Source organism: Lactuca saligna, chromosome 4 (assembly GCF_052625555.1).
Source record: "Lactuca saligna cultivar CGN05327 chromosome 4, ASM5262555v1, whole genome shotgun sequence".
NCBI classification, from domain to species: Eukaryota; Viridiplantae; Streptophyta; class Magnoliopsida; order Asterales; family Asteraceae; genus Lactuca; species Lactuca saligna.
Window position 1 is genome coordinate 21143925 of NC_136420.1, and position 72089 is coordinate 21216013.

Here is a 72089-nt window from a genome sequence, read left to right on the forward strand (position 1 = left end):
TCAAGACAACTCAACTCTCCCACTCCCAACAACAACCGGAAGATCTTCGATCCGAAAGGGAGGTGATCAAAACGTGTGTTTCGGATGTCCACGCTGCTATCTCCAACATTCTGGAAGCACACGATCCCATATTAAACTTTTCGGTGAGGTGCTCCCTTGCTGAAAAACTCTCTCTGGCCATCGATCTTCTCAACAAAGTTGAAGGGCTACCTAGTTTCGTGTCCATTCCGAAACAAGGGGGAGATGAGAAGTCAGGATCAAAACCACCTCCTTCCTCCAAAGCTACTCACACGACCGAACCATCTCCGACTGGTCAAGCCTTAGGCTCGGGTGTGAAGAACAAAGGCAAAAACATAGCTGAGGAAGAAGATGAAGAAGGAGACAAGGAGACCATTGCTGACATTTTAAAAAGAAAGAACAGTCGCAAGGTTGACGAAGATGCCAGTCGTGTGGCGCGAGAAGCTGAAGAAGCCGAACGCAAACAAAAAGAAGCCCACGATCTCCTTGAGAGCCGAAAGACTCTCTTCCCTGCCTGGACCAGGGAACGTTTGATTAAAGAGGCCATTGAAACTCCTAGCATTTTATGGCTCGAGCCGGTTATCTCGTTCGACTGCAACAACACTGTCGATTCGCAGTTCTATATGCCACTGACTCGAAAGGCGTTCATCTTCCACGTCTTCTCAAACATATTTGACGTCCCTCACCCGAATGCTGAGCTTGACAGGGAGCTCATTGACTTCTATCTGGCGGCTGCTCGTCCACAATACCTTACTTGGAGCGCCCAGAAGATTGTAAATGTTCGGGTGCTGAAACCTTATACCGAAGGTCGTTTTATAAATGTTCGGTTCAAGTTGATTCGGGGATCTGCAAGAACTGCTCATATTATCTCCCTGGCAGATCTACTGAATCTAAATCCTCATGATTGGATTGTCCTGTATAATATCCTTTTGACTAATGAAGCTGAATATGGTCCCATTCTAGACCATGTCAAAAGGATGTTAGCCTGCTACATCATGGAGGTTGCCCTAATGGATCAGGAGGTCGCCACAGTCTTCAAGAAGAAACCAAAGATTGCTCCTGTGGGATCGACCAGTGATCTCAACCAAATGCTATTGGGCAGGATCGACCCGAGATGCAACTCGGTTATGTTCACTAGAGCGGAAGGACAGAAATGTCTCTTCGCTTTAGCTGACAAGCATCTTTACACCACAACTTGTTTGGAGCATGTGTTATTCATTATCAAACAGTGTAAAGAGAACTCGGCTGATGACATCAAGTACTTTGAAGATATGATTAATTGGTACATCCGGTTTAGACAGACCATTCTCTCCATCACCAAATGTCTGTTTAGTACCGTGAAGAAGAAGGTACCTGCTTCAGCTGCAGGCCCAAGTAACTAGTGAAGGTCTCGCTCCAAATTGACGCAAAGGGGGAGATTGTTGGGCTAGAGATTATTTCTGAAGATTGCGTCTTTTGGGCTCGATAGCTTAAGTTGCTTTGTATTCCGGTTTGGGCCTGTCCAGCCGTGAACCTTTTATGTTTTGTATATAAGTTTGCGCTTGCATGCATATTAGGTCAAGGTTTTTAGAGATCTGTGAAATAGTGATTCATCAAGACGATAACAGGTTTCTTTAATCGTTCTTGTAACCTTCCAATCATCTACAGTTGATGTTCTTAATAGAGCTCTTCTGAGGATTTTGTTTAATCATTCGACACGTTTGATTCCATCTTGACTTATTCATATTATTGCGTTCATATTGTTTATGTTTATATACTTGTTCAAGATCTAATCGATCTTTATAGATTAAAGGTTAGTTTAATCTCATCAATCTTACATGATTTCATCCGTGAAATCATTCCATTTTGTAGATCTTCAAGTTCCACCAAGAACACCAAGAACATACACTAGTGTTCTTGGCCAAAACCGACCATTCAAGCTCCTAGATCGTAAGTACTCTTGTTCTAACTCATTGTACACTAGTTTTATCATGTTTAGGGCTTAGAAAACATAAGGAAACCCAAGATTCAAGGAGTTTATGGCCAAGACATGTTCTTGGGCCTTAAACCCCTTTTAAGGGTGCAAATGACACCCTAACACCTTAGTAAGCCTTGGATATTAGCATAGAACCTTAAACCATTGAACTAAGGACTTCATTACACGATTTGGTACTTCATACCATGAGTTTACGGCCGTAAAGTCATGGGGAAGTGGTCTCCAGGCCGTAAACACCATACAAGGCCATTCTTGGACCTTAAACCCACCCAACCTCTTGTTTAAGCCTTTGAACACTCAACCACTTAAGTTATAATAGTTTTAAGCCTCATTTGGTGATCCAATTGAGAGTTTACGGCCAGGAGTAAACTCCCCTGGGCCGTAAACTCCAACAAACATGGTCCATTGACCTTAAACTCCCTTATAAGGCTTTGCACTCCTTTGTTGCAACCCGATAGCCTCCTAACACTTTGACCAAAGTGTTTTCCTCACGTTAGGATATTTATACAAGTATAATTAGTATTATAATCACTAATTATATATATACATATGTCTTCATATGTTATTAGAATCATTGTGTGTGTCTAAGTCTTCACTTGACACCAAGCACTTGTCCGACACTTCCATCCGGTCTACTCACTGCAGGTGAGTTCATACCCCTTAATTAACCTTTTAAATGTTTTTAAATGTTTATAAATGCTTTATAGGGGGGAGGGGAATACAAGTTGAATCATGTTTAGTTATTATATCAATCACACGTTATTAATAACTAGCATGCAAATGGATTTACTATACATTAATTGTTTTACCAAACAGATTTCTTCAAATGACTTTCTTAAACGTTTTTACATGTTTAAAACTCTTTATCAAACTATCTTACATATTGTATGTTCCCTTTCAGACTCTGTTACAAATGTGTTTTCAAACAAAGGTTTTCCTTATACTTAAACTGTCTTATCAAACAAAGTACTTTCAAATCGTTTTATAAACTGACATCAAGTTATCGTTTCTTAGTATTAAGCTTTTCAAAGGTTTTACAAAACTTCTTTTATGCTTTTATATTGTCAAATGCATGCCTAGATATGTATAGTTATATAAATAATGTTTAAAGGACTTAGGACGGTTAGCTTGCTTTATTTCCTTTTCCTCGTTGGGATGTGGCCTCAGGGCATCGGTTGCTCGTTCGAATATTGTCTAAATATTAGTTATATATCATGTATACATATATAAACATAAAAATTCCAGTAGTCAGTTCAGTACCTTTGGGTAGCAAAGGTATACTTTCGGTCATACACGTACATTACTAGTAACTATAATTGGTGTAGTTAGGAGATACTACTTACCATTCCAAGTACAAGGGATCGTACAAGAGTCAGTTCATTCATAAGTCTATACTAATACATTACATGTTACATGAATACGTTTACATAGATACGCTTACATGAATACGTTTACATAGATGCGCTTACAAGAATACATTTACATAGATACGCTTACAATACACAATAACATAACAGACTTAACAAGGTGCTATAGCATGGAACAAGTTCAAGATCTAACTATACCAATGAATCACTAACACTTTGTGATGGTTATATTGGGTATACATAATCATAGTAATGTGGATGTTCACAGCTTGCAATCATGCAGGGGTCGCGTTTGGTTCCCAAAATCTCTTGACAGGGAGCGTTTAGTATGTGATCTAGCCATCACATTATGCCTTAACCCTCAATTAAGGCTAATTAGTACAAAAGTAGTCACTTAATACAAATACTACAGTACTTACAATGTATATACGACAATTACAAAAGGATAAAACTCCAGTTAATAAATTATTAATACCTTTACCATGTGTCATATTCACATAATCGATGAGGTAGATTAGATAATAATAATATTGGTCGTACAGTCGGGTCTTGGTAGAAGGCTATTTTCAAAACAGTCGGGTCTTGGTAGAAGGCTACTTTCAAAACAGTCAGGTCTTGGTAGAAGACTACTTTCAAAACAGTTAGGTCTTGGTAGAAGACTACTTTTTATACTAGTAGGAATCATAAGGATTTTCTAGAGTTTTCAAACATTTACAATTACTTACGAACATTTTCATACTTATACAAACTTTTCTCCAAATGTTTACAAGTCTTTAGTCCACAGTTTTACAAATCAAAGACACATTAATACTTATGAATTCACCAGCTTTATTGTTGGTACTCGCTTTCAAAATAACTTGTATTCTCAGGTCACAAATAGATAGGTACGACGACCAGGTTTTGTGAAGACGGAGCAGTCAAGACTCATCTTTTATTTTGATTATTTATTATGTTGTCTTATACTATGAAAGACCACACATATAATTAAAATTATACTATTAATGCAATGGATGATGTTGTTACTTGTTTACTACTTTACATTGTTGTGATACATTACATGACGTCCTCCGCCCCAAAACGTTTCCGCCGTTCTTGGTTTTGGGGTGTGACATTAAACTAGTGTTCTAAACAAGATTCAAGCATTAGGAAAGAGTACTTAAAATCCGGAGGCTTAAGAATGCTCAAAATCACCAAGAACAAGTGTGTGTTCTTGGTGAGATTTGAAAATCTAGCCAAAATATGATTTCCAATGGATGAAATCAGAGGGTGTTACTAGGTTAAAAGGATTAACAACAAATCAAGGGAAGAACACTTACAATCTTGAAGATCTATGATGAAAATCAGATGGTAGTTGAGAGAGAAGTCGAGTTTTTGGCTTGGGAGGGTGAAAAGAGGTAATGGAAAGCTAAGCCCCACTTATATACTCAAGAGTGTGCTGCCAGGAGAGGGGTGTGCATCCGCACACTCAATTGTACGACCGTACACTCCTCATGTTGGAGTGTAAGGCTTGTTTTTGGTGCTAGAAGTGTACGCGACCCAATCCTATACTCGAGGCTTGAATGTACTGAGCTTTGAACCTTTGAACGGACTTTAAACAAGGATAAATGATAGCAGAAACGAGTCTGACACTCAGTTGAGTTGACTGGTGGGGCTTTGCAAGGCAAAAAATTTTGGGTCGTCACAATCTTTGACTATGAGATTGATTCTAATTCATGTCTTATGTCCATACGATATCTTGTAAAATGAAGGAACAGTTGATCACTTACCTTAGGGCTAACGATTAATTTGAATCAGAGTTCCGTAATGGCTTTGGAAAGCACACTTTGCTGTTTAATTCAAGGTTTATACTTACATTTATAGTTATAGACTTATCTAAGTGGGGAACTGTTGGATTAAGATGTCTAAGCTAATAACTAAATTGGTATATTCTTGTAGCTAGAAGCAATGTCCTTTTTGCCTTCATAACTAAAACTTTGTAAGAATGACATTGAGAGAGAGAGAGAGAGAGAAAAAAAAGAGAGGGGGGAGAGAGAAATATAGAAAGAGAGAGAGAGGATATGTTTATTAGTTTATTATATGATTAATAAATTATAATAAATGATTTGTTAATATGTTATGATTAATATATTAATTGGAAATAAATAATTAATTTTTTAATTTATTATGTGAGAAAAATTATTAAATGATTGTTTCATTAATTAATATGTTATTGTGAAATCAGTTAGAATTAATTAATTATTAATCACAATTGATATGTAATTAACTTGGGATTAATTGGAATTAATTAAAGTTCCAAATTTTTAATTGAAATTGTTCATAATTTAGCAAAAAAGAAAATTCTAAAACTTATATAGTGATGAACGAAATTTGGGAGTGTTTTATGGTTTCTGGAATATTCCTAAAGCTGATAAGGATATAATATTTGAATAAAATAACTTTGGATATTTTATTATTCAAATTTAGGGTTCTCCTTGTCTCATCCACACTATAAAGAGTACCCCAAGGGTTATTATTTTCGTTCATATGATTCCCTTAAGGATACTCTAGCCGAAAATATCCTCTATCCTCTTTCCTTTTTTTCTTCTAGTTCTAGGGTTTAGGTGTGAACCATTAGATGCAACATTTTTCCGGTGCTAAGCTTTCCAAGACCTACACTAAACGAGATTGAAGTGATATGTTTACTACAACAAACCAAAGGTATGTAAACCTAATCCCATGATTCCGACTATATTAAGGCTTATGCTAATTTTATTGTTCATAGTATGTTGCCTTAAAAGTGTTATGTCATAGACCCTTTATAGGATGCATGTACCCTCTTAACTATTAAGTGTTTTTCATATTGCACATGATTTTGTATTCTATAAAACTCATCAGTGGTATCAGAGCTTTGTCTTGTCAAACATTGATCGCACATGAGATGAATTGAACAAAACACTTTTTAGAAAAATTATTGATCTCGTGACATGGTAATATTTTGATCACACATGAGATGTGTTTCTCCTAAATTTCGATTGTTATCTTCCTAATCTGATTTATGGTATTATTTTGGGTCATTATCTGGTATTAATTCTGCTCGATTACAATTTTTGAATGCCTTGTTTGGTAATTAATAAAACCCTAAATATTAGGAGATATAATTATTTGATAATTTTTAATTAGATAAATAAAATTGAATTATCTCTTGTGAATTTAATAATTAAATTAATTATAAGAATAAATAAAGGATAATTATAAATTCACTCTAGGTTTGAATTAATTGATTAATATATGATAATTTAGATAATTAATGTTTGAACCTTGTATTTTGAAAAGATTCAAAATACACCTTATACTATATATGATTAAAAGTTTAATATATTATATGTATAAGACAAGTCAATCAATCAATAATAGGACTCATTCACAAAGCCATGTTATAAGGGGGAGTGTTAGGAAATGACCTATAAAATGACTGTTGAATGGGTATTTATTCTTACCCACCATGCCCTTGCATGGTGGGGGGTCGTTAGTCGAACGGGTTGATAGGACATAACCTCATTAAAGTATGATGCTATTAAAGTACTAGAACCTTTTATACAAATCCTAACTCTAGTTATTTTAGGAAAAATATGAAGTGTATGTTAATCTATGAAAACACAGATCACTCTTTATATGTCGTTGGAGGAACGTGTGTGGCTAACCGACACATTAATTTGGGATTATAAAGTTGAGGTGGTGGCAAATCAAAAATTATCATGATTGATGAAGCGTGTGTGGTTTACTGGCACATCAATTCAAGATGATAAATGACCTCGAGGTTGTCAAGCGGGTTTGCATGGTTATTCATATCTTAATTGTGATCATCGATATCCCAATCCTAATTGGTAAGAGCATAATTCGAGATTAACATGCCACTGATAAGATTCAATGAATCTCAAAGTTCTAGGAGTTTCATAAGATTGAAATTGGTAAAAGCCTTACCTACCTAAAATAGATTCCCAATTTGATTCCGATATCCCTCTTCAAAGTTTGAGTCGAAAATATGGATCCTAGACTTAATTTATATTTATGGTTTAATAATTAAGGATTAAAATCAAATAACTTGAATTTTCTTTTCTCCCAACCTTTTAGATGTCTTATGAAGATAGAAATGGTCTTCCTCATTCTCCTAGAATTGTTTTCCTTATTCTTATAGAGATGGTCTTCCACATTCGAGTCAAGGTAAAAACATTTTCCCTTTTTTGGTTAATGGAGGAACTAGGCATCATCTCTCTTTAACTCTTCCTCCTCTTCCTCCTCCTGTGACTCTCCCACCGTCATATTTTCCTCGAGTTGAAAGATATGAAACTACTCAAGCCCTATTGGCATGTAAGAAAAAAGATGGAAATTATGTGTGTGCGCATGTTCTTAAAATGAAATCGCACAATAACAAGTTGGGAAGAATGGGTGTCGTATTCCTGATAGAGCAAGCCATTGATTTGGTTCTTCTATCATTTCCAAAGTCATGTAGTCAGTTCGTAAAGAAATTTTATATGAGGAATCTTGACGTGACCCTAATTGATTTGACCGAGATGTTGATAGTTGCTGAAGCAGAAATGCTTAAGAACACAACTAAAGTAGAAATGCTTATAGGGTCTAATCCCAAAGTTTCTATGGACATTGACAATGGTGACATTTTTTTTATCAAGAAAAGGTTTATCTTCTCAATGGAAAGGGATCTGCCAACATCAAACCATTTGATTGTATGGTAAAAAGAAAGCATCATTCTAAAATCATTCAATATGTTGACCCCAGTGATTCCATTTGTTTCTACTGCCAATTAAAGGAACAATGGAAACGAAGTTGCCCTAAATACCTGAAGGGTCTCAAAGATGGAAAAGTGAATTGGTGTGGCGTTATCTAACTCTCATTTTAAGTTCCTATTTATAGACTTTTTATACATAATATGATGATCACTTTTTGATTGAATTGTGAGATCTAAAATAAATAAGGAAGCTTGAACAAAGTGAGCTAAATCTGACCGTGAGAGATGGATATTTATCACATGGTTTGATGGTTAGAATTTGAAACTACTAATAAGGAGTTAAGATAGTTTCAATCGATTGCTATTACTATTTGGAGATGTCCAAAAATATAGTTTTTCATTTTATGCATTGTAAGGACAAGTTCTAATTTTCTTTTTAGCAATAAAATGAAGTTTTTGGTAGTTGCCTTATCTAATATTTCCTTACAGAGGCATTAATGAAAAGTGTTGGTTATGTTTCTAATAATAGCAATATTAATAGGGGATATTAATTCTTCAAGAACGTGTTTGTGGTACTGTCATAGTTGACCAAGTGAAAAGAAATCTCATCACCAAGTTTTAATTGAAAAAAACATGGAGTCACACAATTTGAATTGCATGATGCATTAGAATCTTGTTCATTGAAAAATTATGACTAATTCATTGTTTACATATTTATGTTAGACAAATGAAAGACTAATGGATCAAATACATGTTGACATGGACTTTTCTGATCCACCACAAGGTACGGTAACTCTTTTCGTCATGATTTACTGGTACTTCAACAAATATGATTATGTTTATAAGATTAAACATGATTTTGATATTTTTGAAAAGGTTCAAATAGTAACAAAACAAATAGAAGAATCTATTTAGCAGAATAGGCAGAAAGATAAATGATTCTCCAATATAAAAAAAAATGTTTTAGTATCATGTTTTATGATCATCTTAATAATTGGGATATTGTATCATAATTAATCTTTCAAGAACATCTTAGTGCAATTATATGACCAAGAAGTGAAATCAGACGTTGTTGGAAATGGTTTGATCATAACTTTGCTTGAATCAAGTTTTAGAGACATGCTCTAGTAACTATAAATCGTATCTTGCAACTCATTTCAAACTAAGAACGTTTAAAACACCTCGAAATATATAAAGTAAAAGTTTTTTCTTGTCGAGAATCCACATGAACTTTTAAATATTTATTTTAGTTCGTCAAGGTATGTTTCTTGAGAAAAAAACCTTCATATCTTAAGAAGTTTTGTCTATTTTTAAATTTCTATCCCAAATGAGCCTTGATTAACAAAAAATAAGAATAGTAAAGATATGTTTGACGATATGAAAATCGATATAGTTTGTCTATTTATCAATTTTGTGTATTTTGACCACCCCTAATATATATTGTAATTCTCTTGAATTATTCATCACTTGTGCATTGCACGGACACTTCCCGTGACCCCACCGTGTGTAAAATATTCACCTCCCCCTTAAATCCTCACTGTCATAACGTAACAATACAATACTTATATTTTCTTACATCTTGATTTTAATAACTTGTTCATAACAATTGTGTTGTGTTTTTAAATGATGTCTACACCAAAAATGCGCTATGCTTGATATGTTAAACGTTCAATCACTCTCCCATCCTCTTATTTGTTAGTGCATCGAAAATCCCAAAGTCCGAGTTAACCTTGGAATTTTCTGATCCTAACCAAAGTAAAACCCAATAACTTTTTATATTATATAAATTTTACTCAGCTTTTAATTTGTTAATCATTTGGTACTAATCTTTTTTTTTTTTTTTTACAAAATTTCACACCTTTTTTTAACAACTTACTTTTTATATGTTTTTAAAACTTATTTCTTTAGGGAAAAAATTTACAGCCTTTTTTGCATCTTTTACAACTTTGATTTTTTTTTTAATACAACTTTTCTTAAAAAAACATTTATCCTAGACATTGTTGGGGTCAAATTCAAGGAATATCAACGTAGTTTCGTTTTTCTTTTGTTATAGCACTCTTAGTTTATCCCTATTACAACGTCGTATTTGATAAAACTATAAAGTATACACAAAGTACACTTCCTAATTCATATTTGTGAGTTAATTTGTAAGTTACTTGGATACTTTAATTGACGAACATAAATACTTATTTCCAATTTTCTTATTTGTCTTTGATAATGAGGAATACATAACAAATTAACTCACAAGTATGAATTAGGAGTCAATCCATAAATACTTTAATTGACCTGTTCTTGGTGGTGTTCAATTGGTGTTTATAATACGTTCAGGCTAAAGGAGGCTAGAATTAGATTTGACAACTTGAATCTCCCTTTAATGGTCTGGTCTCTCGTGAAATACATGTCTTCCTATTAAAATTAACATTTTTGTTTGGAGAATACTTTTGAATAACCTTCCTACTAGATGTAACTTGGACAAAAGAGGTGTTGATATTGAGCCGTTGTTATGTATGTGTTGTGAAGTGGAACAAGAGGAGGGAAATCATCTGTTTTTCGTGTGTAACATTGTACATCGTCTTTGGCTTAAAGTTGCTTAGTAGGTGGATAAGTTGATTCCTAATTTTTGAGAGATGTCGTAATTCTTTTTATGGATTGATGGTATTTCGCGACTCGGTTCTATGGGGTGATCATGGAATTGATTTGTGCTACCCTCATTTGGGTTTCATGGACGTAATAGAACGACCTTGTTTTTTGGCAACAAGAAGTACAAGAAAGAGTTTATATTTGATTATATCGTTTCTTTTTTCTTATAATCGGTATTGTAATAGGAATCCTAAAAGTTAGGAAGAATCGGAAAGAGTAGATGCTTAATCCCATTCATGAACTAATTTGTTCTTGTTTGCTAGCTCTTTGGTAGCCTTTTTAATATATTTAGCCGTTCAAAAATAAAAGAAATAAGATAAAATATAGTATAGTTGTTTGATGATTTTAATAGATTTGAGATATGTCATTGAAATAATAAAAATATGAATATAATGAATACCTATTAGTAAAATAAAACAATTAAAAATATTTGATGGTTTTGTCAAATCATATAGGTTAGATTGAATATAAAATATTAATATCAGTACATAATCTTGGACGCAAAAAATGGTTAACATAATTATATCTCAACCACCTTATTAAATTAGTGTCCATATAATTACTTATATATAGCTGTGAATTTCTATAGCTTATTACAACTCATCGATAAAATATTAATAAAGAAAGTATACATGATGGTTTTAAAGCTTTCTCTTGGTGTATCTTTTGTATTCCTGATTTTGATTGGCATGGTTAACATTGGTTATAGTGAAAATCTTGTTGAAGAGGAGAAGACATCTTTTGGGCATGGTGAGGGACTTAGAAAGGCTGGAGGAACATTCGACGATGGGTGTGGTGCGGAACGAGGATCTAGTTGTGGGCTTCGAGGAGTAAAAATGTTAAATTTGGGGATGGGGGTTGGTATGGGAGGTATGGGAATGAGGTTTGGGTTCGGGGTAGGGATAGGGACTGGTACTGGTATTGGTAGTACCGGTACTGGTAGTACCGGTACAAGTAGTACCGGTACTGGTGGGGGTAGTAATGTAACTGGTAGTACTAATACTAATAGTACTGGTACTAGGGCCGCAAATATAGGGATTGGAACCAGGGATGGGGCCATAAATGAGACTATAAGTATAGGGACAATGGATGCAAATAGGATTGTGAATACAGGAACTGAGACCAGAATCTAAATTTGGAGTTACACTTAATGTTGAAGAAAAAGAAGATGAAAATTGATGACTTTAAAACACTAATGCAACTTTTAGAATAACAAGGGAGCAAACAACTTGTTAAATCTATATATTTTTAAATAAATGTGCATTGTTTGATTTTTAATCGAACATGCATGTTTTATGTTTCTTTGTGTATTATGTATATCTAAAAAAAAATGTTTGAAAATGCATGTTTTATGTTTCTTTATGTATTATGTATATCATGTACTAAATAAATGTATGAAAATGCATGTTTTATATTTCCTTAGTTCTTATTCATCTACATTCTCATACTATAGAATTAAAAATAAAGGAACAAGATTTTAGAGTGATAATATTTAGTTATTAAAACCTATACTAATAAAAACAAACAAATTCTGAGGTAAAGTACGTTACTCAAAAAGATCCGCTTTACTTAATGAATTACCACTAAATAAGTCATAGAGATGAACATTGACTGGTTCGAATTGGTCTCAAGAAATAGACATCGAATAGATCGGTTTAAAACGGAGCAATCTAGGTCCGGTGTAAACTTAAAATCTAATTATCGGTTTGCGATTTTGAACTTCAAATAGTCTTGGTTCAATCTCGATCTATCCAATTGGTCTAGGATTAGTCTCGATTCAATATTAAACATGTCTTATTTAGATCTTTAACTAGTCTCACATGTCATTTTTATTTTTATTTTTCAAATAGTTTTCCCTATAAATATCATATCAAACATTTGCCAAACCCAAGTATTCTTTCAAAATAATTATTTTTCTCTTGTGTTCTCTCATTCAAAGATATTTCGATTCAACTTTACATATTATTTTCGGTATTAATGTTAATGGAATGTTCTATAATTACAAATTTAATAACTATGGACATTCCGGCGATCAATAGAACAAACCGAAAAAAATAGCCCAAAACTGTTCAACTGATTATCCTAATAACGAAAAATGACAGTACTACTCGAGACCGTGCAGTTAAAATAGTTTTTGACTTATTGTAATCCATCAATTTTGAAGCCATGTACATTTAATTTCTATTCTCTGTAAGATAATATAAACTTAATTTCTTTAGATGACTTCTTTATAGTAGATCAAAACAAAGTGTTTCAAAGATGATGCACAGATGAATTTGTAAGACAACATTACAAACAACATAAACACAAAGAAAAAAATATAACTTCAAAGTTAGATTCTTTATTAATTACAATCGAAAAAAAACTATCCTCAAAACAATGAAAACAAGATCCTTATAAGGATGATAAGATAATCATAAGTTTTTAACCCTAGGGGATCATACTTGATTAGGAAAAGATACGCAATAAATTATTTAAATCAAAACTCAAAATAAAAAGTTGTCTTAAATAAAAAACAGAAAAAACACGTTTTGAAGCCCTAAACGATCTCGGGTGGCCGAAAAACACCACTCGTCACGACAAAACGATGAGTTTTCTTAATCGGCCCATTTTACATGTTGTGTGCATATTTCATCAAATTTTGGGTTGTTGGATCACTTCGGCAAATTTGGAGTTGATGTCGTCATACTTCCATTCCTACTAGTGTTGGGATCATCAAGCCATGCATCAACACTTGTACTACTTGTATCGTCCTTCCCCTCTTGAAAAGGATCAAACTCGAGTCTGCTTCACCATCAGAATCCACAACGAAAGGTGACAAATCTGCAACATTGAATGTAGCAGATACATGGTAATCACCTGATAATTCAATCTTGTATGCGTTATCATTGGTTTTCTTCAAAACACAAAAAGGACCATCATCTCGTGGCTGGAGTTTACTAAAATGCCTATTCATCAACCTATCTTTCCTTAAATGTATCCACATAAGATAATCTTCATGATAAACAATTCGCTTGTGAAGTTTATTGGCTCGACCAACGTAATATTTACTATGCTTCTCAATATGCATACGAACCTGTTGGTGAAGCTCTTTAATTTGACTCCACTGCTCATCACCTTCAACACTAAACCGATCAATAATAGCTAGAGGAGCTAAGTCAAGCGGGGTGATTGGATTTCTGCCATACACAATCTCAAATGGACTCTTTTTCGTAGTATAGTTAATTGATTGATTATAAGCACATTCTACTTGTGGAAGAATAAGATCCCACTATTTTGGACTATCACCAATCAAGAAAGTAACTTCATGAACCAAAAAATGACATTTTGTGGACTCATCCATCTTGATCCATTCTCCCACGATGATATAATCCAAGAAAGTAACTTCATGAACCAAAAAATAACATTTCTTTCCATTCGCATACAACCTTTACTTACGTAAAACTAAGAAAAATTAACGAATATGTGAGAGATGCTCTTCAACAGTTTTGCTAAAAATCAAAATATAATCATGTTACACTACTCAATATCACCCAATAAATGACTTAGAAAACTAGTTTATGAGGCACATAAATGTGCTAAGGGCATTAGATAGTCCAAATGACATAATCATCCACTCGTATTTTTGTGATATGTACTTGAGGCTTAACACCATATCTTGAAGGATATGGCTGGTTTGAGCCTTGTAATCATAGCAATGAAGAAGGAATTCCAATCGAAGTCTGGGAGGTGATCCCAGGAAAAATCTCTAACGGTCTAGTTAGTATGATTGTATGTGTAGGAATATGGAGATTAGGGTTTTGATGAGAAGAAAGTGATCCCTTCCGTCAAAGAAGAAGGATATATTTTATACCTGTTTCCTTATGAGCATGATCCTAATAGTACCCTTTGTCCTTTATGTGTCGATAGGACGTCGAGGTGTCCTATTGGTGGATCGTGCACAACTAGTGGTCATCTGCATTCGGTGTAGAGGAGACAGGGGCAGCGCTCTGAGCGTTACACTTGTCGCCCTGGGAGGTGACCAGTTGTGTTCTAGATTATTATAGACCAGAGATTATTGTCTGACCTGGGCACTAGAGCGACAAGGTTCTAGTACAAGACCACGAGGGTGAAGGCTCGGGTTTGGCACTTGGCCTAGTAGCAACTGTTAAGTAGGTTGTCCAAAAGATAGCAATTTTGTTATCTTTAATGTATTCCTGGAGGAATACGTTAAAGAGTCCCTTAAGATAGTAGACGTCGACATTAGCGTAGTGTAGTTGAGTTTTTTATGGCCTTGATCAGAACACATGTTCGATGGAGATGGTCCGGATGTTTTCTGATATGATGGAGCTGTCAATGCACGTGTTTGCATCAAGGATATTGTTTGATATTTATGTTCCTCATTTAAACCTCCCTTATTATGGAAAATTTTCCTTTTACTCTTTCATGCTCAACTGCTTCTGATTTACATTTTCTTACTTTCTCTTCTTTCTTGTTCTTGCACTTCGAAAACAATAGCAATGCCACGATCTAGAATTGAGCCAAAACTTGAAGAGTTTGAGGCTTTGCAACTCTGCTTCGGTTTTATGTATGACCATGGGGTTAAGTTTATGAGGAAAGCAGCTATCATCAATCGACCTCCATTGGGCAAGGTCAGAGTCCCTATCCCAATATTTTAAGCAGGACTACGGTTACCGACGAATGATTTCTTTGATGAGATCATGCGTCAATATGGTTTCTCTATGGACGATCTGTTCCCAAATATTGTGAACAAGATCGTAGGGTTTGAGTTGGCTTGCCGAGCCCTTGGCACTCTTCCCCAATTTTGGGCATTCAAGGCTTACTTCAAATCATCCACGCATTTTAGTGTTCATACCTTCTCTTAGAGGGGATGTCACACCCCCAAACCAGAACGACAGAAACGTTCGGGGGCGGAGGACGTCATATTCAGTATCATAATAGTTCATAGTAAGGAAAGTACACACCACCATATATATAAAAGTTTCAAAATGTTTACATAATTGTATTTGTTGCATGTTCAAAAGATAAATACATAAACATCTTTCAAAAGAAGTAATTAAAGTCAGAGCGTTAATCCCCAAAAGTTGGTTTCCAAACCTGCTTAGCGGTTCCCTGAGAATACAAGCTATTTAAAAGAAAAAGTGTCAACAATTAAGTTGGTGAGTTCATAAGCGGTTTTGTGAAATGTATGCCATTCCAAAGTTCATGCGTTTTCCAAGAAAATCCCTTATTTTCTTATAAAAGTATGAAATGCATATGAATGTTCGTGTTGTGAATTTGTAAATAGTTGCACTAGGAAAATCCCTTAATTGCCTATTAGTTGATTCTTTTAGGTACAGGAAAATCCCTTATTTTCCTAAAGTAACAGGCAGTCTCTAAGACCGAAAATCGCAAGCAACGGACATGCTTAAAGGTTGAGGCATAGTTTTATATAATAAAGCTATAAGAAGTTCGCACTTGTTATATGAAGAGTAGTTTTAATAGCTACTCGTTCATAAAATCATAATACCATAATAATTGTCTATCCGATGAGTTTTATAACCATACTAAACATAATATGCCTGTGGCGACGGTCTTCAGGCATCGAAACGTTTATGACAAACTGTCACCCAAAGGACTGTAGCTAACAGTCAGGACGCATGATCATGACTTCCCGTATAGATCTATACACATTATACACGCTCTCCAAACGAGAGACTCTGTTTATAATAGACAGGACTTTAAGTTGTACCTTTTCGCAAAAAGATAGCGTTGAAAATGTAAATGTCTCACGGGTTCTCAACTAAGTCTGTATTAAGGTGATAGTTTTGTATAAAATGTTTATTCTCTCTTACAATGTTTGACTAAGCATAAATCTTAAGTCCTTTGAATGCATAAAATGGTTTAACAAGGATGGATACCCTAAATACTATGCATTTTGTATAAACCTAGTGCATGCAAGATATAACAAGAGTTTTCACGTTTTCACTCGGGATTAACCGGGTGTTTACTTGTATTCTCCCCATAAATGTATTAAAAGTACATTATAAAGTATTTAAAGGTGTATAAAGGGGGTATGAACTCACTTGATTAAAGTTGTTGCTTTGAAGTAGTCGAGAGAAGAATCAAGCAGAACTTCGACAGAAAAAGCTGAAAACGCGGGAAAATATCGGGATTCTCAGGACTCTCGGGAGTGTAGAACTTCCTTTGGGACTTGAGTGTGAAAACCGGGGCTTTGGGATGGTGTAACGCCCGGGTTTTCAGGGCTAAGCATTTTTGTCAATGTAATAGTCTAGGTCAACTATTGTAACTCTTTTTGAAGTAATAAATATGAAATATTTGAGTATTATGTGAATTATGTGTGTTTATGTGTTTATTATTTAATTATAAATGTATAATTAATAAAGAATAAAAATGAGCGTCAAAATTAAAGTGTGATATAATCCCGATATCTCTACATAAAGTTGTAGAATATGTCTCAAGGTTTCCGTGCATATAAAGAATGCCGAAATCCGAGCTATAAAGAAGAAGTTATGGCCCGCCGAAGTTTTACGACAAAACCGGCACGACACCGGGAAACGTAAATAGTGAATTTACGATAGAAGACTTTTTAGCCTTAGCAATCTAAACAAAAGTCGTATAATATGTTAAACTAAGAACATCGATAAAAAGAACGCCCAAATCTGACTTCGTATGAAGAAGTTATGATTTTTCTAAGATTCGGCTTAGCAGTGCACGGCCTGAAACTCGAATTTTAGTTCGATCGGTTTTTGGCTTACGCAACGTAAATGAGAGTTGAAGATCTCATTAATAGGAAATCAACGGTAAAAAGACAGACAAAAACAGAGTCCGTATGTAGAAGTTATTAATTTTACGCAGACGTTTAACAGTATAATCTCCTTGTACTGTTAAATTTAAGATCGGTCGAGAATTAGCTGACGGTGTCAAAATGAAAGTTGTAGATCCTATTATTACCTACGCGTGGATATAAAGAACGTCAAAAACGGAGGTCGTATGTGAAAGTTACGGATTTTAGAAGTCGGAAGTGTGCTGTGCGAAAATGGGTGATGTGGCACAATCTTGGCCATTGCTTTCTCCCCAAGGCTTGCCACCAGATGGTGACATGTGGCACCAAGTTCAGCCACATTTCACCCTATAAATACCACCTCTCCCACCCTCATTTTCTTCACACCTTTCCCATTCTTTCTTCTCTTTACTCTCTCTCTCTCTCTAGAACCTCTCTCTAGCCCCGAAATCCCCCAAAAAGCCTAGGGAACCTCCCTAGCACGAGGCGGAAGCCCCGGAGTGCTCGAAGGCTCTGAGAAGAAGAGCTTTTCGGCTCGGGAACGCTGCTCCAAGCAAAGCCCGGTTTTCTATAAAACCCGCTGTAAGTGAGCTACGTCTACGCTATTTTTAATATAACTTTTATTTAATTATAGTAACGTTATTAGGAACTTATAATAAATACTTGGGCTATTATTATGGGTTATATAAGTATTTTTTTTGACGCTTATATAATAATAATAATAGCTAGACTATTAATTAGTCTCGACGAATAATAAACTAAACTCTAGTGGTAATAATACTAGGTTTCGTCGAAGAAAAATTCTTTTTAAGAAGCGAAGCGCTGTCTGAGTTCGGAATCACCACCTTTTCCGGTGAGTGCATAGTTACCTTCAACTTACACATAGATATGAAGTATTTTATATAAATTACGTGCTATGTGTGCATATTATCTGAATACTTGCTATCTATGCTAGATGAACGTTGTTATACATGTTTTCAATGATTTAAACTGTATACGTATTTTATATCTACGAAAATGTTGGGGTAAAACATGGGTAGATGTAATAGGTGATGTGTGATAAAATGATGAGAGGCCTCGATGTTGTTGTTGTTGATCCAGTCATCTAGCGGAGTATAGATGACGACCACGGACTCTTCTAGACAGTCCAGTGGAACACTAGCAGGTTCGCAACCTGTAGGTGTTGTGAACGATGTGTTCACCGGTGTACTCCATCCCCCACATGGTTGCCTATTAGGACATTTATTGCTGAGGAATCCCCTTAGCAGTAGTGTCCGTCCCGATGATAATCCTTAGGCTAGGTCCCTTATGATAGGTGTTTAGGGACGTAAAGTGAGGATAACGGGAACGGGTAATCGGGTTATTGTTGATTGATGAAATTAATAAACTTATTTATTGTGGGTTGAAAACCCTATGTGCTCACCAGGCTCCCAAGCCTGACCCACTCAGTTTTATGCATTACAGGTAGTGGCGCATGAGCATAGGTGTGATGTTTTGGACGAGGGATTACGGATATAGGCCTGTAGATATGAAATAATGTAGTAAGGCTTATATTGTACTGTTTATACTTTTGATCTGTACGAACATGACATCCCGAGTCTTTTAATGAAATACATTTCTATGGAAATGCTTTTGATAAATCTTTATCATATTATTGTTTTGGGACAAATTCCGCAACCCTTTTATTAAAAGATAACTCTGATTTTGAAATAAAGTATAAACAAAACCGGTCTTTTCTGGCCGTGATTTTGGGGATGTCACAGTTGGTATCAGAGCATTAGTTTAAGCGAACTAGGAATTTGTAGGATTTCTAGACTTAAACTTAGAATGCTAAGCGATGATTGTGAGGTGTGAGCACTAGCTTATTTTAGGAATTGTGCCTAAAATGCTTTTATGTGCTAAATGTTTTATGCATGATATGCTGTTATTTTGTTCGGGATCTATGGTCTGTTGCCGACCGGATCTGGAACCTTATGTGTTTAGGATTCTAAACGTACGACTACGATATTAGAACTAGCATGTAAACGTTTCGGAGTGATAAGGACGATTTAAAACGTCTCTCCTAAATAAAGATCTAAATCCACCTTATTCGGTATATAGATCAAGATGGTAAGGACCCGTAGCGGAAACGTAAACGCAAATGGGAACGGACACCAACCCCCCGTGATCGAGCAGATACCAGTTGTGGAAGCCGCTGCCGGACCAATAACGATGGCCGGAGTGCAAGCGATGATCCAGGCAATGTTGGATCGTCAAATGGAGGAAACCAGGCGTTTGCTCCAGCAAAATCGAGAGGAAGCGACTATTCAGCTCGAACAGCCCGAGTTGAACGAAGGGCAGACTGAAGAAGGAAACTACAGTGGGACTATTGGTCAAGCCAACCCACCGATAGTTAGGCAAAACCACCAGGATGGAGGAAATGATGGACGTGGATGCAAATACAAGGATTTCATGGCATCCAAGCCACCGAGTCTATCCGAAAGCCCGACGCCGGTGGAAGTCATGAACTGGATCTCTGAGATGGAGACAATGTTTGAGAGTTGCGAGTGTAGCAATAGGCAGAAGACTGCTCTTGCAGTTCCTCTATTGAAATCTGGAGTACTAAGCTGGTGGAAGCTATTAGCTGATTCAATGCCCAAAGGTGAAGCAAGCAAAATGTCGTGGGAGGATTTTCTGGTACAGTTGAAGATGCAATACTGCTCTGAGCAGGATCTTCTGGAGATCAGCAACGAATTCCAGAATCTGAAGAAGGGAAGAATGAGCGTTACTGAATACGCTGCAAGCTTTACTGAGAAAATGAAGCTTGTTCCTCACCTCGTCCCAACTGAACTCTCCAAGGTTAACAAATTTGCCCTCGGATTACCAGCGGACTTCGGTCCAATGGTCAAGCAAACTACCACTCTAAAAGCTGCCATCTGGGCTGCTAAGAATGTGGAGACCCAGATACGAGAAAAGGGTCTGGAGAGAGCGGAAGTGGGTGAGAAACGGAAATTTGACGGATCCTCGAGGTCCGGTAAGAAAGGTAGATTCTCGAAGTCTAGTTCGAGAGGAGGAGGATTAGAAGCAAAGTGGTGTGACAAGTGCAAGAAGAAGCACTCTGGGAAGTGTGATGGAGGGGTCACTTGTTACAAATACGGAAAGCCTGGGCACTATGCCAACGAATGCACTCTTAACCAGAAGGCCTGTTATGGGTGTAATGAAGAAGGGCACATTTTGAAGGACTGCCCGAAGAAGAAGGAGGCAGGAAGACCCAACATACCACCAAAGCCGAAGGCGAGAGCCTTCCAGATGACGCTCGAGGCTGCAAAGGAGGCAGCAGACGTCGCTTCAGGTACCTTTCTTGTAAATGGTTTGCCTGCAAATATACTGTTTGATTCTGGAGCCAACTACTCCTTTGTGTCGCATAAATTTAGTGCGAAATTAGCATTACCTGTAGAAAAACTTGATAACGCCCTAATTGTATAAGTTGTCAGTGGCAAATTCGTACCTGTTAGTAATCGTATTAGGAACATCGTCATTGACCTAAACGGAAACGAATTCCAGGAGGAACTATTACCCATAGAGTTAAACGGTTTCGACATCGTTTTGGGTATGGATTGGCTTAGCGCCAACGATGCCGAGATATTATGCCGAAAGAAGATAGTTAGGATAAACCCACCCGGAAAGGAATCATTTATGGTGTACGGGGACAAACGCAGAGTGAGTTCTGGAATCATATCCTTGATGAAAGCTAGGAAATGTTTGTCCAAGGGATGTGCATCGTACTTGGCATTCGTAATCGATGCTAAGAAAGAAAAGAAAGAGGTGCAGAATATACCGGTTGTGTGCGATTATCCGGAAGTCTTTCCCGAAGATCTTCCTGGATTACCACCTGATAGGCAAGTAGAATTTCGTATAGACTTATTACCAGGAACAACACCGATAGCAAAGGCACCTTACCGATTAGCACCGACGGAGATGAAGGAGCTCATGATGCAACTTCAGGAGCTGTTGGATAGCGGTTTCATTCGACCTAGTTCATCACCCTGGGGAGCTCCGGTGTTATTCGTGAAGAAGAAGGACGGAAGCATGAGGATGTGCATAGACTACCGAGAGTTGAATAAGGCAACGGTGAAGAACAAGTATCCATTACCGAGGATTGATGATCTATTCGATCAGCTGCAAGGTTCGAGCTACTTCTCAAAGATCGATCTTAGGTCAGGATATCATCAGCTGAAGGTGAGAGAGCAGGATATTGAGAAGACTGCATTCAGAACAAGATATGGACACTACGAGTTCTTGGTTATGTCGTTCGGACTAACCAATGCTCCCGCAGCATTCATGGATTTGATGAATAGGGTTTGTAAACCATTCCTCGATAAATCTGTGATAGTGTTCATCGATGACATTCTCATTTACTCGAAAAGCCAGGAGGAGCATGGCAAGCATCTACGAGAAGTGTTGGAGGTGTTAAAGAAGGAGAAGCTTTTTGCAAAGTTCTCCAAATGCGACTTTTGGATACGGGAAGTCCAATTCTTGGGTCATGTTGTTAACCAAGAAGGAATAATGGTTGACCCTGCCAAGATCGAAGCTGTAATGAAGTGGGAACGTCCGAAGAATCCCACGGAGATTCGAAGCTTTCTAGGATTAGCCGGATATTACCGACGATTTATCCAAGGCTTTTCTTTGATAGCTGCTCCATTAACAGCTTTGACCCATAAAGGAGCTACGTATACATGGAGTGAGAAACACGATGAGGCGTTCGAGAAGCTAAAGAAGAAGTTATGTGAAGCGCCGATACTTTCTCTACCCGATGGAGTCGAAGATTTCGTAGTTTATAGTGATGCATCTGGAGTCGGGTTAGGTTGTGTTCTGACCCAAAGAGAAAAGGTGATAGCATACGCATCTCGACAATTGAAAGAGCACGAAAAGAACTACCCCACTCATGATCTGGAGTTGGCAGCGGTAGTATTTGCCTTAAAGATATGGAGGCATTACCTCTACGGCACGAAGTGCAAGCTCTTCACTGATCATAAGAGTCTCCAGTATCTCTTTAATCAGAAGGAGTTGAACATGAGGCAACGACGCTGGCTAGAACTTCTCAAGGACTACGACTGTGAGATACTTTACCACCCAGGTAAAGCAAATATTGTTGCTGATGCTCTCAGTCAGAAAGTCAATCTTGAAAGAAGAAGGCCAAGAGCGTTAAGAATTGAAGTCGTCTCGATGATTGTGGAAAGTATCAGGAAAGCTCAAGAAGAAGCCTTAGAAAAGAATGACCGAAAGGAAGAACGTTTGGGAAAAACGTTAGTGTTCGGTACGAACAGTCGAGGACTGAATGTATTCCAAGATCGAATTTGGGTACCTAAGACGGGAGGAATAAGAGATCTTCTAATGGAAGAAGCACACAAGACCATGTACTCGATTCATCCCGGTAGCACTAAAATGTATAAGGACCTAAAACCCTACTACTGGTGGCCGACGATGAAGCTCGATGTTGCGAAGTATGTGGCTGAGTGCATAACATGTGCGAGGGTTAAGGCACAACATCAAAAACCGTATGGGAGTTTAGAACCCTTACCTGTACCCATGGGTAAATGGGAAGACATCACCATGGATTTTGTGACTAAACTGCCCAGAACGAAGAATGGTCACGACATGATTTGGGTAGTCGTGGATCGTTTCACCAAGAGTGCACACTTCATAGCCGCCAACGAGAAGTGGTCTATGGATAAGCTCGCAAATGCTTACGTGAAGGAAATTGTAAGACTTCACGGTGTCCCTCTTACGATTGTGTCAGATCGTGATAGTCGTTTCACGTCAAGGTTTTGGAGGAGTCTACAAGAGGAGTTGGGTACAAAGTTGTGTTTGAGTACTGCTTACCATCCGCAAACTGATGGTCAGAGTGAAAGAACGATTCAGACGTTGGAAGATATGCTGAGAGCATGTACCCTCGAATTCCAAGGGAATTGGGACGAGCACTTACCTCTGGTAGAATTTTCCTACAACAATAGTTTTCACTCAAGCATCAAGATGGCTCCTTATCAAGCCTTGTATGGGCAGAAGTGTCGTACGCCGTCTTGTTGGCTTGAAGCCGGAGAGAAGCAGTTTATGGGCCCCGAGATAGTCCATGAGACTGCTGAGAAATTGAAGGTGATTAGGGAAAGAATGTTAGCAGCTCAGGATCGTCAGAAGAGCTATGCCGACAAGAAAAGACGACCGATAACCTTCGAAGTTGGGGATTCCGTTTTACTTAAAGTCTCACCGTGGAAGGGACTTATACGATTTGGGAAACGAGGAAAGTTGAGTCCAAGGTTTATTGGACCATTCAAAGTTCTTCAGAGGATTGGGAACCAAGCTTACAAGCTGGAATTGCCCGAAGAACTCAATGGTATTCATAACACCTTCCATGTGTGTTATTTGAGGAAATTCATGGGAGATGTTCCCGACATAATTCCAATCTCGGAATTAAGGATGGATGAGAATAAAAGGCTGATCGAAGAGCCTGAGGCAATTATTGACCGTAAGACTAAGAAGTTACGACGCAAGATGGTCGACTTGGTGCTAGTCCGATGGAAACATTCGAATGGGCCGAATCTCACTTGGGAAACAGAGGATGACATGATGAGTCGCTATCCACATCTGTTTGCTGATGCATGATTCCGGGACGGAATCATCCTAAGGGGGTGAGAATTGTAACGCCCGGGTTTTCAGGGCTAAGCATTTTTGTCAATGTAATAGTCTAGGTCAACTATTGTAACTCTTTTTGAAGTAATAAATATGAAATATTTGAGTATTATGTGAATTATGTGTGTTTATGTGTTTATTATTTAATTATAAATGTATAATTAATAAAGAATAAAAATGAGCGTCAAAATTAAAGTGTGATATAATCCCGATATCTCTACATAAAGTTGTAGAATATGTCTCAAGGTTTCCGTGCATATAAAGAATGCCGAAATCCGAGCTATAAAGAAGTTATGGCCCGCCGAAGTTTTACGACAAAACCGGCACGACACCGGGAAACGTAAATAGTGAATTTACGATAGAAGACTTTTTAGCCTTAGCAATCTAAACAAAAGTCGTAGAATATGTTAAACTAAGAACATCGATAAAAAGAACGCCCAAATCTGACTTCGTATGAAGAAGTTATGATTTTTCTAAGATTCGGCTTAGCAGTGCACGGCCTGAAACTCGAATTTTAGTTCGATCGGTTTTTGGCTTACGCAACGTAAATGAGAGTTGAAGATCTCATTAATAGGAAATCAACGGTAAAAAGACAGACAAAAACAGAGTCCGTATGTAGAAGTTATTAATTTTACGCAGACGTTTAACAGTATAATCTCCTTGTACTGTTAAATTTAAGATCGGTCGAGAATTAGCTGACGGTGTCAAAATGAAAGTTGTAGATCCTATTATTACCTACGCGTGGATATAAAGAACGTCAAAAACGGAGGTCGTATGTGAAAGTTACGGATTTTAGAAGTCGGAAGTGTGCTGTGCGAAAATGGGTGATGTGGCACAATCTTGGCCATTGCTTTCTCCCCAAGGCTTGCCACCAGATGGTGACATGTGGCACCAAGTTCAGCCACATTTCACCCTATAAATACCACCTCTCCCACCCTCATTTTCTTCACACCTTTCCCATTCTTTCTTCTCTTTACTCTCTCTCTCTCTCTCTAGAACCTCTCTCTAGCCCCGAAATCCCCCAAAAAGCCTAGGGAACCTCCCTAGCACGAGGCGGAAGCCCCGGAGTGCTCGAAGGCTCTGAGAAGAAGAGCTTTTCGGCTCGGGAACGCTGCTCCAAGCAAAGCCCGGTTTTCTATAAAACCCGCTGTAAGTGAGCTACGTCTACGCTATTTTTAATATAACTTTTATTTAATTATAGTAACGTTATTAGGAACTTATAATAAATACTTGGGCTATTATTATGGGTTATATAAGTATTTTTTTTGACGCTTATATAATAATAATAATAGCTAGACTATTAATTAGTCTCGACGAATAATAAACTAAACTCTAGTGGTAATAATACTAGGTTTCGTCGAAGAAAAATTCTTTTTAAGAAGCGAAGCGCTGTCTGAGTTCGGAATCACCACCTTTTCCGGTGAGTGCATAGTTACCTTCAACTTACACATAGATATGAAGTATTTTATATAAATTACGTGCTATGTGTGCATATTATCTGAATACTTGCTATCTATGCTAGATGAACGTTGTTATACATGTTTTCAATGATTTAAACTGTATACGTATTTTATATCTACGAAAATGTTGGGGTAAAACATGGGTAGATGTAATAGGTGATGTGTGATAAAATGATGAGAGGCCTCGATGTTGTTGTTGTTGATCCAGTCATCTAGCGGAGTATAGATGACGACCACGGACTCTTCTAGACAGTCCAGTGGAACACTAGCAGGTTCGCAACCTGTAGGTGTTGTGAACGATGTGTTCACCGGTGTACTCCATCCCCCACATGGTTGCCTATTAGGACATTTATTGCTGAGGAATCCCCTTAGCAGTAGTGTCCGTCCCGATGATAATCCTTAGGCTAGGTCCCTTATGATAGGTGTTTAGGGACGTAAAGTGAGGATAACGGGAACGGGTAATCGGGTTATTGTTGATTGATGAAATTAATAAACTTATTTATTGTGGGTTGAAAACCCTATGTGCTCACCAGGCTCCCAAGCCTGACCCACTCAGTTTTATGCATTACAGGTAGTGGCGCATGAGCATAGGTGTGATGTTTTGGACGAGGGATTACGGATATAGGCCTGTAGATATGAAATAATGTAGTAAGGCTTATATTGTACTGTTTATACTTTTGATCTGTACGAACATGACATCCCGAGTCTTTTAATGAAATACATTTCTATGGAAATGCTTTTGATAAATCTTTATCATATTATTGTTTTGGGACAAATTCCGCAACCCTTTTATTAAAAGATAACTCTGATTTTGAAATAAAGTATAAACAAAACCGGTCTTTTCTGGCCGTGATTTTGGGGATGTCACAGTTGGTATCAGAGCATTAGTTTAAGCGAACTAGGAATTTGTAGGATTTCTAGACTTAAACTTAGAATGCTAAGCGATGATTGTGAGGTGTGAGCACTAGCTTATTTTAGGAATTGTGCCTAAAATGCTTTTATGTGCTAAATGTTTTATGCATGATATGCTGTTATTTTGTTCGGGATCTATGGTCTGTTGCCGACCGGATCTGGAACCTTATGTGTTTAGGATTCTAAACGTACGACTACGATATTAGAACTAGCATGTAAACGTTTCGGAGTGATAAGGACGATTTAAAACGTCTCTCCTAAATAAAGATCTAAATCCACCTTATTCGGTATATAGATCAAGATGGTAAGGACCCGTAGCGGAAACGTAAACGCAAATGGGAACGGACACCAACCCCCCGTGATCGAGCAGATACCAGTTGTGGAAGCCGCTGCCGGACCAATAACGATGGCCGGAGTGCAAGCGATGATCCAGGCAATGTTGGATCGTCAAATGGAGGAAACCAGGCGTTTGCTCCAGCAAAATCGAGAGGAAGCGACTATTCAGCTCGAACAGCCCGAGTTGAACGAAGGGCAGACTGAAGAAGGAAACTACAGTGGGACTATTGGTCAAGCCAACCCACCGATAGTTAGGCAAAACCACCAGGATGGAGGAAATGATGGACGTGGATGCAAATACAAGGATTTCATGGCATCCAAGCCACCGAGTCTATCCGAAAGCCCGACGCCGGTGGAAGTCATGAACTGGATCTCTGAGATGGAGACAATGTTTGAGAGTTGCGAGTGTAGCAATAGGCAGAAGACTGCTCTTGCAGTTCCTCTATTGAAATCTGGAGTACTAAGCTGGTGGAAGCTATTAGCTGATTCAATGCCCAAAGGTGAAGCAAGCAAAATGTCGTGGGAGGATTTTCTGGTACAGTTGAAGATGCAATACTGCTCTGAGCAGGATCTTCTGGAGATCAGCAACGAATTCCAGAATCTGAAGAAGGGAAGAATGAGCGTTACTGAATACGCTGCAAGCTTTACTGAGAAAATGAAGCTTGTTCCTCACCTCGTCCCAACTGAACTCTCCAAGGTTAACAAATTTGCCCTCGGATTACCAGCGGACTTCGGTCCAATGGTCAAGCAAACTACCACTCTAAAAGCTGCCATCTGGGCTGCTAAGAATGTGGAGACCCAGATACGAGAAAAGGGTCTGGAGAGAGCGGAAGTGGGTGAGAAACGGAAATTTGACGGATCCTCGAGGTCCGGTAAGAAAGGTAGATTCTCGAAGTCTAGTTCGAGAGGAGGAGGATTAGAAGCAAAGTGGTGTGACAAGTGCAAGAAGAAGCACTCTGGGAAGTGTGATGGAGGGGTCACTTGTTACAAATACGGAAAGCCTGGGCACTATGCCAACGAATGCACTCTTAACCAGAAGGCCTGTTATGGGTGTAATGAAGAAGGGCACATTTTGAAGGACTGCCCGAAGAAGAAGGAGGCAGGAAGACCCAACATACCACCAAAGCCGAAGGCGAGAGCCTTCCAGATGACGCTCGAGGCTGCAAAGGAGGCAGCAGACGTCGCTTCAGGTACCTTTCTTGTAAATGGTTTGCCTGCAAATATACTGTTTGATTCTGGAGCCAACTACTCCTTTGTGTCGCATAAATTTAGTGCGAAATTAGCATTACCTGTAGAAAAACTTGATAACGCCCTAATTGTATAAGTTGTCAGTGGCAAATTCGTACCTGTTAGTAATCGTATTAGGAACATCGTCATTGACCTAAACGGAAACGAATTCCAGGAGGAACTATTACCCATAGAGTTAAACGGTTTCGACATCGTTTTGGGTATGGATTGGCTTAGCGCCAACGATGCCGAGATATTATGCCGAAAGAAGATAGTTAGGATAAACCCACCCGGAAAGGAATCATTTATGGTGTACGGGGACAAACGCAGAGTGAGTTCTGGAATCATATCCTTGATGAAAGCTAGGAAATGTTTGTCCAAGGGATGTGCATCGTACTTGGCATTCGTAATCGATGCTAAGAAAGAAAAGAAAGAGGTGCAGAATATACCGGTTGTGTGCGATTATCCGGAAGTCTTTCCCGAAGATCTTCCTGGATTACCACCTGATAGGCAAGTAGAATTTCGTATAGACTTATTACCAGGAACAACACCGATAGCAAAGGCACCTTACCGATTAGCACCGACGGAGATGAAGGAGCTCATGATGCAACTTCAGGAGCTGTTGGATAGCGGTTTCATTCGACCTAGTTCATCACCCTGGGGAGCTCCGGTGTTATTCGTGAAGAAGAAGGACGGAAGCATGAGGATGTGCATAGACTACCGAGAGTTGAATAAGGCAACGGTGAAGAACAAGTATCCATTACCGAGGATTGATGATCTATTCGATCAGCTGCAAGGTTCGAGCTACTTCTCAAAGATCGATCTTAGGTCAGGATATCATCAGCTGAAGGTGAGAGAGCAGGATATTGAGAAGACTGCATTCAGAACAAGATATGGACACTACGAGTTCTTGGTTATGTCGTTCGGACTAACCAATGCTCCCGCAGCATTCATGGATTTGATGAATAGGGTTTGTAAACCATTCCTCGATAAATCTGTGATAGTGTTCATCGATGACATTCTCATTTACTCGAAAAGCCAGGAGGAGCATGGCAAGCATCTACGAGAAGTGTTGGAGGTGTTAAAGAAGGAGAAGCTTTTTGCAAAGTTCTCCAAATGCGACTTTTGGATACGGGAAGTCCAATTCTTGGGTCATGTTGTTAACCAAGAAGGAATAATGGTTGACCCTGCCAAGATCGAAGCTGTAATGAAGTGGGAACGTCCGAAGAATCCCACGGAGATTCGAAGCTTTCTAGGATTAGCCGGATATTACCGACGATTTATCCAAGGCTTTTCTTTGATAGCTGCTCCATTAACAGCTTTGACCCATAAAGGAGCTACGTATACATGGAGTGAGAAACACGATGAGGCGTTCGAGAAGCTAAAGAAGAAGTTATGTGAAGCGCCGATACTTTCTCTACCCGATGGAGTCGAAGATTTCGTAGTTTATAGTGATGCATCTGGAGTCGGGTTAGGTTGTGTTCTGACCCAAAGAGAAAAGGTGATAGCATACGCATCTCGACAATTGAAAGAGCACGAAAAGAACTACCCCACTCATGATCTGGAGTTGGCAGCGGTAGTATTTGCCTTAAAGATATGGAGGCATTACCTCTACGGCACGAAGTGCAAGCTCTTCACTGATCATAAGAGTCTCCAGTATCTCTTTAATCAGAAGGAGTTGAACATGAGGCAACGACGCTGGCTAGAACTTCTCAAGGACTACGACTGTGAGATACTTTACCACCCAGGTAAAGCAAATATTGTTGCTGATGCTCTCAGTCAGAAAGTCAATCTTGAAAGAAGAAGGCCAAGAGCGTTAAGAATTGAAGTCGTCTCGATGATTGTGGAAAGTATCAGGAAAGCTCAAGAAGAAGCCTTAGAAAAGAATGACCGAAAGGAAGAACGTTTGGGAAAAACGTTAGTGTTCGGTACGAACAGTCGAGGACTGAATGTATTCCAAGATCGAATTTGGGTACCTAAGACGGGAGGAATAAGAGATCTTCTAATGGAAGAAGCACACAAGACCATGTACTCGATTCATCCCGGTAGCACTAAAATGTATAAGGACCTAAAACCCTACTACTGGTGGCCGACGATGAAGCTCGATGTTGCGAAGTATGTGGCTGAGTGCATAACATGTGCGAGGGTTAAGGCACAACATCAAAAACCGTATGGGAGTTTAGAACCCTTACCTGTACCCATGGGTAAATGGGAAGACATCACCATGGATTTTGTGACTAAACTGCCCAGAACGAAGAATGGTCACGACATGATTTGGGTAGTCGTGGATCGTTTCACCAAGAGTGCACACTTCATAGCCGCCAACGAGAAGTGGTCTATGGATAAGCTCGCAAATGCTTACGTGAAGGAAATTGTAAGACTTCACGGTGTCCCTCTTACGATTGTGTCAGATCGTGATAGTCGTTTCACGTCAAGGTTTTGGAGGAGTCTACAAGAGGAGTTGGGTACAAAGTTGTGTTTGAGTACTGCTTACCATCCGCAAACTGATGGTCAGAGTGAAAGAACGATTCAGACGTTGGAAGATATGCTGAGAGCATGTACCCTCGAATTCCAAGGGAATTGGGACGAGCACTTACCTCTGGTAGAATTTTCCTACAACAATAGTTTTCACTCAAGCATCAAGATGGCTCCTTATCAAGCCTTGTATGGGCAGAAGTGTCGTACGCCGTCTTGTTGGCTTGAAGCCGGAGAGAAGCAGTTTATGGGCCCCGAGATAGTCCATGAGACTGCTGAGAAATTGAAGGTGATTAGGGAAAGAATGTTAGCAGCTCAGGATCGTCAGAAGAGCTATGCCGACAAGAAAAGACGACCGATAACCTTCGAAGTTGGGGATTCCGTTTTACTTAAAGTCTCACCGTGGAAGGGACTTATACGATTTGGGAAACGAGGAAAGTTGAGTCCAAGGTTTATTGGACCATTCAAAGTTCTTCAGAGGATTGGGAACCAAGCTTACAAGCTGGAATTGCCCGAAGAACTCAATGGTATTCATAACACCTTCCATGTGTGTTATTTGAGGAAATTCATGGGAGATGTTCCCGACATAATTCCAATCTCGGAATTAAGGATGGATGAGAATAAAAGGCTGATCGAAGAGCCTGAGGCAATTATTGACCGTAAGACTAAGAAGTTACGACGCAAGATGGTCGACTTGGTGCTAGTCCGATGGAAACATTCGAATGGGCCGAATCTCACTTGGGAAACAGAGGATGACATGATGAGTCGCTATCCACATCTGTTTGCTGATGCATGATTCCGGGACGGAATCATCCTAAGGGGGTGAGAATTGTAACGCCCGGGTTTTCAGGGCTAAGCATTTTTGTCAATGTAATAGTCTAGGTCAACTATTGTAACTCTTTTTGAAGTAATAAATATGAAATATTTGAGTATTATGTGAATTATGTGTGTTTATGTGTTTATTATTTAATTATAAATGTATAATTAATAAAGAATAAAAATGAGCGTCAAAATTAAAGTGTGATATAATCCCGATATCTCTACATAAAGTTGTAGAATATGTCTCAAGGTTTCCGTGCATATAAAGAATGCCGAAATCCGAGCTATAAAGAAGAAGTTATGGCCCGCCGAAGTTTTACGACAAAACCGGCACGACACCGGGAAACGTAAATAGTGAATTTACGATAGAAGACTTTTTAGCCTTAGCAATCTAAACAAAAGTCGTAGAATATGTTAAACTAAGAACATCGATAAAAAGAACGCCCAAATCTGACTTCGTATGAAGAAGTTATGATTTTTCTAAGATTCGGCTTAGCAGTGCACGGCCTGAAACTCGAATTTTAGTTCGATCGGTTTTTGGCTTACGCAACGTAAATGAGAGTTGAAGATCTCATTAATAGGAAATCAACGGTAAAAAGACAGACAAAAACAGAGTCCGTATGTAGAAGTTATTAATTTTACGCAGACGTTTAACAGTATAATCTCCTTGTACTGTTAAATTTAAGATCGGTCGAGAATTAGCTGACGGTGTCAAAATGAAAGTTGTAGATCCTATTATTACCTACGCGTGGATATAAAGAACGTCAAAAACAGAGGTCGTATGTGAAAGTTACGGATTTTAGAAGTCGGAAGTGTGCTGTGCGAAAATGGGTGATGTGGCACAATCTTGGCCATTGCTTTCTCCCCAAGGCTTGCCACCAGATGGTGACATGTGGCACCAAGTTCAGCCACATTTCACCCTATAAATACCACCTCTCCCACCCTCATTTTCTTCACACCTTTCCCATTCTTTCTTCTCTTTACTCTCTCTCTCTCTCTCTAGAACCTCTCTCTAGCCCCGAAATCCCCCAAAAAGCCTAGGGAACCTCCCTAGCACGAGGCGGAAGCCCCGGAGTGCTCGAAGGCTCTGAGAAGAAGAGCTTTTCGGCTCGGGAACGCTGCTCCAAGCAAAGCCCGGTTTTCTATAAAACCCGCTGTAAGTGAGCTACGTCTACGCTATTTTTAATATAACTTTTATTTAATTATAGTAACGTTATTAGGAACTTATAATAAATACTTGGGCTATTATTATGGGTTATATAAGTATTTTTTTTGACGCTTATATAATAATAATAATAGCTAGACTATTAATTAGTCTCGACGAATAATAAACTAAACTCTAGTGGTAATAATACTAGGTTTCGTCGAAGAAAAATTCTTTTTAAGAAGCGAAGCGCTGTCTGAGTTCGGAATCACCACCTTTTCCGGTGAGTGCATAGTTACCTTCAACTTACACATAGATATGAAGTATTTTATATAAATTACGTGCTATGTGTGCATATTATCTGAATACTTGCTATCTATGCTAGATGAACGTTGTTATACATGTTTTCAATGATTTAAACTGTATACGTATTTTATATCTACGAAAATGTTGGGGTAAAACATGGGTAGATGTAATAGGTGATGTGTGATAAAATGATGAGAGGCCTCGATGTTGTTGTTGTTGATCCAGTCATCTAGCGGAGTATAGATGACGACCACGGACTCTTCTAGACAGTCCAGTGGAACACTAGCAGGTTCGCAACCTGTAGGTGTTGTGAACGATGTGTTCACCGGTGTACTCCATCCCCCACATGGTTGCCTATTAGGACATTTATTGCTGAGGAATCCCCTTAGCAGTAGTGTCCGTCCCGATGATAATCCTTAGGCTAGGTCCCTTATGATAGGTGTTTAGGGACGTAAAGTGAGGATAACGGGAACGGGTAATCGGGTTATTGTTGATTGATGAAATTAATAAACTTATTTATTGTGGGTTGAAAACCCTATGTGCTCACCAGGCTCCCAAGCCTGACCCACTCAGTTTTATGCATTACAGGTAGTGGCGCATGAGCATAGGTGTGATGTTTTGGACGAGGGATTACGGATATAGGCCTGTAGATATGAAATAATGTAGTAAGGCTTATATTGTACTGTTTATACTTTTGATCTGTACGAACATGACATCCCGAGTCTTTTAATGAAATACATTTCTATGGAAATGCTTTTGATAAATCTTTATCATATTATTGTTTTGGGACAAATTCCGCAACCCTTTTATTAAAAGATAACTCTGATTTTGAAATAAAGTATAAACAAAACCGGTCTTTTCTGGCCGTGATTTTGGGGATGTCACAGATGGCTTATCGAGGTAATTATGCAGAGTAACAACACTTAGATGGAAAGAGATGAGCACCAAACCCGGCACCCTTAAGCTTCTATTTATAGGGGCATATTTTGTGTGCCACGTCGTGGTGAGTCATCTTATCCTCTTCCATTGATTGGACGACCTCAGTCACTTGTCGGGTCACGGCCAACTGTGCCATGTCGCGACCAACCTGACAGCCTCGGATTTCGGGTCTTGAACTTGTAAAATCTGTAACTTTCGCGTATTAGCTCCATTTTCGATGTTCTTTATATGCACGCGTAGGTGAGAGTATACTCTACAACTCTCTTTTAAACTTCGTCAGCTAATTTTGATTTTATTTTTAATTAATTATTTTTAACATGCCAGGACTTGAAAAGCCCGTTAAAAATCTATAACTTCTTCATCCGGCGTCCGTTTTTGCCAGACGTTTTACCGTTGCGCTACTTTCGTTGAGACCTTAGATTCTCATTTAGGTTGTTTCGGGCAAAAGTCTCTCGATCTCTATTTCGAGTTTTTAGCTGTCTACTGCTATATCTGGATCTTGGAAAAATCATAACTTCCTCATACGAAGTCAGATTTGGACGTTCTTTTTACGTACGTTTACGGTTTAATGATATCTACAACTTTCTATTGGATACTTAAGGTTAAAAACTGTTGTATTGAAACTTCATGTTTTCCGTTTAATCGATGTTGCCGGTTTTGTCGGAAATCTTAAAATGGTCGTTACTTCTTCGTTATAACTCGAATTTTAGTGTTCTTAGTATTTCTGTAAACCTTGACACAATATATAGCATATTAGGTAACCCAATAGAGACTTTTGTACATTTTATTTTCGAAGTTAATTTCATTATTTCAAAAGTGGTTATAATACTTGACTTTTTAGGTCATTACATAGAGTCGAAATATCGGGTTGTCACATCATCCACTCGTTGTATTCTTCTTCTCTCATTTAATTTCAGTATTACAACCTCAAACAGAAGTCCTTATTTCTTGGACGGCAAATCGTCGATCGTCAAACCAGAAAAATCAGAAACATCGCTCAAAAACACAAGAGGATTAGAACGAAGACCAATTGAACAAAAAACATAAGAAAATCGAAACAACCAACCACATACCGAAATTCCTTAGACAACAGACAGCATGGTACAGAAGGCGTTTGGTGGCGGCAATAGAGTGCATAAGGTTTTTAGTGAGATAAATCGAATTCCTATATTCTTGGTTGAAGTCGCCAGGAGGATCAAACGAAGGCAGTCGGAGACGAATGAAGAAGAAAGAAAGATAGTTTGAGACGAATGAAGAAGAAAGGGTTAGAGGAATGCACAAAACTGATGTCGGGGTTTTTGTGGATTACCATATTAAGATGTTCAAAATTTAGAAGGACAAAACAGTAATTATGTCCAAAGTGATGTGGTGAAAGTTTGAAACGTTGGAATTTTACTATTCTAAGACATGTTGGGTTTTAATATATATATATATATATATATATATATATATATATATATATATATATATTATTTGAAATAATCGATTGATAATTTTGAGTTTTCATTATAATAGTTTAATTAATTTTGTAACCGTAGTTTCCACGGGTTATAACCTAATATAATAATAAAATCAATATTTTAAATAGTTGATTAAAACCATATAGTGATAGATCCATGATCTTTTTACGCCCGTTCGGACCTTTTCATCCCCAAATCGAAACGGGCATGGTCATGGGCATGGGAAGTTTCTGGATTCGCGGGAACCCATCCTTACGATCCGATTGCCATCAAATCCCAAAATCTTAGCAGGGAAGAAACAGAAAATTACTGGATTGACTTTTGGGGTAAACATCGCCATCAAAACTCAAAACCCTCAATTATTGTGAAAAACTGTAAATACATCTCACTTTCATGTAAGGAACTTTTCAAACCCTAATTCACTTCAAATAACCATCAAAATTTGTTCAAATCCCCTTTATCGTTTTCAAGAACTTCCAAGAAGCATCCACGAAACTTAACTCGTTGGATTTTGTAACAAGAAGGCTTGATCCTAGTTGATTCGAGTTAGCCATGCTGCATTTCAAAGATCCTTCAAAGCTCAGAACCAAAAAGGTAATCTTCGTACATGCAACACTGTGATTATAAGTTCTCGCTAGGAAATTAGAACAAACATCGTTAGTTTTTGCCCAATTATAGATTGTTTGGCGTATGGATTCTCTATAATTATATCCATGTATAAATTGGTGCGAGTTGTGTGCATAATTGGTGTAGTTTCTGAACTTATGGTATTGATGTAAGACATAAACAATCGATTTAGTGATGAATTATTGAATATAAACTTAATCTCGACTTCAACAGATTGTTTTTGAAGATGTATACTGTGCTCAAGATTCAGGCACTCTTGAACAACTGAAAGAGTTAAGCTCCAAGCGTGTGAATGTTGAATCCATCAATGAAAACAACTCCATTACAAATGCCATTGCCAGGGAAATGTCAGGGGGATTAACTTCTCAGTATGAACAGGTTGATATATTTACCCAATCAATCGTTCTCTTACCTTACCCAATGTATCTTATTTTTGAATGGTGATAATTTTGTTCTTACATTCCAGGACATTCAAAAGCTAGAACTTTATGTGCCATTATTGGAGAACTTGATTCAACATGTTAAAGTAATTGGTGATCATACAAAAGTGATTCGTTGGACATCAGATCTTAAGATAAGGTGGACAAGTCCTCTTAGTTCTTCATCTTTCTTCAACCTCATGGGTCCAAGATTCTTTCAGATTGATAAGCTGCAGTTTGAGCTTGGAATGGTTTTGTTCTTTTATGGTGCAATGCTTCGTGAATGGGCTTCCCATGTTTTAAAAACAGGTAGAACTTAATCCTTTTATTGAATTCTTTATATAGTTATTGATGATTCTTTTGTTTTACATCTTATTTTTATCATAGATTTAGTGCAATCCACAACCCTGTTCAGAAAAGCTGCAGGGGTTTATCATTATTTGGCTCATGAAATTCTTCCATCTTTACAACCAGCACTTACACCCGAAGCACCACCAGAAGCTTCTTCATCTGTTTCTTCAATTATGAGCTTCATCTGCTTAGCAGAGGCTCAGGTTAGGGTTCACGTTTCATCTCTTATTTCCTTTTAGTTGTTTCAAGAAACATATTCATTATTTCCTTGAAAAAAAATTGCACAGATAGTAACTATAATGAAGGCTGAGGAGAAACAAATAGCTGTTGGACTTTTGGCAAAGCTACACTTTGGTGTAGTACAGTTGTTTGATGAAGCCAAAAACTGTTTCTTGAAATCAGTCAAAGAATGCAAAGATTTGTCACCAAGTTTGATGGTATGCATGAGTTTTTGATTATTTTGATTATTACTATTATAAAACAGAATAAAATACAGAAATAAATAAAAGTAGGTTGATATTTGATGTATTATGCAGGAGTACATAACATGTAGTAAAGTGGTGCATGAGTTGAGAAGTTACAAATACATGGCAGAGAGTCTGAAAGGGGAAGGGGAAATAGGGAGTGCAATTGGGGTGCTTAAAAGGGTGTTGGAATGGAATAGCAATGTTGATGGAGGAATGGAATCGTGGAAGGTGGTTATAAAGGAAGAGATTGAGTGTGTGAGGGAATTGGTGAGAAAATATACACATGAGAATGAGTTTGTGTGGCATGAAAAAATTCCTTATGAGGATGATTTGCCATTGGTGCATGGGAGAAAGATTGCAACTTGCATAGATTATCATCCTCAAAGATGGGAAAGAAATCTTGCACTCAAGATTTAATACACCATAATTTCTATTGAGCTATCAACAATTGTTGGCTCTTTAAAAAAAAAAAAAAAAAAAAAAAAATTAAAGAAAAAGTTAACAAACAGTATATAGATATCTTTGTTTGAGGACATATAGGATTGCCCTTTTTGAATGGTATATATAAGTATATAACATGTCTTTGGACTTTGGAGATGCTTAGGGTTTAAGGGAATTGATTGATCTTGGTGTTTGATAAACTTGTTTGTTTGTTTGTTTTTTATATTGTTGTACTAGAAATTTGAAAATAAATAGAAGTTTTTGGTCTACCGAAATAAAATAAAACATGTAAGTCGTTCAAAAAATTCAAAATATGATAATGAACTTGAAATAAAATATAAAAAAACGAGTAAACATATAAATTCATGGTAAATAATGGGTTTTGTACTTTTGTTACATCAAATTTTCTCATGATCTACGATAAGAATAATTTGAGCCGCACAATTGGATGGGTAGAACTCATGAAGAAATTGGCGCCCGATTTCGAGTGGTGGATCTCAACGATCCACATCTACCCATCAACAAAAAGGCTACGACTTTTGAAAACCCTTGTAAAATCTAACAAGATCATACACAAATTCCCCAATTTTTATTCAGCACCCAATTATTCTTCTTCAAGATTATGATGGCTGTTCAATGTAATCCACTACCCCAATTGCTCCACACATTAAACAAAACAGTAAGGCAACACTTCACACCATTAATTTCGAACACCCGTCTCTTCTCGACTCGAAAAAATCCAGCGTTCATCACATCCTACACCCCGAAGCTCTCAAACAGCAGGTGTGTCCCAAATCCCAATTCTGAATTACATGAATTTTGTAACTACTTTTTGAATGTTTTGTCAGCTACTGGTTTACGTCATACGTATTATTGCCAATTGGGAAAGTGTTTATTATAATTTATAGCATGATATTGTGCTAAAATTGACCTTAGAAGTCAAAATTCTAAGTTCGTCTCTTTGTTTTGGGGATAGAGGGAGTAACAGCGTTGTTTCCGCTTTAATTTCCGAAGAGAAAGTTGCTGAATCGAGTTTTTCCGGCATTGATGCATTCCAGCTAACTTACTTGGAGGTGCGCTTTTATAATTCTCTGATTCTCACATAATGTTTGAAATTGTAGTCGTATTTGTGTTCTTTAATTAGCACAATGCTGGATGTTTTTGATTTAGGGCAATAGCTGGTTATGGGAGGTGGGTGGAGTGAAGATTCTAGTTGATCCAATATTGGTGGGTAATTTGGATTTCGGAATACCTTTTCTTTATGATGCTAGCAAGAAATATTTGAAGAATTTCAAGGTACATTCGTTGTAGCCTTAAGGGAAACCTACAAGTTTGAATCTTGCTACACATGTTCTAATAAATTGTAGCTTTATTTCAGCTTACAGATCTTCCTGAAATCGATTGCATATTAATTACACAAAGCCTTGATGATCATTGCCATTTGAAGACATTAATTCCACTCTCTCAAAAATTACCAAATCTTAAAGTAATCGCCACTCCAAATGCAAAAACACTCTTGGATCCTCTTTTCACCAATGTAAGTTACATAATTTCTTCTCAAAGCATCACGTTTTATATAATTCTAATAATTTATTACAAATATTATTTTATAAATTTCAGGTCATATACTTAGAACCCGGCCAAGATTCTAAAATTGAAACAAAAAACGGTTCTCATGTTAAAATACGGGCTACTGCGGGGCCGGTTCTCGGTCCTCCTTGGCAACGCCCCGAAAATGGGTACATATTTTTTTTTTTTTTTTTTTTTTAAATGAGTGAATCATTTATTGTTAATCTCTATATAATATATGGTATTATAGGTACATTGTGACTTCTCCACAAGGGCAGTTGAGTCTTTACTATGAACCACATTGTGTCTATGACAAGGAGATTATTGGAAAGGAGAAGGCGGATATCGTCATTACACCCGTCATCAAGCAACTTTTACCGAGTTTTACTTTGGTTTCCGGACAAGAAGACGCTGTTTGTCTTGCGAAATTGCTTCATTCCAAGTAATCTTGATCTTGTCTTTTGAACTGACAGGACAGGATATGACAGACTGTGCAACGTTTGGCGTGTATTGAACTGTGACTGATGGGACAAAAGTGGCAATTTTTTATCCAAGCCAAAAGATGCAAAAGACATAAATGCCCTTGATGTCCAGTCCCGTGGAAAATTAATATTGAATTTTTATGATTGTTTTTTTATTTATTTACAGATTTGTGGTGCCAATGAAAAATGGAGATCTTGATAGTAAAGGTGTTCTTGCAAATCTAGTTAGCTCGGAGGGAACTATAGAATCATTCAAGGTATTTATTGATAGTTCTTGAATTTTACAACTTATTATAATTAGTTAATATACATATGATATTGCATACAAGTGAAAATTAAATCTGGTTAATTTTTTTTTTAAATACAATTACAGGGTCTTTTATTAAAGGAATTACCGGATGTAAAGGTACTAGAGCCTGTGCCTGGTGTACCCCTTAATATATCAGCATCTTAATCTTTTTCATAATTGGTTTTGTAAATAGATTTTATTCGTTAATCAATTATATCAAGTGCACAAACTATATTTTGTATAGATGTAAACTTTAATGTATGTATTGCTGAAAATTAGGGTTCTAAGACAGAATATTTGAACCACAAAATAAGTTTCGATCACATCTATCCCATAATAATTTGATTTTGGAATGTTATGGTGTGGTTTGGTTTTGTTTCAAGATGATTCTCGAAAGCATATTGGTTTGATTTGATTAAGCAAAATTGAAAACGAATATATATGGCTTGGCTATGTGGTTCAAATTGAAAACCACAGCAGACTCAATTGTTGGTTTATTGGGATTTTGAATTGAAATTTATTTCAATTAGTTAGGCCAAACAGAGTGTAGCGGGAAAGCTGTGCTGGAAATGAACCCGCACCTCGGAACACAACACTGAGGTTGCGAGGACGGTTGAGGGGAAGATTTCCCACGTTCTCTCTCCTATTCTCATTGGCTGAAATATATATATATATATATATATATATATATATATATATATATATATATATATATATATATATATATATATATAGGGTTGATCCCGAGAATTTGGAGGAAATGTGCAATTTAGTTAAAAAGGGTCTTAAATCTTGAAAATTAAAAATAATAATAATAAAGATAAAATTTCATTCCAAGTGCTAAAAAAAAAAAAAAAAAAAAAAAAACCCTCATTTCTTCTTATAAATTTTGAGATCATTACCAAGAATCGAATTGTTTCCCACCATCAATTGCTTTATCTTTAAGTGTACAACTGAAAACGAGGCAGTATCAAAGTTGAAAGATGGGCCATGTTAATGAGCACCTTCTGAACTTGTCTTGGGCTGGCTCTGTTAATGCCGAACCAACCCAACTTTATTTTTATACCATTTCTAAATATTCTCTAAAAAAAACCATTAAAACACAACGTCATCATCTTGGTCCTCTGATTAGGCGATTCAAGAAGTGACATTATTTTTTAAGGGATAATAACTTGAAAGGGTAACGAACTTTAGATTTTGTTGACATTTAGTCACAATTTTTTTTTTCGTTATCTATTTGTTACTGAACTATTGAAACTGTTCACATTTTACCTTATGTTTTGGTGAAAGTGAAAGATAATAATTTCATGTGTTTTGGTGAGAGAAAAAAAGAGAGAGAAAAGCTAATGTGACACTCAAAAAATGAAAGTTGCTTTCTATACACACTCTTGGGTCTTAGTTTGTTGATTTGGATATTAGCTGAAAATACATATTTGACAAAAACAAACTGATAAGTTAAGTATGAATATGTAAAATAATGATTATGTTTGATAAAAAAAATTAAGCCGTAAGTTAAGTAGGAATATGTAAAATGATCTTAGAAAACATGTATAAGATTGAGTTTTCTTTTTAATTTTTTTAATTTTATTATTATTATATAATTATTAAATGGTATATTTGAAAGAACTAAAAAAAAAATCTAAAACCTGAAATTAAAATAGATATGATGTGACAAACATAACTTAAAAGAACGAAGAGATTAATTTGGTAGTAATGTATAGATCAATTGTGTTAATTAGGTTAAATTATGTTCATTATAATTTAATTTTTAAAATAGTTCTAAAAAGTTTTGTAAACAGTCAATTATTTTTGATATATTTATTTTTTTAAATTAATTGCAAAATAAAGCAAATGCTTACAAATAAAAGTAAGAAAGAGCAATTTTGTCATTTAAGATGTGTATGTATCCCAAATCCTTTACAAATAAATCAAATTTTCATGAAAATGATGGGTTGAATTTAATTTCAAACCTCCAAATTTGAAATCCTTTTGACAAACACCAAACCAGAAGACCAAAACACCCCCAAATGACTTTTCTTAGTTTATACATTTGGACATCATGGAAAATTGTATCGTGTGAAAAGAATTATACCTGTAGATATTATTAACAATTTAAATATGATTCAATTTATTAAGCAAATCTAGACCATTTACATGGAAGAATACCCAATAAAACCTTATTTGAAAATGAAATCATAACGAATCATTCTTTAGTTTAATTTTTTTATGGTTTTTTTTTTTTTTTTTTTTTTTTTTTTTAAATTTCATTTAGTAAAACTGAAAATATGAAATTTAGTGGTATCATTAACCAAAACCTTTTTAACTGAGACTAGAAGAACATTCACTCGTTTCCGAATGGCTATTTCAAATTTTCATCTAGGTGGAACAAATTTCTCCTAAGAAAAGTAAATATATTTTTATTGCCGTTGCAAGTTAAATAGTATATTTACTCGTATTAATACTTGAATGTGAAAGATGTTTCATTTAGGTAAAGGAAATATATTAATTGATAGGTTGAAAATGATAACAAATCATTGATACGAGAGTAAATTAAATGGATCCTCCTTATGGTTTGGGTAATTTGTACGTTTGGTTTTTAACTTATTTTTTTAACACAAAATGTCCTTATAGTTTGTTTTTGTTACACGCTTGGTTCCTATCTTACCTAAAATGACTATTTTGCCATTAATTTTTTAATTTATTTAAATAAGATGGGATATGTAAGGTAATATAATGTGAGATGGAAGTGGGTTGAGGTGTGTTTATTTAAATAAATTAAATAATCAAGGGCAAAATAGTATTTTCAGGTAAGTCAATGACAAACGCGCAACAAAAACAAGCACTACCACACAAGGGACCTTCTGAATTAAGAAAATAAATTAGGGACTGAACGTATAAATTACCTCAAACTATAAGGACCATTCATGTAATTTACTCTTGATATAATTGATTGGTTTTTCCCGAATAGGAAACTCAGTGTTAGTCATTGTGTGGTAAGAAAATGATAACAAATCTTAAATTTTATTTTCTATATGAAAATCCAAAATACTTTTCGACGTTATTACGATATGTTGTCTTCTTATTATCATTCAATATCTTATGCTAATATATAGGTCACGTACTATTCATGATCACAAAGAATATCGTTGAATTTTAGTGTTATATTATATTATATGACTATTATATATTGTGTAAAATACTGTGTGATTTCGGAATATTTTTTTCTCTGATAAATTGAATGCACGTTTTTGTTGTAGGGAGAAAGAGACAAATGACCTTTCATTCACCCAAGGGACGTATTCATTGTTCCAAAACATTTCGAATACTACCTTCTTTTCTATTACTATAAGTTAAACATTTTTTTAAGAATATATAAAAATAAATGTTATATTATGCATATAAATAATATAAATACGATGACTTATATATTCTATTAATTTGGTCGAAGACCACTTATGGTATAAAAAATATAAAATTATAACAAAAACATTATTTTGTATATAATAAAGAATATCAAATATAATAATAAAGAATATCAAACTCTCAGATTCGAAGATAATTTTTTACGAAGCAAACGTCAAGTCATATTGATTGTATCTCTATTTTCCTTTTATAGGTGATATTATCTTATCCATATCCATGATCCATGTCAATCTCTTGGGAATTTACTTTCATGCTTCTCTTTAAATTCATATATATATATATATATATATATATATATATATATATATATATATATATATATATATATATATATATATATATATATATATATATATATATATATATATATATATATATATATATGGGTAAACTGAATATACCTAACAACCTTATATAAGCTTAGGTACCTAACTTCATCAAACTACGTCATTTTGCATTAAATGTTCATTGCAATCATCCAAAGTTCTTAAACTTCATCCCTAAACTTAATTTACTTCAAAAAAAAATTGGAAATTCATCATTATATTTCTCCTACATCCTTTCATTTGTATCGGTAGGATATGAAGCCCATCAGGTGGTATTCGATAGAAAGACGTGATATAAAGGAAAGATATTGGTGAAAGTCCAAAGATTTTGGAAGTAATCAAGTTATGGGGTTGAAGTTGAAGAACCTTATACAATTATAATGTAAATATGATACAAACCGATGTAGTATTATGGAGTTAGCTACCTAAGCTTATATAAGGTTGTTAGGTATATTCACTTTACCACATATATATATATATATATATATATATATATATATATATATATATATATAAGGAATGATTATTTGAAATAATTATAAAATGCATAAAAAATTATTTGAAAAAACTCTAAGAATCATAAAATGCATAAAAAATAATTAGAGATTACAAAACCTTTTTTTGAATTTTTTTATAAAAAAATCGCAGGTTTTTTAAAAAATTCATTGAAAAAAAATCAATTTAAAAAAAAAAATAAAAAAAAATCAGCGAATTTATTTAAAAACATGCGATTTTTTCATAAAAAAATTCAAAAAAAAAGTTTTGTGATCTCTAAGTATTTTTTTATGTATTTTTATGATTTTTTGTTTTCCATAGAACCTCTATATATATATATATATATATATATATATATATATATATATATATATATATATATATATATATATATATATATATATATATATATATATATAGTCTTTTTCTTACTTTAGATACAAACATTATATTACATGTGGATATATCACATCCGTATACATATATAATGGCAAATTGCAAGAAAATCATTGTATTACAATAAAATTTTGATTTTGACTTCATCAAATTATTATTTTTTTCAATTATGTCATTATATTTATAATTTTATTACAATATCAATAAAATAACTGTTTCTCCTTTTTCTCCCGTAACCATTTTTCCGAATTGCAATAAAGCTATTAAGTTTGCTAAAATTTTGATTCTGACATCAAGGTTCAAATTGCCAAAAATCATTGTATTACCAAAAATTTTGATTTGGACAATGGGTTTTTTTTTTCTCATTTATGTCATTTCATTTACAATTTAGTTGCAATGTCAACCAATTGACTGATTCAATAGATGTTATTGTAGTTTAGAAGCTCGGTTTAGAAGCTCAAATTGTACAATAAATAAATAAAGGTTTATTTTATGGTTCAAACTCACTTAAAGTTAGCAATAATTGCATAGTCACCCTTTCAGTTGATACTATTGTGGTTTAGAAGCTCGATTTGTACAACAAGTAAATGAAAACACCTACAAGGTCGATTCGTACAAAAAATAAATGAATACTCATACAAGGTCGATTTATTTGTACAACAAATAAATGAAGAGCCTTATAAATAAAGATCCCTATAAACTTGTTTCTAAACCAATTGACTGGTTACCATCAATCTAACAGGATAACAAATAAATAACATGACAATATTGTGATGTGGAAGCCACGTAAGATCTTATGTGGTAGGATTAAGTTTAAAATATAGGGTTTGTATCAAATCTAGTTTTACATATCTTTTTAGGTCGATCAAGTGGTTCAAAGCCACGTAATAGTCAGTAAAAAAGGATGTTTTTCACCTTTTTAGGTGACACTTTTTGTTATAATGTTTAATGTTTAATTCTTTTCAGAGTATTTCTTTACAAATGGCATCTGAAGATCAATATAATTGTTCAAACTCACTTAAAAGTCAGTGAAAATGACATATTCACACTTTCAGGAGGTGTTATTGTGGTTTAGAAGTTCGATTTGTACAACAAGTAAATGAAGACCCCTACAAGGTCAATTCAGGAGATGTCTAGTGAGTTTGAACCACTAAATCGACCTTATAGGGGTCATCATTTACTTTTTGTACAAATCAAGCTTCTAAACCACAATAATATCTCTTGAAAGCGTGACTATGCCTTTTTCACTTATTTGTAAGTGAGTTTTAAACCACAGGATTGACATTCATTTATTTGTTGTACAAATCGAGATTCTAAATCGAGCATCTAAACCACAATAACATCTTCTGAATCAGTTAATTGGTTGACATTGCAACAAAACTGTAAATGTAATGACATAATTGAGAAAAAAAAAACTCGTTGTAACGTCCCAAAAATATGATCCACAAATTTCACTTTTAATTTAAATAAAACGACATTCCAAAAACATTATCCATACAACCCAAATGAAAATAAGTGTATCAAAAATCATAACAATCAAAGTAATATCTTCAAAGCGGAATCCATGTGGTGTATGCGATGTAATCATCCTGAGCTCTTCCCCTTGGAACCAAAAGTACCTGAAATACAAACTGAAAATCGTAACCACAAAGCTTAGTGAGTTTCCCAAACTACCCCAAACCATACATAATAAATCACATACTGGGCCCCCGCCCTACATCGAGGCCCACCCAACATCGAGCCCCGATCGGTATACATATTTGTTATTCTTAGGCCCCGCCTAACATCGGGCCCCGTCCACTATAAACATACCATACATATCGCATAATTATACTAAAAAATATAATGATCATAAATAATAGCATACAATTCAATCATCGCGCCTCGTCCGACATCGAGCCCCACCCGGTATACATAGAAGCACATAACACATGCAACGGTCACGTAGACTCCTAGATTCCTAACATATCAACAAGGGTCGGCATTGGTGCCTCAGATCCGCTAAACCAAGTGAGGAAACTCACCTCTGAATCTGAACAATAGGTGAATAGGTCTTGGCTCGGAATATCAACTCTACCAGACACATGTACAATAACCAATCCTTAGATACAACTCAAAATACCTCAAACCCGCCCCTTCCCTGTTGGGTCAAAAATATGGTTTATACTTTACTTTTCCAGAAAAATATATTTTTGTGTCTTGGACCGTAAACTGTTGGGTGTTTACGGCCGTATACGTGTTTACGACCGTAAAGCCATTTACGGCCCATGTTCACCAAGCGCATATTCTCTTGTATATATATAGGTGTTAGGGGTGAGGAGTAGAGATTGATAAACAGAAAAGAAGTGTACGACCGAGAGAGAGAGAGAGAGAGAGAGAGAGAGAGAGAGAGAGAGAGAAGAGTGTGTGATGTGTGTGAATATTTTATTTGGATCTACATTCTAATCATCAAATAATACAAGATTTATCATATTCTTCTTCTCATTCTCTTCTATTTTGATCTGGCATCATCCGTTTGATTGGGATTCCGTACCATCAAACGTATTTGATTGATACACAAGTGTTTTAGGGACTTACAATAGGTATCAGAGCGTAGGATTGTATTAGTCAATTTTGTCAGATCTGGAGCTTATTTGATCTTATTTTCGAAGTATTCTTGCATTTTTGGATAGATCTCGGAAAAATAAGGGGGGTTTGTTCTTCGCGTTTTTCATAAAAATGAGTTTTTGATCGAGTTTTGGAGCAAAAAGGGGCAAAAATCGGTGTTTTTCGTCATAACCAGCGAGGGGGTTGCGGCTAGGGTTTACAGAGTTTACGGCCCGAGCATACTGTCCTCGGTTTACGGTCCATGGTTTACGGACCCGGAACTTGCGGTCCGAGATTGCGGCCTCCGAGTTTGCGGTCCTCAAAGTTTGTGGTTCTCAGTTTGCGGCCAGCTCGCACGGCTCAGAGTTTCCGGTTCGCACACGTGCAGCGTCCTCGCATCAGCTTCCTCACCTGGCATCAAAAATAAGACGGGGAATAGAGGTATCGTGGATAGAACCCGGGTCTCTTACCAACTAAACAAAGTGCCTTACCAACTCGACCACATTGCTAGATGACATCCTCCTTCCGAATTTAATTCATAAAGCGTCTTTTTCGGTTCCAATTTCGCATATTTTTACATTTTTAACCCAAAAACTCAATTTCTTTTATTTTTTAATTCCTTTTTCATCCAAAATATAAATAATAATAATAATAATAATAATAATAATAATAATAATAATAAAAAAATTATCTTTGACTTTTATTTTTGACTTTTTATTTAAAATTTTGACTTTGACTTTCAGGTTTGACATTTGATTTTAAACTTTGACTTTCTCATTTGACTTTTAAATTTTCAAATTTAGCTTTTCGGTTTGACTTTTTCAAGTTTGATTTTTGTGTTTGACTTTTAAGGTTGACTTTTGAGAAAAAGGGTATTTTTAAATTTGACTTTTAAGTTTTATTTTAGCTTCGAGTTGTGCTTTTAATGGCTTTTAAGGTCAACAAGGGAATTGAAGAAATGAAAGAGAATTGTCAGGATATGCTAAGACAAAACTTCAACATGTTCAATTATATCCCTGGAGAAACCCTGGAAGCTCAATTGCAACGATTTACTACACTTACTACTAAGATGAATATAGTTGGGATCTTCTTGACTAAGTGTTTTTGTATTAGAATCATTACCACAAAGTGTTTTTGATCATAAAATTTGATTTTGGTGCTATGGTAATGTTTATTCTCATCCAAATAAAAGATAGTTGTCATAATTTCAAGATTTGTATTAGTTAATATGATTATGCTAATTTCTTGAAGATTGATGATATGAATTATCTTGTTCTTATGAGTTTAAAGGTTCATGGATGAATAATTTGATTATTGTGTTAATTAAAATTATGATCTAAATGTTTTAATGAAACTCATAAATGTCTTTCTTTTAACACTCATAGGTTATAGAAAATGAAATGTCTCATTTTTAAATGTCATCTTGAATGGTGTTAAAGGCTTCCTTAACTTATCTTCAAGTTATGGAACTTGATTTTTTTTTTCATAAAACCTTTATTAAACTCATAAGTTTTAATAATCCAAGATTTTTGAAAAGTTTCAAAACTTTCCCTGAAGTTTTGTAATTTGTAAAGTCTCACTTATGTAAACTTTAATTCCAAACCCTAGAACTTTTAAAAGTTAAAATTCACACCTTATGGACTTTATTAAATTAATTAAACTGTTTAATTAAATGAGAGTTAAAAATTCCATAATGATATGGTTTAAGTTTAATTAAATTAAGAGTATAGTTTAATTAACAGATTAAATCACCAAGAAGTTTAAAAGTTTAAAATTCAACCCTTATACTAATATAATATTATAGGTTTAATATATATATATATATATATATATATATATATATATATATATATATATATATATATATATATATATAGTAATAAAGTCAGTCTTACCCTTAGTAGGCCCCATTCACGAAGCCGATCTATAAGGGGGGGTATAAGGTTACTGCCTATAAAATGACAATTTAATGGGTGTCCATTCTCACACACCTCTTCCTTGACTGGTGGAGGGTCGTTAGCCGAACGGGTAGGATAGGACTCTAATTCTCCCTTCATTAAAAGTATAATGATAAAATATAAAGTAACTAAACACTTATAATTTCCCAATATTAGTTACTTAGGAAAATGTAAATTTGGTGCTAACCCATGAAATTGCACTTTGTACCTTGTTAAGTCATTAGTGGAGCGTGTGTGGTTAACTGGCACACCAATCTGGGACTGACATTGTGTGGCAAAGGGTAGCTTGATGTTAACCAGAAATCAATGGAGTGTGTGTGGTTAACCGACACATTGATTAGGTGGTTGTAACATTAAGTGTACCAAGCTAATTTGCATGGTTATTCACTCTTTGTTTGTGATCCTCGGCATCCCAGTCACAAATTTGAAGGGCACAATCGAGATTTAAACATGCCATTGAATAGTTCAATGAATCTCAAATGATCTAGGAATTTCAATTCATTTAAAACCTAAAATTCTTTTTTGTTATTCATGGTGGAAATTGGTAAATCGTCATTTACCTACCTTCAAATATTTTGTAGCTTGGATTATGGCATCCCTCTTCCAAGTTATAAAATATTGTGTTGGGTCCAAGCCTTAATATTTCATATTGGGTGTTATATTAAGTACTTAAATCAACTATCTTGAATTTCTCCCTCATAAATGTCTAGTTGGTCTTCCTTCTCATTTTTGAAAAAGCTTTCCTAATGAAGATGATATCCCACATGGCGATCGAGATGAAAGACTAATACCTTTCTCGTGCATTAATGGGATTGGAAATCATACTTCACTTTCTCCACCTCCTCCAAATATTTTCCTTAACCCACAAGTTCAAAGACTTGAAAAGTTTAAGGTTACTCAATCCCTATTGGCAAGCAATGTCTATATGTGCTCACATCTTGGATATGAATTCATATATTGACAACCTGGGAGAGTTGGGTGTCAAACTCTCGGGGAAGTTGGCTGTTGATTGGGTTCTTTAGTCACTCCCTAATGACCGATCACGGCATGACCCTTATTGATCTTACCTATTTGCTTGTCGCTGCTGAATCAACATTGATTTGGAGAACTGGTAAAGCAAATTTGATTGGAAGATCTAGTTCCCAAACATCCATGGACATTGACAATGGTATCATTAGAAGTCCAGAAAAGCTTTATCTTCCCAATGGAAAGGGATCATACATGGTCAAGTCATTTGACCCAATGGTAAAGAGAAATGCTAAGTTTGAGATAGTCTCGTGTGCCATTTCCAAAGAGTCCGTATGTTTATTTTGCCAAAAGAAGGGCCATTGGTTGTGAAGCTGCCCTATTTACCTGAAATATCATAAGGATGGTAAAGTCAAAAAGTTTGACTCTGCTTCAGGTAAGTCCACTATCTAACTCTATTAAGTTCCCATTTGGAAATTCTTATTACATGATGTGACTAGGTCGCATTTTGATGTTTTGTAGAATCAGAAAAAAGAGAGGAAGCTTAGAAGAAGAGTAAGTTGAATCTGATCGCGACGATGGATTTTGATCGCATGATTCGAAGATCTGAATTTTAAGTTGTTGCTTAAGAGTCATCATAGATTGCTTAGGAATACATAACAACATGTTTTTCATTTGTAATTGCATTGTAAGGAAAAGTTTTTCCGCAAATTTTTAAATAACTGAAAAGTTTTTTATAATTTTAAGTTTCCCTACAATGGCTTTTGTGAAAAATTGTTGTTTATACGATTCCATTGATAGCAATACTGGAAAATAGATTTGATTCTTTTGTTTGTGGTAGTGTCATACTTTACCAAATAAGGAAAGATTTTCATCACCCAAGTTTCAGTTTGATAGAAACTTGGAATCATGAAACTTATATTGTGTGATGAATGAGAAATTTCATCTTTGGAAAATTATGACTAACTCCTTATTCACATGTATATGTGAGTCAAGTGAAGGACTAGGGGATCGGGTACACTTGGTTGTGCGCTGATCAGGTCCACCACAAAGAACGAAAAGGCTATTTGTCATGATTTACTAAGGTTTAGTAAATATGGTTATGCTTACAAGTTTAAGTGTAATTCTAAAACATTGGAAAAGTTTCAATGTATGGCAAGACGAATGAGAATAATCAAATTAGGCAGAAGGATAAAAGTTTCTCCAATCTGAAAAAATGGGAGAGTACTTCAGTATCATGTTTTATGATCATCTTAAAGATTATCAAAAGCCATATCACAATTGATCTTCTACGGACATCTTGGTGCATTTGTTTGGCTAAGAAGAGGAATCGTGAATCGTTGAAATGGTTAAATCAAGAAGATGAGTCATACTTCATTCCAAAACAAGTCTTAGAGTCATACTCCAAGATTGTAACTCGAGTGACATGATCTTAAGAAAGGTTTATAACACTTGTCAAATGTAGAGTAAAATGCTTTCTAATTTTGTACATTTGAAATTGGTAAATTGTGATGTTTTGGATAAAACAAAGACCAACTAATACCAATAGTGTAAAGTGTTTTTTCGTGATAAGAATTTGCACTAACTCTTGAATATTTGTTTGTAAAGGAATGGTTCTTGACAAGAGAATCTTATATGTCATGGAGTCAGTGGGAGTCTTAATGATCTTGAAAAGAGTTTCAAGAACTAATCAAGAATAAAACCTGCTATTTATCACTAGCACACAACTTGAGGTCTGTAACTTATCGTGTTGACATATTCTTATTTTTGTGCCCATTCCAGTTAGTTGACTATGCATGTGAGTTCTATGTGTTCTCAATTGTTTGCATAACAACTTGGAAGACATGGTAGGCCCTTGTGTTGCCAGGTGACAAGAAATTGAGATTGAACAAGTTCAGTCCATATGAGTTTGGATTTGTCACTAACCTTGTCTTATGATTATGGTTTGACAAATTCACATGGATAGGGACATACACACCATAAAATCTAAGTGTTGTAACGTTTTTCTCCTATTCATGAAAATGATGGTGAGGAAACACTTTGACTAAGAAGATTTTAAATAGTTAGCAATTGTGATATTTGCATTTCTCAAATTTGATTATGATTACGACATCCCTCTTCATAGTTCAAATTGTGAGAAATGGAAAAAGGTCTAAACATTATGATTACGACGTCCATCTTCATAATTGTTAAGACACACGTGTGAGTTATCTAAGAAAAGGTGTATGAGTTTAAGAAGCTTAGATAAAGTCTTATCGAAGCATCTCGTATCAGAAAACTGAACTTTGGTAATGAAAGTCAATAAATTATTGATTTCTAGAAGTCCAGCTGATTTCTGGATACATGCCAAAGCTAGTGGGAGCATAAGTGTCATGCTAATAAGGATATAATTATCATGTTAATGGGAGCATGATCATTATGTTAAGTATTGCAATTTAGCAATGTTAATTATAGAAAACAAAAGTTTCAATTTGCAAGGATGCAAGTATTGAAAAGTTGTTTTGCTATAATTAAGGAAGAGAAAATTATACTCCATCCTAATTTTAAAAGCTTAGATTGAGATTTTAATCAAATTTAGTCAACTATATATATATTAATGTTATGTTGGAATTGTTCAACATAAGGAAATTCTATATATGGTAATATTAATTGCTTTCTCAAAATTCGATTATGATTACGACATCCTTCTTCGTAGTCCGAATTGTGAGAACATGGCAAATATAAACATTATAGCAAAAGACTGGTCAAGTATCATGTATTTATGTGAGACATTATGAATCAAATCTCACATGCTTCGGGTATAGGATCGATTGCATATGCTATAATATTTACCCGTTCTAAATTTTCCAAATTCATAGGGCATTAAGAGGGAAAAAGGACCAGAACTGTATTTGACTAAAATGATTAAGCAGTTTTTTAGGACAATCTGAGGTTTACTAATGATTGGTTGCTCACGGACAGTTGGAAGTATAGTGTAATTTTTTGGAAGGACCATATTGACATATTCTGAAAAGAGGCAACTCTTGTTCAAAAGTGATTGTCTCTATGGGAATATGGAAATGTTTCCATAGGTGGAAGTTATTTATTAAATCTGTGTAAGATTAGAAAACTTAATGCAAGAAGGATGTTCAAAGGAATGTACTTTGAATGTGAGACTTCGTTTCCATGGAATTGCTCTCCTTTGGAATACTTTGTAATGTCTGTTGCCAAGTCTTTGTGACCTTTGTACATAGTCATTACAAGAGAATCATTGCATATAAGTTTAGAATCTAACAAATTTCAGTAAATGGCAAAGAATCTTGTATTCTTACATTTATCATAAGGATTTGGAATTGTGAAATGAGAATCATTAAAATGTTTTCAATTGATCTATTCCACAAAGGAAAGACCATAGGTAAATGTAACGCCCGCAGATCCGGGCTAGTCAAGTTAGAGGCAATAGGGGTCGAAAATGACTTTTCAACAAAAGATTATTTAGAATAAATAATCTTAACCAAGTTTTAGAATATGTCACAAGGTTTCCGTACATATAAAGAACACCGAAATCCGAGTTATAACGAAGAAGTTATGCCCCGTCGAAGTTTCGCGACGGAACCGGCACAGCACCGGGAAGCGTAAATAGTGAATTTACGATGGAGGACTTTTTAGCCTTAGTGATTTAAATTAAATTCGTAGAATATGTTAAACTAAGAGCGTCGATAAAAAGAACGCCCAAATCTGATTTCGTATGAGGAAGTTATGATTTTTCTAAGATTCGGCTTAGCAGTGTACAGCCCGAAACTCGAATTTTAGTTCGAGCGGTTTTTGGCTTACGTGACCTAAATGAGAGTTGAAGGTCTCATTAATAAGAACTCAACGGTAAAAAGACAGACGAAAACGGAGTCCGTATGAAGGAGTTATGATATCTTCGCGGTCATTTAATAGTCTAAACGCCTCCTACTGTTAAATTTGAGATCGGTCGAGAATTAGCCGACGGAGTCTAAATGAAAGTTGTAGATATTGATTTTACCTACGCGTGGATATAAAGAACGTCGAAAACGGAGCTCGTATGCGAAAGTTATGATTTTTCTAAGTTTGAAGGCTGATACGCGATAGGGGTGACGTGGCACCACCAGAATTGGACACGTGGCACCACGAGAAGGTTTCCACATGCACCAACTCGGCGAGTCATGACTTAGACTCGGCGAGTCCATCAGATTTCTCCCCTATAAATAGAGGTGTCGGGTTCCATTCATTCTCACACCTTCCAAACCTTCTTTCTCTCTCTAAACTCTCTCTCTAAGCCTCCCTAACCCCCCAAAGCCTAGGGTAACTCCCTAGCACGAGGCGGAAGCTCCGGAGCGCCCGAAGGCTTTGAGAAAAGAGTCTTTCAGCTCGGGAAACGCTGCTCCAACGAAGCCCGGTTTTACGAAAAACCCGCTGTAAGTGAGCTACGCCTACGCTAGTTTTAATATAGCTTCTAATTAATTATAGTAACGTTATTACTATTAGGACCTTAAAATAATTGTTTGGGCTATCATTATGAGTTATATTGAGTGTTATTTAACGCTTATATAATAATAATAATAGCTATACTATTAATTAATCGCGATTATCGTTAGACTAAACCCTAGTGGTGTTGATACTAGGTTTTATCGAAGGAAATTGTTTTGAGAGTATTAAAGCGTTGTCCGAGTGTTGAGTCACCACCTATCAGGTGAGTGCATAGTCCCATTTCATCTTACACATAGATATGAAGTATTTTATTATAAATTGCGTGCTATGTGTGCATATTGTCTGAATACTTGTTGTCTATGCTGATGAAAGATTTTATACATGTTTTAAATGATTTAAACTGTATATGTATTTTATATCTACGATAATGTTGGGGTAAAACATGGGTAGATATAATAGATGAAATATGAGTTGGATGATGAGTTGAGAGGTGTTATAGACCACGAGGTGAAGGTGAGAGGTGAATAATGTGAGAAGCCTTTTTCCCAAATGATGGCCCCGTCATTCAGTAGAGTATGGATGACAACCACAGACTATTCTAGACAGTCAGTGGAACACTAGCAGGCTCGCAACCTATAGGTGTTGTGAACGATGTGTTCACCCGGTGTACTCTAAACCTTGGTGATCATGCAAACTTGATACCTAGACCCTGGCGATCATGCAGACTTGGTGCCAAGAACCATGGCGACTATGCAGACTTAGTGCCTATTGTATAAATTCTGGCGACTATGCAGACTTAGTGCCTAAACCCCGGTGACGATGGACTTTGTGCCGATTCCTTAGGATGATCCTTAGGAATGTATGAACGAGGAATAGTTGATTCTTAGGGTAGATCCTTAAGAATAAAATAGATAATGAGGATGGGTAATTGGGTTGATTGTTTGATTGTTTGAAAATAATAATTATATTATTGTGGGTTGAAAACCTTATGTACTCACCAGGTTTCCCAACCTGACCCAACTCAGTTTATTTATCATAGGTGTTGATACGAAGTCACTTTACACTGAGAGATTTAAAGAGATGTAGATCACTAGTGTAAATAAATGTAAGTTCTGTTTATGCTTATGTTTTTGTATTAACGATGACATCCCATACGTTTTGAAATGAATAAAATACGTTTCTCCGAAAATGTTTTAATAACGTATTTATCATGTTTTTCTGGGAACAAATTCCGCAACATTTTTATTAAAAGAAGAACTCTGATTTTTATAAAAGCATAAACAAAATCGGTCTTTTCTGGCCGTGAAAATTGGGGATGTCATAGTAAACATAGTGCCCATGCTTGTAGCATGGGACAACTAATGTTTTAGTTTAAGCTTTAAGTTAATCATTTGAAACATTATATAATGAATAATGAGTAATCAATATAACTCAAAAGTTTTGGGGCCATATAGGATTAGTATTATTCTTGTGTTACACTTTGCATGTTTTGACTTCCCGAATATTTGGGTTATTCAAACCATCCACAGTCAATTATACTTTAGAAGTAGGTATTGAAGCAAGACTATCATGAATGGGTCTGTAGTTTGTCTAGATATTTTAGAATTAGTTGTAGTGTTCATGAGTGCTCCTGAAATAAGATTCGAGTATTGGATTAAACCACGCTCATTTGAATCACTTCATGGATTTTATCACGAGTGATCATGAGACGATAATATCTTATATTCTTTAAACGAAGAGATATGAGTCGCAGTCTATAGGTCGGTTGCACATTGATAATGTGAAAACACATTAGTAACTTGGTGTTATAAAACATATTATTGTGTGTGATTTGATAAGTTAATAGAGCAAGCATATGAGTCGAAATTTATCCATTCATTTTACCCTTAGAGGGATAAAAGCGATACTTGTGGGCCCCTCGATGATTTAGTGATGACAACCCTAAGTGCTCAACCGGACCTGGACTAATTTGATTTGTTCAATTAGTTGGTCGTCATAAATTGGAAATCGGGAAACAACATATGGACAAAGAGAATGATTTTAAACCATGTCTCAGTTCATATGATATCTTGTAGAATGGAGAAATATATGATACCTTATCTAATGGACGCGTCATTGACTAGGTCAGAGTTCTACAGTGGCTTTTAAGAGCTACAATTGCTAGTCGGGATTTTGGAGTCATACTTGCAATAATAGTTATTAGACTTATCCAAGTGGGAGACTGTTGGATTAGGTTTCTAAGCCCATAACTATAATTGCTATGTACTCTACCCGAGAGTAGCATGGTCCATTTGGGTGTCATATCCTCAGGACAATTTGTTAGGATTGACTTTTTGTGACAACCATCAAATTCTGGTCAATTCAAAGTCAAATAAAGTCAACAAGTCAAACCAGTCAACTCAACTAACCCTTGTGTACTAGGGCTTACGTTATGTATTTACTAAACAACTCGCTATTCTGATGAGAAAATCATAAATCGAAAAGTACGTACAACTAGATCTCCTTAACCTAAAACTGTGGTAAGTGGCAAGCCAAACCGATAAAACAATGTTGCATACTCATCGGGAGTGTATAAGATCCTTAAACAAGGCTTTACAGGGTTTACGGATCCATCATTGCGAAGCCGGACACTCAAAAAGGTCACAAATGAAACATCTCCCAATCGTTTTCACTAAATCTCTCTCAAATATCTCCTTGTATGAGAAATCTCTCCAAGTATGTGAAACCTCTCTCAAATATCTCTTTGTATGAGAAATCTCTCCAAGAATGTCAAATCTCTCCCAAATCTCTCCAAGTATGTGAAATCTCTCTTAAATATCTCTCTGTATGAGAAATCTCTCCAAGAATGTCAAATCTCTCCCAAATCTCTCCAAGTATGTGAAATCTCTCTCAAATATCTCTCTGTATGAGAAATCTCTCCAAGAATGTCAAATCTCTCCCAAATCTCTCCAAGTATGTGAAATCTCTCGCAAATATCTCTTTGTATGAGAAATCTCTCCAAGAATGTCAAATCTCTCCCAAATCTCTCCAAGTATGTGAAATCTCTCTCAAAAGTTCCCGTAACTTTTTAAAATCATTCGGGTCATTTCGACCCTTAACCAGGTCAAAAACGACTCAAAACGGAGTGAAAACGAGTAAAATAGGTTTTAGGAACCGAAACCAAGAAGAGAGGTCTCTTAGGCCGAAACTCGCGAGGACCGAGCCTCTGCTCTGGGTCTCCCCTCTCGGTTCCCTGCTCTGCCTCTCGGTTCCCTGCTCCGTCTCTCAGTTCCCTTTCCCGCCTCTCGGTTCCCTTGCTTCCCTCTCTGTCTCTGCTCGCATCTCGGTCTTCTTGCGCCTCTCTGTTCTCTCTTCCCACCTCTCGGTCTCTGTTCTCTCTTCCCTCCTCTCGGTCTCTGTTCTCTCTTCTCCCACCTCTCGGTCTCTGCTCCCTCTCTTCTCTTCTCTCGGTTTCTCCTCCCCTCTCGGTTTCTGCCCTCTCTCCTCTCGATTTCAGCATCAGAAGACCGAAACTCGGCCAGATTTCGGAATTTTGTCACTTTTAGCCCCTTTTTGATATTTTTAACATTTTAAGCCCGTTTTTGGTGATTTTAAAGCGGAATTTTCTCCAGAAATTATATTTTAACATAATAAACCCTAAATATTCATAATTTAAACATATTTTCAAGAAAATCATTATTTAAATAATAAAAATCTAATGGGTGATTTATTTAAGGTGGAGTGTTGACCTTACCTTAACTTATGTCACAAGCAACCACCCCACACCCACTCTATGACCAGCCACACCTCCCCACCTTACCTAGGTCACTTCAATGTTCCTTACACTCAATTTCCACTCATTCCCACATTTTTAGAGTTGGAACAAACATCCTCTCTCCTCATTTCTCTCATTTGCTCTCCTTTCACTAAGTATCAAACACCACTTTTCTCTCAAACTTTTTCTCCACCAAATTCGAGATTCAAGGCTGATTTTCAAGTGTTCTTCCACTCTTAGTAAGTATAATTCATCCTCCTTATGATTATTTCACTTCATTCTACTCAAATCATTGATTGCTTACACAAACTCCATAACTATGATGTTAGATTCTCAAAAATCTTCAAGGCATCTCCAAGTGTTCTTGAGTTAAACACTTCCATTATTCAACAATCATCTACTGAAATCACTTAAGGTGATTTCATACCCCTACATTTTCATGTTTTCTCAAGTTTTTAAGGGGGGGGGGGGGGGAATACAAGTTAAAACACCAAGAACATAACTAAAATTTTCTAACAGCCTTCATCAGAAACGTTCAACTCCATTCACGGACTGTTTTGGGCATCTTTAACATTTTTTTTTTCAAAACTGTACAAGGTGAAAATATTTCAAGTACTTAGCTAAAAAATGACTACTTGCACATCTCCATAAGATTTTTCTACAATTTATGATGATTTTTAGAAAACTTCCTATCATTTCAAACAACAATCGGGACCAGTCTGTGATTATGGACTTTTTCACCCAAGTTGGAGGTCATTAAAAATCTTAATAAAAATTATGAGTAAACTAGAAACATTTTGGGAACTCTCAGAATTTACGGATCTATTTTTTGACTTCGTATGATATTTCTATGATTTTTCTAAAACAGTGCAGAAAGATTAAGAATTAGTTAACAGCTTCTAACTATCAAAACACTTTGTAACATGTTGAGCAAAGTGTTTAGTCTTTGATGACTTCATATATTTCATGTATTTCTTGTTATGATATATTTGTATAATAGGAAATTACTTAAGGAATTTATAAGAATCCTCCATCATAATCATTAGTACAAAACAAAGCAAGTTAAACATAGCTATATTGTACTATACATTTGACTTACATAGAATGGGATTCTTAAAAACCACTAAGAAATATACTAAACTATAATAGGTATAGTTAGGGTACATATACATTTCAAACATTTTAATAAACTATAATAGGTATAGTTTATGATCATTTACATAACATACTCGTACAAAAGGGGGTACAAATACAAAGTACCGGGTTTTTATACGAAAAAGGGTACAAATACAAAGTGCCGGGTTTATACACAAAATGGGGTACAAATACAAAGTGTCGGGTTTATATACAAAAGGGGGTACAAATACAAAGTACCGGGTTTTTATACAAAAGGGGGTACAAATACAAAGTACCGGGTTTTTATGCGAAAAGGGGTACAAATACAAAGTGTCGGGTTTATACACAAAAACGGGTACAAATACAAAGTACTGGGTTTTTATACAAAAAGGGGTACAAATACAAAGTGTCGGGTCTTTATACAAAAAGGGGGTACCGATACAAAGTACCAGGTTCACTTAAGATAGTTATTATGATATTAAAACTATATTTCATCTAGAATCATTAGACTTCAACTATAATCGTTGAGCGTATATGTTTGAGTCATATAAGAATTTAGTCTCGATTGGCTTAGAATTGGTGGGGCCCGCCTCATCTCCTGTTCCTCGTTGGGTTGTGGACCTAGGGCAGACCCACTATATTCAACGTTTTGTCTAATTTAAACCTTATATAACTTATATGCGTTGGACGATTATAGAGGAACTCTACGGGTCATTCTAGGGTTCATTAATGCATCATATAGGAATATTTCTATTCACACTTAACTAAGAAAATATTGGATTTTCTGGAAATCAAACTATATCGATTTTACAAGGAAAACGGTTTCTACTTCAAACAAAACTCTTATGAACTCACCAACTTAATTGTTGACACTTTTTCAAAACTACTTGTATTCTCAGGAAATCAGTGAAACAGGAAAACTTCAGCGCTTTGAGGATGCGACGTTAAACCGTCAACAATTTATTTTTGTCATCATAATGTAATTGATTTTGAAACATGTAAACATATACTTGGGTGTAACTTTTTCAATTATATTTATGATGGTTGTATTTACTTTGAGCACTATTATACACGTTGTTGTGATACTGTACATGAAGTCCTCCACCCCCGGACGTTTCCGCCATCCTTGGTTTGGGGGTGTGACACTTTTGAGAAGAGGTTATTTATGATTTATTAATATATTATAAGTTATAATATATTAATATGAAATCATATGATTTAATTAGTATTGATCAAGAATTAGTTTGAAATTAATTTAGTGATCAAAAGAGACTAATTAAATCTATGGGGACTAATTATGGTAATTAGTGAAACATATGTATTGGGCTACTGATCCATGTTGGACTAAGAGTTTAGCCACATGAACCATGGATCATAAACCCATGGTTATGGGTTTGGGTTAATCCATGACCTTTGGAATCCCACATATAAATATGTTTCTCCATAGTCAAAATTGCGACTTATGCTCTTGGAGTTCATATGGACGATTTTATGTGGCTAGTATTCTCTCTCAGATGTCTCCCTTTGTCCATGGTGTGTTGTGATTCCATTTGAGGCATCTACACTATTGGTGCTAGGCTCTTTAAGCCAAATACAACAAGGTTTCAAGCTACATAATATGGTATGTTCTTCTAACTAGTATTTGTATTTGTTTATATCAATTGTATGCTAGTTATAGGCTTAATGCTTTGGAAACACCATTACATGTATAATTAGAGAGAACATAGATCCAAGGCATTTAGGGTTGTATGTGCACCATAGGATGTGGTAGTATACTAAACCCAACAGTCAAAACACAAAAGATTACGGATCTAAGCTCCTCCTTTCGACCTTGCACCACCAATTTCACACTCCTTCAAGAAAAACACCAAAGAACACTCTTAAGGCTCACTCACACTGAAATGGGGAAAGAGGCATGATTTGGGTTTTCTCTGGACTGAGGGACGATGAGAGAGGGCACAATGAAGCATTAAGGCCTTTAAATAGGGTGCAAAACCTCGAAAACTAGGATTTCATTTCTACCATCCTACTCGTTGAGTTGAGGCTCTCAACTCGTCAAGTAGGTTTCTTAACCTATGTCCTAAATAATTCCTGCTCGACGAGTTCCTCTATAAAAGTGCATAAATTATGATTTTAAATACATACCAGGAACCGAGTGTTACAATACATGTATTTTTATTATACTTATATTGTATATGGTCAAAAGGATAGTCAGGGAGAGAGAAAGAGATGGATAATGGTGAGAGACCATGCTAGAAATAAAATAGTGGTGAGAGACCATACCAGAGATAATATAATGGTGATGGACCATGCGCAACTATGAGCATTCATCTAGTAGAGTATTCACAACGACCATGGACTCTTCTAGACATTCTAGTGGAACACTAGCATACTCGCAATCTGTAGGTGTTACTGAATCATACTATTCGGGAGTATGGGTTGTGTGTTCATTTGAGTACTCTATCCCCCTCATGGTTTCCTTACTAACATGTATTGCTAAGGAATCCCCAAGGCAATAGTATTTACTCGTTGTTACAGAGATCCTCTATGATAGGTCCCTTGAGATTATCATTTTAGGATCAAAGAGTGAGAATAACATGAATGGATAATCATGATTAATATATTTGGAGTGTTATATATATATATATATATATATATATATATATATATATATATATTTAAAACAATATAATAATATTATTATGGGTTGAAAATCCTATCCGCTTACTAGGCTCTGAAGTCTGACTCACTCAGTTTCTCTGTATCACAAGTAACAGTATGAAAGTGCAATCCACTAAGAGATTCAAGGAGTATAGGCCATTAGTGCAATGAGTTATTGTAAGATGTATAATGATTATGTTTATGCTTATGTATCTTGTATCAGTTACGACTTCCTAAACTTTATAATAACTAATGGAAAATATCTATTCAAAAATACTTTTTATAGGACAAATTCCACATTCATAAACAAACTTTGTTTTTTTTTTAAATAAGTATAAATAAAACGGTCTTTTATGGTCGAGAAAATTGAGGATGTCACACATGAATTTCAAAATTTTTGAGATGGATGTACAGACCACATTTCTATATGGAGATCTCGAGCAAGAAGTCTTTCTCAAACAACCTCTTGGCTTTGAAAGCAAAGAATTCATTGATCATGTTAATCTGTTGGGTAAAGTTATTTCTAGCTTGAAGCAACCTCCTAAGGCCTAATACAATACACTAACATTGTATCTTCTTCAAAATGGATACAAGAGAGAAGTTATTGACAACACCCTATTCATCAAGGAATCAGGAACTAATCTCATTCTTGCTCAAGTGTACGTCGATGATATTATACTTGGATCAACAAATGAAGGTGATAAGTGGGATAGGGTGGAGTTCATCTTACTTTCTTATGATTTTAAATTAAAATTTGATTAAAGAAAATATAATTTTTTTTTAAAAAGTCTTTTTATATGGGTGATGGATCAATCACAATAGAAATTGAAACTAAAAGGTCCTTCCATAAGACCGAAAAAAGTTAGGGAGTAAACTTGATGTTTCTAGAAACATGGACCATTTTCAAGATTTGTCTATATATAATGTATCTATACATAAATTAAACCAATCTACAAAGACATATATTAAGATGTGTTTGAGTTTGTTCATTTGAATTGCTTATTGACTTATTTCGGTTTGACATCGATAATAAGGAGTTTTTAATGTTCGGATAAAAAGATTTCATAAGTAGTTATTAATTTAAATAAATAATTTTTGATAAGTCAATTCTTACTTGTTAGCTTAATTGTTTTATTATTACACATAAAATAAGAGTTTAAAAATTTATTATCAACTTATTTCGTTTTGATACCGAATAAGTTAATCCAAACATTTTTTCTAAAACTTCATTATTACACCGGATAAACTAATAAATATTTTTTACAAATAAAATAAATATAAATTGTTTTAATAAGCAATCCTAACTACCTCTGAATGTAACAAGAAACGATTGATGGTGAGAAGATAGATTCTATTTTGTTTGGAAAATGATATTTCTACTTAATAATTTAATCCATCCATATGAGGTACAACACCTTTGCAACTATCGTACAAGTTAGTAAAACATATATTTCAAGTGGATGAATCAATTTATCAAATGGAAATATCACTTCCTATTTTGTTTAATTGAATACCATATTTGGTTCTGACTTTGTTTATAATTAATTTGTTGCCAATTCAGCCTGTCACTTTGTATAGCAAATTAATTGGTATCGTCGATTAACATGATGAGATTTGTTAAAGATCTCTTATATAATTTGATACGTAAAATATTTACATTTGCAAAGATAAGATAAGTAAACGGTCAATTTCAGGTTTAACTTGTCGGGTCTTGCATTTAGTATTAGTATGACATTATTGTTATGTTAACAAACTGAATTATACTTACTTAGGTAGCGTTTGTTTTTTGTCTGCAGATCTGCGTGGCCTCTTCTGTCTGCGTCGTGCAGACCACGCGCAGATATTAGCCTTCGCAGACTGTTTGCTTTTTTGAAAACTGCAGACCTAAAAATGTATGCGCATCATCTTCTTGGCGCAGATATGGACCAGATTCTTCTAACATCTTCAGACATCTTCTAGCCTAAAAAATTATATGTCTTTATAAATTTTTAATGTTTTTTTTTTTAATTTATAATTTTTCTAAGTTTATTAATGATAAACAATTTGAAAAAAAATTACAAAACTTTAAAAAAAAATTCGACGATACAAAAATGATATTTTCGACTGCAGACGTTTGGTCCACCTCTTCTATTGCAGAGGTCTACAGATGTGGTCTGCAGACTGCAGACATTTTGACTCAGAAAAAACAAACAACACCTTATCAATATACTTTAAGTATTTTTAAACTTTTTGTTCTTGATTTATGAACTAAAAAAATTATATATATGTACATGTTTTGTTAAAATAGTTGGTAGCTGATAGGTAAAAAATAGAAACTTTTTATTGTTATATGAGTGTTTGATAAAATAATTATAAATTTTTTAGATGTGTAAAACTAAATAAAAAACAATTGTTTAAAAATGATAAATCTTCTCTTATAATAAAAGAACTAGGTGTGAGACCCGTAAATTATACGGGTTGATTTAAAAAATGATTAAACTTAAAGTATAAAAATAAAATAATTTTTAATGTACAACTTTAAAATAAGAAAAAAAGAAACTTATTTATTACAATTTAATATCATATATATGATATTTAATACTTTACATATATAAGTATATGACTTTAATTAAAAATTAAAACAAACCAAAAATTGACAAGTGGATAATATTTATTTCAAAATTACCACAAAATGACAAGTGTCAAAATTCATGAGAGATTGACAAGTGGCAAAAAAACCTTCATTTATTAAGGAGGATCCTTTAAGATGCCACATGTCAATTTTTCTACACTTAATTTGCCACGTGGCAGGCTCATATTCCCCAACCTTTTGCTTTCCCGCTCTTTCTCGTTCCTTCATTTTAGCTACACTTTAAACTCTCCTAATTAAATTACACAAGAAATTAGGGATTCTTATCCTTTCCATAAAACCAAATTGAAAATTTAAACCCTGTCCAAAATTACGACCATAATTTCGTACTCTCCGGTCTCCATATAATCAAGCAGAAAATTCAAACCCTACCATAGCTTTTTGTTCTCTTCTACAAATATGAGACTTTAATCTTCCTCTTCTTTTAAAATCTGATTTCATGCCTACATGCTGACTACTAAAATTCTAATATATGAGTGTAAAAGGGTCATCGATAGCTCCATCCTGTAAGTGTATTTTACATATTTAATTTTAATTTTTATCTTACTGTTTAATTGTTCATAATGATATGTGACTTTTTTCGAATATGATGATGCTTTATTTGTTTTGTTTATTGAAATTAGGTTTATATACAAAATATCAGGTCCTGTATTAGCTAACCTTTAAAAATAACATGGTGCTACTCTTTTTTACTTTACATATTGCAAATTGCACTCTAGGTGTTTGATAAAATTACCATGGGATTTTTTGCTCTTATCAAGTGTTCCACGAATTGCTTCAATTTCTGCATACCATGTGGTTGATGAATTGTTTCAACTGTTTTGCACAATAGATATGTTTCTTCTTTACCAGCAAGAAGGTAATATTCTATGATTTTATTTGAATACACACCCAATTCATTGTCTCGAATATTAGTTTTATTTATAACTTACATGTTTGAATCTATAAGGTGTTATTAGTATCTTAATCCATCTTTTATGTAATAATTACACCTGATCCATGTTAATGCGTATTGTAGGTTTTTATCGTGCATTTTTTTAGTAGAAGACAAGTATGGTATTTTTTTCACGACTTGGAACATCAGGTATTTGGCCATTTTTTTTATTATCAAATATTGCTCTTGCATTTTAAAATTTTGGAACACATTGGCTTTTGGTTTTCTTTATAGAGCTTGCAAACTAAAAAATAAGTGTTCATGAGTAACAACTTGCTATTGACAAAAGGCACTAGACATGTTTATAACACTCCTCTATGATAATACAAGTATATGGTCTGATTTTCTTTTACGAGGTATGAAAATAGAAAGTAGGTAAAGGTTATATATTGGCCATAGTTGTCAAAATCGCGATCCTGATCGTAGGATCGTACGATCCTACGATCCTAGGTATGAAAAACGATCCGGATCGTAAAAGGATCGTATTTGGGGTAGGATCGCAGGTAAGATCGTAAGATCGTAGGTAGGATCGTAGGATCGAGATCCGATCCGATCCTACCTTCCTTTGATTTTTTTTTTTTTTTTTTTTTTGCAAATGAAATTTTTTTACCACTTTATGCCTTTTATCATTTACCAATCTACCATTTATCATTTTTTATTGTGATTTATGACTAATATTTTGAAGTTTTTATAACTTTTGAATGAAAAACTAAATGTTTGAAATAGTTTTCATGATTAAATATTATAAATTAAAATTATATTCTATTTTGTGGGATCTTAGGATCTCGATCCCGATCTTACCATCCCGATCTTGCAAACCCAAAATCGATCCTGGGTAGGATCCCGATCTTGACAACCTTGATATTGGCTTCCAAAACAGGATATAACTTACTTAATGATTTGTTATGCTTGCAGGAGACTAGCCAAAGGTTGTATGTTGGTATGAAATCTAAAACTTTAAGGATTCCAAAAGGAAAACAATGTTGATTTTCTAAGGAAGGTGTTTGATTTTCTTAATGCCTCTTGTCCTTTTGTTGTGAATTTATGATATTTGGCTTGTAAGTGCCCAAGCTGCACTCCATATAATACTTCTTGAATTTAACAAAATTAATCAAATTATTGTAATTATTAGGTGTTTAATATAAAAAACAATCATCATATTTTTTCAATTAATACATTTTAAAGTTTTCTTTAGTTTCTTGATACATTTCATTATAACATTTAAATGTGTTAATTATTTTTATTTTATAAATAAAGTATTATGTTTATTTTACATATCAAATTAATTAATGATTACTTATAGGGCCGTAAACGAACCAAACGAACACGAACAAGGTCTTGTTCATGTTCGTTCGTTTAAGTTAGCCGAACAACAAACGAACACGAACGGATAAACGAACGGGATTTTCTTGTTCATGTTCGTTCGTTTAACAAATTACTTTGTTCATGTTCGTTCATTTATGTTCGTGAACATGCTAAACGAACATAAACGAACAAACATAAATGAACAAAGATAAAAAAAACACAATTGAACATATATGAACATAAACGAATATATAATATAGCAATATAATAAAAAATAATTAAATATAGATGAATATAAATAAACTTAAACGAACGAACATAAACGAACGTAAATGAACATCATAAACGAATGTTCACGAACATAAATGAACGAACGAGACCATTGGTCATGCTCGTTCATTTAACTAAACGAACGATAATTTTTGTTCATGTTCGTTCATTTATTAAATAAACGAACATAAACGAACTGTCCGCCGAACAGTTCATGAACGGTTCGCCGAACGTTCAGTTCGTTTACAGCCCTAATTACTTACATTCGATAATCTGATACCTTTTTTATAGTTATTAATTTTGTTTGTCTATATAAAATTTTTAATTTTTCTGACCGTGGTTTCCACGGGTTATAACCTAGTGTATAAATATAAGGCAACTTTGAAAATTGATTCAAAGAAGAATAGCTTTTTCTTAAATGCTACAAAATTAATAACTTTTAATTTAAAGTTTTTTTTTTAATTAAATGGTAAAACTCATATATGCAAATAAAGTTTTTTGTTTAAATCGATTATTTTATTAAAAACTAAAAACTAATAAATCCAAAAACTTGTTGACACACATTGGTTTAATGGTTTTTAAAAACATATTCTAAAATTGATACAAGAAAATTAACACGAAAAAGAAAATCATAAAGGCCATTTATAAGGGTACATAAATATTGGAATTGATAAATTCGGAAAATAATTCCGTTCATATCATGTACTCAACGTGACGTGATTAACATATCTATATCATTAAAATCGATTTTTTTTTTTTTTTAAATTTTAAAATGACATTAAAAAAGAAATTCAAATAGAAAAATATATAAGAAGTGCAAAAGCAAAATTTGATGTTGGTTTGAAGATGCACTAATTTTAGAGTACAAGCAAACTATGTACAAGATACAAGTTGGTGATAAATGATTATATATTATAAATGGAATCTATGATGATAATATTAAAAATTGAGGAATATACTCCACCAATGGGCAATGACGATTTTACCCTACAAACGCCCTCGAATATTCGAATATATACCCACTTAAAAAACATAATATGTCTATTTTATTTTATTTAGCATGGTCCCAAATATTATTTTATATTATCTAATTTATTAAGACTATTTTATTCCCTCAAAACAACTAATATTTTTCTTGCCCAAATAGCAATATTTAATTTGATATATAACAATGTTTAAAATTAGAACTATCTGTTAGTAGCTTCCAAAAAATTTGGATAATACTAATATAATAAAATATAATTTATATTGCAAACTTTTGAATTGTACCTATACACATTTACTCACGCATTGTATAAAATAATTGTACACAATAAACTGCGATTTACTAATATACATGATGTGTGTTTTGTTAAAATAAAATGTAATAAAAAGGAACTATAAATTATAATTTGTTTATTGATATTTTATAATATTGGTTGATAATAAATAAATAAATTTGTAATTAAACCGTCTAAAAACAAATTAAAAAAGGGTCCTTATAATAAAATACCCTATTATATTTTATTGTGATGGAGACAATACTAAATAGATTATCCAAAGGAGGTTTGTCTTTATGCATAAAAAATAAATTGATAGTGTAATATATGTGTACCCGTCGCCAAATTTACATCAAGATGCCACGTGTAATATTTTTTTTGTACGGAGTTTGGTATTTGGAATTGACACTATATTTGTTTTGTTTTTTTATTTCTTCAATTTTACGACATAATATGTGAATATTTCGCTTGCCAGGTGTTCAATTATCTTTACCCGATTAACGTTTTGCTTTTAATAGTATTAAACAAGTTTATTCATTTATCACGTTATTAATGAGGTTTGTTACTTTATAGGTAAATTATGCTGTTAAAACTACAATAAGCATTACATAAGGGTACAACACTACATATATTTTAATACAAATTTTAATATTTCATTATACAAAACTTTTACATAAAGAAAGTTAATTACTGGTTAACTAACATCAAAATAATAACAAAAAAAAAAAAAAAGTTTCTAGATCAAGTGATCAGCTTAGGTGCAACTAATACTAGTATTCGTGACACGACACACAAGTTTTTTTCATGTTAAAACGTTTTTTCCAACAAAACAGATAAATGAGCCTAGGCTTCTACAATATTTAATCGCATTTTAGAATGAAGATTATCATCTCATATCTTTATATTAATATCATTGATATCTTATGTCGTTAAGTTTAGATTAAAATAACCATCAGCTTCTAACAAAAAAAAAAAAAAAGGAAAATACAATATTTGTAATAATAATACTCATTGATGTTCAATGTTTATGTGAAATTCCTAGTTTACTATCCAAAATAGTCATTGCGTGTAAATCGTATATAAAAAATATAACCTTAATGATTTTTCTTAAACATCAAGGGTGGGTTTAACCATGTTTTTGAATCTATTTAACTAAGTACGCAACAACAAAGTCAAAATAATGATTTTGAACAACAAATTATCAAAGATATATTTAATAGTAAATCTTATAAACATATTGCTAAATGTGTACATAATGATATTTCCTTACCATATTAAGTCATTTTCACAAAATAATGAAATATGAACAAAAAAATCTTGTTAGAATACGATTTAAAATAAATTATAAAAGTTCAATGAGGTTTTATTATCTATCATATTCATATTCATATTCACCCAATACCCATTACTTGTAAAATTAGACCAAAATAATCTACATTTTTCTATACTTTTACAACATTCAACCGATCAAACAGGGAAAATGGCCTCCCTACAAAAATACCCTACACGAACTCCGAGTGGCTGTCAGAATGCCGGAATGTCAAAAAACTGGCGAGGCTGTGGTGGTGTGGGTGGAGGAGGAAGTTGACGGTGAATCTTCATGGCTGTGACCACCATCTTTTTCACCGGAATTACTTTTGTTTAGGGACATAGATGCTTCTGGAAGAGACGGCGGATGAGAAGCAATGGGGGCATATACACCTTTGGAGTTGTTGGTTTCGCCGGAAGTTGGTGTTGAGGTGGCGGCCATGGTGGTGTATTCCGGTGGTGTCATCCATATTCCTCCGACCACCACAAATTGAGGTGTTTGTGGGTTGTTATTGTTATGGATTGTTGGTGTTGGCCTTCTTGTGTGCAAACGATATTTCTGTTAAAATTCATATACAATTTTTTAGAGGATGAATTATTAAAAAAACAAATTCAAAGAAAATAAAAACAAATTTGCAAACCTGTAAATGGCTTTTAACTTCATCATTTGTGAGCCCATCAACCTTCATTAATTCCCGAATTTGTTTTGGTGTAGCAACTGTATCAAATAATAAAATTAATTAAATTTTCAAATTCAAGATAATTTAATTTATTGTTTTAATTAAAAAATGAATTTATTTAATAAAATAACACCGACAACGACGAGTCGACGACCTACCATGGGCGCCGCCGAGTTGTTGGAGAGAATGGAGGAACCGCCGATGCAACTCCGGCGACCAACACCTCCTTGCTTTCCTATTAGACTGACCTTTATCTTCGCTTTTGCTTTCTCCACAACCACCGTTACCGCTACCTGTCTCCGCCGTGGAACTGGCCGCCGCTGTAGGACCCGCGGTAGGTACAGGTGATAATTTGCCAGTTCCAGCCGCCGGAGCGGCGTCGGAGGTTTTTTCTTTCTTGAATGGATGAAAAGCGCCACCGCCATTTCTCGTAACCTCGACAACCGAAACTCTTTTGGGTGATAACTCCTGAAAATCGTATAAAAATCCAATCTTTAACCAAAATTAATATTTCCAAAATGAAATTGTTGATAAATTACAAGTAATTACCGCTGGATCTGGGGTTTGAATAGAGAGTTGAGCAGATCTAAGCCAATCGGATTTCTTAGAAGGAAATGATGATTTATCTTTGGTTGATATAACCTTGGGTTTATGACTAAATTGTTGTTGTTGTTGTTGTTGATCATCTTCATCATGCGCAGATGAAGTTCTTTTCATGGGAATAAATTCCTCCAAAATTGGACCTTCACTTGATGTCTGCTCAGAACATTCAGATTGGCCATTGAAGTAATCAGTCGTCGTTCCAGACATTTGCTGTTTGCATCCTTCAATTGCTGAAACCCAAATCATAAAATTTCAATCAAAAATCGATGAATTTCTATAACAACAAAACCCTAAACTCAAGAAACAAAAACCCATCTAGAAACTGTTGAAGACAAGATGCGAAAAATGGTGAAAATTTGCAAATTTTTCAAAACGAAAAAAAAAAAACAAAAATTTTAGCATTAACCCATCAAGGATCTGTGCAGAAAATGTGAAAAACCCCATCATGAATTTACGGAATAAATACAAACTTCTCTCTCTTTCTCTCTCACGAACGTATGAAACCGTGTAGTCAATTTCTAGGAAGAACGCCATTAACATACCTTGAGTAACAAGCTCAAGACAAAGAGGAAGCTCGCGTTCGAACACCTGAATCTTTCTGCGTTCCGATTCCAAAGCTTCCATGTACTCTCGACATCTCTGCATTTTCTCTCCAAAATCAGTCGAATTGTTGTGAAAAACCATTGAGTCGCTCCAAAAGTCACTCGGTTTTGATGAATCAAATCGACCCAAAATCTCTCTATCAAAGGGGCATTAAATGTAAGAGAAAATTTTGTCTGGGGGCATAGAGAGATCCGGTTTGAACGAGAATAAAAGGATCTAAAGAAGAATCAGAAAAGGGAATAAACTTGGCATACAAGATAATATACATATAAATAATTCTAGAGAGAGAAACAGTCTCTTTCCTTTTTCATTTTCATTTTTATTTTGTAAAATTTGGAGAAATCGAAGGTGTGTTGAAGAAGGTGTCGAAGTCGGGTCGTCGCGTACGAAAAGAATCTTTGATAATGGTTTTGTAGAGAAAGTCTATTCCAGATCAAGAATCTCTAAAAATCCATCAAAACTGCATAATAAACTTGTACGTCGTGCA

At 35.1% G+C, this 72089-nt stretch overlaps 4 protein-coding genes across 4 annotated transcripts; 3 read left to right on the top strand and 1 right to left on the bottom strand.

The window, feature by feature from the left end:
• Positions 1-11355: 11355 nt before the first annotated feature.
• On the top strand, positions 11356-34144 carry LOC145039362 (uncharacterized). Its single transcript, XM_078987428.1, has 4 exons — positions 11356-11737; positions 21418-22623; positions 28651-29856; positions 34116-34144. Exons 1-4 carry the CDS (start codon positions 11356-11358, stop codon positions 34142-34144), a joined length of 2823 nt encoding a protein of 940 aa, XP_078843554.1.
• A 1300-nt stretch (positions 34145-35444) lies between these two features.
• On the top strand, positions 35445-37756 carry LOC145041375 (Endosomal targeting BRO1-like domain-containing protein). Its single transcript, XM_078989405.1, has 6 exons — positions 35445-35845; positions 36092-36256; positions 36345-36606; positions 36685-36851; positions 36936-37085; positions 37185-37756. Exons 1-6 carry the CDS (start codon positions 35804-35806, stop codon positions 37530-37532), a joined length of 1134 nt encoding a protein of 377 aa, XP_078845531.1. The 5' UTR covers positions 35445-35803; the 3' UTR covers positions 37533-37756.
• Positions 37757-37990: 234 nt separating this feature from the next.
• Positions 37991-40249, top strand: LOC145041376 (Metallo-hydrolase/oxidoreductase superfamily protein). The gene is made up of 8 exons (XM_078989406.1): positions 37991-38339; positions 38533-38629; positions 38727-38852; positions 38935-39093; positions 39177-39295; positions 39376-39567; positions 39774-39864; positions 39981-40249. The coding sequence occupies exons 1-8, from the start codon at positions 38179-38181 to the stop codon at positions 40059-40061; spliced, it is 1026 nt and encodes a 341-aa protein (XP_078845532.1). The 5' UTR covers positions 37991-38178; the 3' UTR covers positions 40062-40249.
• Positions 40250-69746: 29497 nt separating this feature from the next.
• LOC145041377 (transcription factor HHO3-like) lies at positions 69747-71885 on the bottom strand. The gene is made up of 5 exons (XM_078989407.1): positions 71542-71885; positions 70946-71229; positions 70555-70864; positions 70358-70434; positions 69747-70275 (listed from the first exon to the last, which is right to left on the bottom strand). Exons 1-5 carry the CDS (start codon positions 71681-71683, stop codon positions 69949-69951), a joined length of 1140 nt encoding a protein of 379 aa, XP_078845533.1. The 5' UTR covers positions 71684-71885; the 3' UTR covers positions 69747-69948.
• Positions 71886-72089: the final 204 nt, after the last annotated feature.

What these genes read in the sequence shown, in the direction of transcription:
- LOC145041376 (XM_078989406.1), top strand. Translation starts at nt 38,179, where the DNA reads ATGATGGCTGTTCAATGTAATCCACTACCCCAATTGCTCCACACATTA. An exon ending in CCGAAGCTCTCAAACAGCAG is followed by an intron (nt 38,340 to 38,532) that starts GTGTGTCCCAAA and finishes TTTTGGGGATAG; the next exon opens with AGGGAGTAACAGCGTTGTTT. An exon ending in GAACTATAGAATCATTCAAG is followed by an intron (nt 39,865 to 39,980) that starts GTATTTATTGAT and finishes ATACAATTACAG; the next exon opens with GGTCTTTTATTAAAGGAATT.
- LOC145039362 (XM_078987428.1), top strand. Translation starts at nt 11,356, where the DNA reads ATGATGGTTTTAAAGCTTTCTCTTGGTGTATCTTTTGTATTCCTGATT. An exon ending in TGAGATACTTTACCACCCAG is followed by an intron (nt 22,624 to 28,650) that starts GTAAAGCAAATA and finishes ACTTATTACCAG; the next exon opens with GAACAACACCGATAGCAAAG. An exon ending in TGAGATACTTTACCACCCAG is followed by an intron (nt 29,857 to 34,115) that starts GTAAAGCAAATA and finishes TTAACATGCCAG; the next exon opens with GACTTGAAAAGCCCGTTAAA.
- LOC145041375 (XM_078989405.1), top strand. Translation starts at nt 35,804, where the DNA reads ATGCTGCATTTCAAAGATCCTTCAAAGCTCAGAACCAAAAAG. An exon ending in TTCCCATGTTTTAAAAACAG is followed by an intron (nt 36,607 to 36,684) that starts GTAGAACTTAAT and finishes TTTTTATCATAG; the next exon opens with ATTTAGTGCAATCCACAACC. An exon ending in TCTGCTTAGCAGAGGCTCAG is followed by an intron (nt 36,852 to 36,935) that starts GTTAGGGTTCAC and finishes AAAATTGCACAG; the next exon opens with ATAGTAACTATAATGAAGGC.
- LOC145041377 (XM_078989407.1), bottom strand. Translation starts at nt 71,683, where the DNA reads ATGGTTTTTCACAACAATTCGACTGATTTTGGAGAGAAAATGCAGAGA. An exon ending in TCTTGAGCTTGTTACTCAAG is followed by an intron (nt 71,230 to 71,541) that starts GTATGTTAATGG and finishes TTTGGGTTTCAG; the next exon opens with CAATTGAAGGATGCAAACAG. An exon ending in AAGTTAAAAGCCATTTACAG is followed by an intron (nt 70,276 to 70,357) that starts GTTTGCAAATTT and finishes GAATTTTAACAG; the next exon opens with AAATATCGTTTGCACACAAG.